This window comes from Phocoena phocoena, chromosome 5 (assembly GCF_963924675.1).
Source record: "Phocoena phocoena chromosome 5, mPhoPho1.1, whole genome shotgun sequence".
NCBI lineage: Eukaryota > Metazoa > Chordata > Mammalia > Artiodactyla > Phocoenidae > Phocoena > Phocoena phocoena.
In genome coordinates, this window is record NC_089223.1 from 52,799,575 (window position 1) to 52,871,663 (window position 72,089).

The window sequence follows — 72,089 nt, forward strand, 5'->3', positions numbered from 1 at the left end:
AAGCAAAGCCAAAAGACAAGTGACATACCTGAATTACATTTCCCTCCCTTGAATTTTTCTCCACCTAATAAAAACCCTGAATTTCTAAACTCTGAATAGGGAATTCCCTGGTGTCCAGTGGTTAAGATTTGGTGCTTTCACTGCGGTGGCGGGGTTCAATCCCTGGTCAGGGAACTAAGATCCCATGCTGCCAAAACAAACAAGAAGACAAAAAGAAAACCACTCTGAATAACAATTTTGTTTGACATGAACATGCTGCTGATGTATAGATTTTTACAGTCAATATTGTAGAATACATGGAAGAAACTATGCTTCTCACAATAAGGAAGGCTGTCATAAATGTCTTCAAATAGCTGATCAAAATTTCCATTTTACACTTCTATAATTTGATTTCTTTGCATAGGAAAAAAAATTATCATTCAATCTTTCACATCACGTTCCTCTGTCACTTTTTTCATTCAAAAAAATCATGAGGATAAAAACCAGTTATTGTGAGTAAATCAGCTAATATTAAGTATACATAATAATACGTGATAACATAGTAAATCAATAAATGTTAACCTTTTAGAATAGATTAACTGGATACTAAGCATCTTAACACCTAAAATACAAAGCACACGTTAACATGTGATTGGACACTTCTTTTAATAAGGAAGCTTGAAATGTTTAATATCCTTAGTAGAACCCAGCACCATCATTTAAAATATTTATTATTTTTCTACTTTTTCCAAATGATGAGATGGCTTCTTCAAAAACACCAAACTGGCTGAAATACATGGGTGGAATCTTGGCTCCATCAATTACCACCTTTATAATCTTGAGCAAATTATTAACCTCTTTGGGCCTGTCTCTCCATGTATAAAAATACAGAGTGAGATGCTATATGAAGATGAAGTCAGTACGTGAAAGCACAAAGTGACTTTAAATACAAAGTGCTCAACATGATGTATATTTTATTATTACTATGATTATTTCAGAAAGATGACTTTAATATTACCTACTTATCTCATAAAGTAACATTTTTGGTGATTCCTCTACATTTTAGAAATTCTTCAGACTTTAAGAACTTGAAAAGAAAACCTTAGATATCAACTTGTAAAACATACTGATGAATACAAACAAAATGTCAGTGAAATGACTTACCATATATTACCAACTGGTTTAATCAAAGGCAATGCTGAGTCTAGAACCCAGGTTTCATAATACAGTTAAATGTTCTTTCTTCTCTACCACACTGCACAGATTTAAAATAAATCCTTATGCTTTATTTTTGAAATAGGTAAATATACCTACTAATTGTAAGTGAATGGAAAAATATTCTAAATATCAGTGAGCATATGAAAGCAGTAAACTGATAGTTTTAAATATCCTTCAACAGTGAAGTTCCTGTGTTCTTTAGACTAATATAGAATAAATATAAAACTGTAATCATGATCTGGTACAGAACACAATTATGACAATGTATGAAAACAAAAAAATGTGGTCAAATATCCCAAATATTTAAATATTCAACATAACAAAGGCTAAAACTATAGGTATAACTCAAAATAAAGTACAAAAAAAATCTCTCATAAACTGTATTTTATACAGCTTGTTACTACTGAGAGGGATTGATGATTAACTTGATTAACTTAAAATAAGTAACTATAAGAGAGTTAAATTTTAAAAGTGTATTCTAAAAGTAAAATAGAAAATACCTAAAGTAGCTAACTTATCAAAGTTACACACAAACCAACACAAAACCTGAAAAAACAATCCTATAACCAGAGGAGATCCAAAAATGTTATCAGATGAATACTTAACCAAAATACTAATGAAACTCCACTGTGTACCATTAGTTCTTATATTAGAAATAAAAGTAAGCTTTTAATATAATTGACATAAGTTAATCATTTCTGATAAAATATGCAAAAAGAGACAAATGGGGTTCCCACAATTCCTGAACACAAAGCATTCTTTTATGTCCACTAATATATAAGGAAACAAACTTGCATCCAGACAAGAAAGAAATACAAGACATAAGTGTCAATCTTTACCAATTTATTTTATACAAAACAGTAGCAATGTAGAATATGGGAATTATCTTCCGCTGCCACACACGCAAGTTGTGAACATTCCAAGCCAATGTATACAGTTTGGAGGGGAAGGCTAAACAATAGCATCAACCATGCTACTGAACATGGGAATTTTTTCTCTAAAAAGACTAAAAATTAGATAGCAATGTCTTCTTAATATTGCTGTCATCATTGAAGACGGAAGAAACATAAAAAGTGACTTTAAGATTAAAAAAAAGGAAAAACCAAGAGGCTGCTACAACACTGCCATACAGTCAAACCATCATATTTCAATATTTGCATACTTGATAGCAGCATTATTTTTACTGAACCGTGTGCACCTACATTTAGAAATACATCAAAGCAAAATATTGTGGCAGTCATCCATCAAGATCCAAAAGAAAGAAAACAAAAAATAACTCTATGATGAACATACTATATGTAGGTGAACATTTATGGAGACTGAATCAATATCTACATTCTTGGACTGTTCCATTCTGCCCCAATAAAAGTCTCAACTCAAATTGTCAACTGAGCATTTTTTGGAGGATTTGAGTTTTTCCAGTTCTTATTATACTGCATGCTTGGAACAAAGAGGGTCATAATAAATCCTTCTACACAATGAACTTTAAGTAGACAGTTGAAAATAAATTTACTACTTGTAAACACACACAAAAAGAAAAATACAAGATTCTTTTTATTTTTAAACAATCAGTGCTTCCAAAAGCACATTATCTTCTATATCGACCTCTCTCCCCTCGGTCTCTGTCCCGATCACATAATCGCTCTCTTTCTCTTTCTCTATCACGTCCTCTATCTCGTTCTCTGTCTCTTCTGTTATCTCTAGGGCGGTCTCGCTCTCGCTCCCGATCTCTTTCACGAGGTCTACTTCTCCGACCACTGACAACAGCTTGTGTTCGACGAAGGAAATCATCCACCCTCATATCATAATCATGCTAGAAAAGGTAAGAAATGGGTAAGGTATGTCAAAAATCAAATGGAATTTATGTGCTCCTTCATTGTAGAGAAAGAATCTAAAGAAATGCCCTATTAATTCACAGAATGTAATTTTGACATTGTTTAGAAAAAGGATTTTGATGTCTTACTAATTAGACACCTACAACAGAGGATTATTCAAATCTCATTAAAAAATCACTTCATGCAGTTTTCTATTTAACTTTGATGATTTCTCCATCCAATCCCTTTAGTAAGATTTATGCCACAATAATCAGCTGATGACCATCAACCACATGATCAATAAATACATCAATACATGCTGTCAACTACACTAAATGTCATCAATGTTTTTCTGCAACAGGTGAGCTCTACTTATTTTTCCTCCTTTGAGTCTACAAACTAAACCAAACCAACTCTGCCCTCTAAAGGTGAAATTAAGAATTCTTCCATTCCTGATTTTTTTCAAACTGAATCATTGTTAATGACAATTTGTGGAATTTGACAGAATTTTAAGAAAATATGTACTGCAGTAAGATTGTAGTCTATTCCACACAGAGCTGATAATACACAAAAGGTTGAGGAGGACAACGAAGGGTAAGATAAGCAACTGAGGTGCAAGGTTGTTACCGTGGATATTTCTAAACTTGACCCCTGCTCTAGATTTCTACTCTTAGTTCTCAATTCTTTACTTACTGAAATTGGTCTCTTCAAAAGTCAGCTTAAATATATAGAATATAAGGTTCAAAAACAATTTCACACTACCTTTCACATATAATAAATATGTGAATATTACCTAAGTATGAAATATATACATATATACTAACAAAAAAGCTACAACAGAAATAGAACTTGTTTAAAAGTACATTTTGATAAAACAATCTCAGAAAAACTTCCTTTTTTGAAAATATGATCATTTACAAAAGGCATTTTTAAAAACACAACCCAGGTAGTCAACTAAGATTTCATCATACATATAGGCTGTATATTTCTTCTTCTGTGACTGAAAAAACAAAAAAAACCACTAAAAATTAAAGTCTATTAGTCAATTAGTATTCTCAAATTGTTTAACCGAACATTAAAGATCCTAGTATGACTTTATTTTGAAGGATTAGTATCTTTATGAGGATAAGGAAATAAATGACAGATGAAAGTATCTCAAAGATAGGCTAGGAAACTACTGCTCTGACTGGTCCTCTCAGATATGCATGCTCTTCATCATTTGGGAAGATAAAAGGATGTTTATGTGGCCCAGCACAGAGTCGTGTGTGTGTGTGTGTGTGTGTGTGTGTGTGTGTGTAACATTTAATAAACTCAGCCCAAATACTATACTGAAGACCCAGAAATCTCAAATATAGTCTGCTTAAATAATCAAAGAAACTAGCCAATTTTAATAAAAACAAGTTGTGAATTACTTCAAAAACAGCCTTCAATAAGAATGTGAAACCGTCTACCACTCAACATAATCTGGTATCCCTCACATTCAAATTATCTACAGAATTCTAAGTAGTTCCCTCATACTTCTGCCTTCTCATTCACTTACTACTCGTTTATCTCTGTATCTTGCTTCATGTGGTACTGGGTGATGTCCTGAGTAGGGGGGATGAGCTTGAGGAGGTGGAGCATGGTGCTGATAGTAAGGATGGTGTGGAGGTTGTTCCATTCCAGGATAAGGAGTCTAAAAAAAGAAAACCACTTCCATAAGCATCTACCAAACATCCTTGTAAACAAACCATTCTTAGAATTCCCCTATCCAAACCACCCATCCCAAACAAATAATTTACTCTGTACAAGCCATTTACTTTGATGGCATTAGGATTCATCAAAATACCCTCTTTATTTGCTTGTTGAAAATGTGTGTAATAAACTCTCTAATTATATATCTTCCAAAATTTAACATTTATACATACCATTTACATACTAATAAAAACAGCGAGCCCTCACTACACAGTGATTACTATGAATCAGGCACTGTCCTAAGCACTTTACATGGCTCATTAAATTCTCACAGCAACCCTACAGATAGGTACTATTACATAATCCTAGTTTACAAAAGGGAAACTGAGGCACCAAATGGTTAAGTAACCTGCTTAAGATCACACTGCTAGTAAAGGGGTGGAAGTTAGACACAACATCAGGCATTCTGGCTCTAGAATCAGTCATCTTAACCACTATGTACAAATGTATTCTTAAAAAAAAAACCAAAAAACTCAGGGGCTAATGAACTTTTAAATGCCATTATAAAATAATGGAAAATCAAAGGTATTTCTCCCCCTAATTAGTGCCAAGATAATATTATTAAATATTTTCTTTAATTTTACAGAATCTAAAGGAAAGAAACCTCATAATTCATCTATCTATACAGAGTAACTAAGTGAAACAAAAGTCAGATGGAAATGCCACATTACAGGCAGCATTTAAGATAAAAAAGGTAAGAAACAATCAGTACTTAAACTTCTAAGTTTTTTATTTTTTAGGGATTAATTGCTTCAGCTATCCTCAATACCTTAAGATATATTCTAAGAAGAATACCCAGTTTTCTTAAAGAAAGGAAAAAAAATTAAAGTTTAGGAATAGGGTCTAATTAACCTTATTTAATATAGAGAATTTACTGAATATTAGGTTCAGGCACTATGCTAAACTTAACTTGTATTTTGTATATTTAGCTTCTTGACAATCCTGAGGTTGACATTAAATGATATTAATGACTATTCCATTAAATTTTAAGCCATAAAAGGATAGACATAATGTCCAATTTATTCACCAACATATACCCAGAGCAAGCACAGTGCCTGCAAAGAGTAGGTTCTAAATATTAGTTTGATGAGCCAAAGAATGAATGGATGCTTATCGAGTTTTACAGATAAGGAAAGCTATAAGAAAAAAATATATTATGAAACTTGTCCAAGGTCAGATTTGAGAAGGGAATGTATTTGAACCCCAAAGAGTTTGCACTACTAGCCACTACAATAATAAATCATAATACTCATCAATTAAGCCGGTACTATTAATATAAATCAAATCATTCATTAGCCTTTAGTTTTAAAAACAGCATGCAAGTATATATCACCAAAGATACGTATTTTAAGTCTCCTAATGGGTAACTGTAACAATCATATTCCAAGTAAGCACTTAAAATGTATGGAACTGCAAATGAAGTTAAATAACTTGCAAAAACAGAATAATACAAACCATTCCTTGCCAAGGTGGTGGTGGTCCCATGTTATGAAATTCCCTCACATAATCATTGTAGGACTAAAATGAAAGATGATAATGTTAATAAATAAATAAAACGCCCAGAAGTTATAAATCATATACAGATTTTATGTACATTAAATTTAAAAAGTGAGATGCTTACCCCATTTAAAAACACATCTCGGCGAACTCCTGAAAACCGTCTGTTGGGAATAAGATTTGTGAAACTAAATTCAGGTAATTCATAAACCAGTTCCAAGAATGTAATTCAAAACTAAGCAAGAGTGAACCCAACTTACCTATCTACTTCCTGGTATCGTGGATCCTTTAAATACCCTGTTTAAACATCAAGCATTTTAGTATATCAAATATATGTATTTTATTATGGCATTATAATTAAACCTTCCTTACCACTCAATTCAATTCTTCCCATGAAATAATAGTGATGCTATTATTGTATTATTCCACTTTCAGATCTTCTTCTCAGATTACATGATAAAAGTAACTAAATAACTTACTGATATCACAGAATTATAAACTGCTAGAGAGATTTTCATATGGATCTTCTAAATTCACACCCCACTTCTTGCTAGACAGAAATTTCTTCATGCTGCACCGTAAGGAAGGTAAGGGCAGAGGAATTATCTTGAGGACACCGTAATAGGGCTTCCTTAAAACAAATGTTTACCTCTACCTTGAGTATACACAAGTCTTGCTAAGTCAACCATAGTTTTAAAAAATGCAAACGTACAGGGAGAAAAGCAAAATTAACAAAAGTTGCAAAAATGAAGATATATACATTTTATCAATAAGTGAAAGAACCATGGTAATAAGAGAAATATTCTCCCTCCTTTTCATAAGTACTCAGTAAATTAAAAATGTAAAAGAATCTGAGTGGCCAAGTTACTGGGGAAAAATTTAATTTTACTCTCTGGAATATCCCATTTTGGAGAAGAATGAGGCTTATCAAGCCACTTGCCACATACAGTGCTGTAATACTAACACCAACTTCCAAACTGCCTAATTTTTATACGTGTATCACTGACTGTTTTAAATATCTTCTCTTAAATACACTCTGCCTTTTTCAATTCCAGTAAGGGAAAGACTAACTGAAAAGCTGCTTTTAGATTAAACCAAGCATTCCCCATTCCTCTCTAAAATAATGATGTCAAAAGTATTTTTATTTAGAAAAATACAGCATTATTTCCGTTTCCATTTAAAGCTGTATACACATGAAATACTAAGTATCAAAGGGAATAAAAAGCTTAATACAGTGTAAGATCACTGCTTTCCCTAACTACATTTAATCTTAAAAGCAAAAGTGCAGTTTCCATTTGTGCAATAATGATAAATTAGTAATTTCAGATAATTAACAGATTATGATAATAAGTCACACTAGAATAAACAACCTTAACAAAGAAGAGGAATTACTACGTGATTAATAATTTCCTAAGGTTTAAGTAGTCGCATCCTAAAGTTTTCTCACTTTTAAAACTATAGGGTCATGATAGAAGTTTGTGTTGTTGTTGTTTTTAATAATTTCAAGTCAAATATCTGCAGGATTATAAAATATTAACCTGGTCTCTGATGAAACTCAGGGGCATAGTCAATCCTTGGTTTCTTTCTGCTGTTATGAATATCATAATCTTCTGGTCGACGCCTACACAAATTAGACACATTAGAAATTAAACCAAAAACTGCTGGGAGAACAAACAGCAAAGCAAGTGTTTCTGACAGAAATAGCACACAAAAAAGCTCATTATTTCCTTTAAAATAACACCCTGATTTTTGGTGAGCAAATATCTTAAAATTCCTAAATTCTAATTCCTCAAAGTAATTACTATACACCAATCCTTAGATGTATCGCTGGAATAGATATTCTCTGTAATCCTCATGCTATGACGAGGCACTTGCAAAGAGTCATCTGCTCAAAATACATACATCACATTTTAGTAATCTAAACAAAAGTAAATGAGCTGCCCTCAAACAAATATAAATATCCAGTTTAACAAAACACTTTCCCAAATAAAGTCTCCATTCAGGTAAAAGAAAGGGGAAAAAAAACTATCATCATTACACAACAGGTAACTCTAAAATCTATATATTTAAACGTATTAATGTCATTTTAGGCTAAGTCTAAAGAAAATTAAGAATTTCTTAAATATTTTTCTTCTGCTTTGCACAAAATTACACTTTTCACATGATCATACAGAAAATTTGATAATTAAACGTGACTTTACAGAAAAGTTTTGAAAATCTTAATACTTTGAAAAACCAATTTCTAAAGTTAATAACATTTAGGAATTATGGGAATGTTTTCCAGAGACAATGCCTTAAAATAAAACTGGCACGTAATGGGGCAGAGTTTTAACAGAGTTCATAAAACGAGTTCAAAGTGTATTCTTTAGAAGGTGACAACTTTACTATCTGCAGAGGGCTGCTCTTCACTATCTTCCATAAATCTCAATGGTTAATGTAAATACATCATTAAATACACTTCATTTTACTTAGCATTTAATAAAGAGCTACACAAAAGAAAAACAAAAATCCAAGTTTTTAAGGTAATAATAAATACACCTTTTTACCCTTAATGTAAAAAACTCCATGATAACCTGGTATCACTAGTTTTCCAGCTATTTCTCTGCATATCAACTGTTTTCATTAACTTTTGCAACACAAGTTCACTCAAACTACAAAGCTGCAACAAACCCAAGCCCCCCAACAGAATAAAAACAGTTGCATCTACAATAAATAAGACTAAGAAAATTAAAAGCTGGTTTAAAAAAATAAACATACCGCTTTCTTGTAGTTTGGGGAGTGCATTTACGACCGGTATAAAACATGATAGTAACAGTTCATAAAGTAGTCCAACTACTGACTTTAAGCTGTAAGCCACATACAAATATGGAGGCCCTGGCAGGCTTGAGAGAAGGTGTAGTGTAAGTATAGTTTACAGTCCATTGCAAAACTGAGGTAAAAACTTCACTTGTATGTACTGTATTGCACTGGAAACCTCTTAGCTTAAAACTTCAAAAGACATCTTGGTGCTCAGTCCTTTTAGGCCAAAAATAAGGGGGCTCTGCCAGGTTTCCTCCTACCTACTTGACAGTGTCCTTCTTAAGCTCAAAGAAATGGGGACTCTTGTTGGATTATCTGTACCTACCACAGGATGTTTCCACCAAAAGGAAACTTAACCAAAGGTTTCATCCCATCAACCACACATCCAACAGTCTTTAGCAGAATATTTTAGATTTAGCTGTATGCAAATCTATACAGGGGAAGGTGTTGGGTAGAAGGGCATATATCAGTCCTTTGCAAAGACTTCTCCAATTCTGTAACAAGTTAAACCCCCTTTTCCTGGAAAATGCTGTTTAGTTCATAAGTAGTGATCAATAACCATGGCGATCCTCTAAAAAACACTTTAAGTCCACAGGTACTGCCAGCATCTGGAAAAGCTGTAAACAGACACAGCAACAGCCCTTCTTTTTGGTTTGTTGCCGGGTCTCCCAGGGCCACTTGATCCCCTTTGGAAAGAACCTATTGTTTTCAGAAGCTCAGCAAGATGTGTGAATTCACTGGGTACAAGTTAGACAATATTTGACAATGGGGTTAACACATCACGATGGTAAAATGTGAAACAGTCCCAATAATGCTCCTCTTGAATATCAAAATAACTTAAAATATTTTATCCTCTAAATGAGGCGTCATCTTCTGAAAAAATATTAGTGATCCTTTATAAAAGTCCCATATCTGATAAGGCTTATCCAGAGACACACCTGAAAGAAAAGGCTTTTTACAAAATATTAACAATTTTTGCAAATAAAGACTTCCTCCTCGTCCTCCTTTCTAGCCTGTTCTTAGCAACAAAGGCCTACCTCATTTCAATGGTATACATTGTATTATCAGATTATTATCTAATCTAAACTGGTTATCACTCTTTAGCAGATAATTTTTTCTGCATAAGGAAAGATCCCCATTTTCCTCTTGAAAAATGACTGAGACCAAGGTGACCATGTGAAATCCTCAATGAAGCCACAAACTAGTCCATGCAGCTTGATTTGAGGATTTTCTCTTTCTTCTTTACCGCAGGACAAACTTTTGACGAATCACATTCCTCCATCATGTTATTCTGATACATGTGCCTATTATCAGTCCAAAGAACGTTTCTAACCTTCCCACATCCCGGACTGGTTCTCGACGGGATGGACGTCCTCTTGACCGGGGCTGAGAATGCATTCTTCTCTTGTGACGCATTTTATGAATGACCTGATACAAGTCAATACTTTCATCAGGGGGAAATAGAAGACAAAGCTGGGTTCCACATTCAAGTTCAATTTCCTAGAATAGGAAAGTAGTAATTTACAAGATGAAAAAAAAGGAGAAACTTTCAATAGACTTGTATTTTCCTGATGTACAAGAACAAAAACAGATTGACTTGGAGGCTTCCTTCCCAAGGCTGATGATCGTATGAGATTCCGATAAATTTCCTTGAAAGGTTTCTAAAAAACCTTTAAAAGTGTTTCACGTATTTATATAAGGGGAAAAATTAAAAGTGTAGAATCTCCAACGTTAACTACACAAAAAATTCTGTGACAATCTCCCTCTGCAACAAAGGAATATTTCTTTGTGCAAAACACAGAAGTATCAGGACAAAGTCATCCATCTCAATACAGTGGAGGAAAAACGTGTTAGTGTGTCAACAATTTTCATAATAATAAATTGCTAAATGCACTTAAATACATTATATTAACTAGAAAAATAGACTAAATCTACAGACTTTTTAAAATTAAGTTTTATTTTCAATTACCAATATTTTCACTTAGGAGCAATGAAAACCTGGTTCAAAATTACATGTAGAAACCGTAAGGTTCACAGGTTTGGGTTTAAGTCACGGCACACTTTTAATTTCATTTGCAGATTTGAAAACCTGACTACACATACTCATCTCCTTTTCATAAAGCTTCCTTCTACTCAGAAAACTTCAGCAAAGACATTAAATGGCATTTCTAAAATATATTATACAAAGTTCAGAATCTGTCAAACAGTAATAACATAATGAAAAAGCATGTAAAAATCATGCCAATTCTCTTTGAAAACTTTTCCTTCAATTGTATTAATGAAGTACTATATAAAGCTACCTTTCAACATTAACAGAAGTCAGATTAATCAATCAAAATCACAGTAATCACAAACTCCAAATAAGAATATTTTCCCTTAATCTTTCCCACAAATTCAATCAAAAATGGTTTTAAAATATCCTTCAACAAAGATCTCTAAAAGTGTTGATTAAATATGTTTTTTAAAGAATCAATTAAAACAACAAACCTGTCCATCACGTCCGATCTTTACTGGCTTATGTTCATTCCAAGGATTGGTGAGATGAGCCGACTTAGTGAAGGGTAATTCACGCCTAAATACAAAGTAATATTAATTATATTACTTTGCAGAATCCTTATACTACTTTAGTAGTGAATTCCTATGTTAATCATGATTTAAATATGACTAAAATTTAAGACTGATAGAGCTTATTCCCCAGAAAAGGAGCCCCCTTCAGACACACTCTTTCCACATTCTCAGATGTTCTCAAAATTTTAAAAAGCTAAACAATACGCTTAAGATAATGAGCTTGAAACCAAGACAGTTTGGGGTTTAATCCCAGCTATCTCTCAGCTTCTCTGAGCCTGAGTTTCTTCATCTTATAAACAAGGATATCACCACCTTCTTCATACTTGTTTTAAGCAGTCTGCATATGAAATAACATATCAAATGTTTAGCATATTTCTTGCTTCTGTGTACTAAAAATCTTGTTTTTTTTTAAAATAAATTTATTTTTTTTTTTGGCTGCGTTGGGTCTTTGTTGCTGCGCGCGGGCTTTTCTCTAGTTGTGGTGAGTGGGGGCTACTGTTCGTTGCCATGAGCGGGCTTCTCAATGCGGTGGCCTCTCTCATTGTGGAGCACAGGCTCTAGGCATGCGGGCTTCAGTAGTTGTAGCGCACAGGCTTAGTTGCTCCACGGCATGTGGGATCTTCCCGGTCCAGGGCTCAAACCCATGTCCCCTGCATCGGCAGGTGGATTCTCAACCACTGCGTAACCAGGGAAGCCCCTAAAAATCTTGTATTTTTAAATAACTGATCACAAAGAGATGAAGCTTAACCAGGCAGTTAATACCAAATGAAAATACATGCCCCCTATCCTTGGTTCAGGGCTGCTTTCCCAGATTCAAATGTCCTCCCTCCTTTTGATAAGGCAATACTCCCCACCACACATGGAATGGCTCTTGACAACACAAATGTTTTTATTCATAAATTCCTATATTTGCATGTATTAATTATGCCCTTCACTTACACTACAGTGCTATACCTAAATAATTTAAACAAACTCTGGCTCTAAGCTGAGCCATAGGATAAAATGGTCTCACCAAGTTAAAAAAAGATACCCATAAGTACTTGTCAAAAAAAAAATCGAAAATTAACATCATTCAATAAGGTTTCATCTATTTGTGCATAAAGTAATACCAAATTAAATAAATGCTTTAATTAAAGATTATATATATATATACATATATACAATATAAATGATACTGCTCAAAACACATACAAAGATGAATAAAATAAAGAGCTTGCATTCCTAACCTTTCTTCCACAGCTTTTATCAGAGAGTAAACAAGCACACACAATTATTTTGTAAAAGAATGGGTACCATAAATAGAGTACAGAAGTTTTGTTTTCAATGTGCATGGTCATATCTATTTTGGAAAGAAAGAAAAAACAATCAGAAAATGCTTCCTGGAAAAGGTGGCATATGGGATAAGCCTGAAAGAAAAATGACTCAGGAAAAGCCGTATGTAGAGAGGTAAGGCAGGGTTACATTTGAAGCAATGAAAAGGACCTGAGCAAAGACATAATGGAGAAGAAACAATACAAGCAAATAACCTGGTCCAGTGGACCAGCTATATAACCATTTATTCTAACCTTATGTGAATTTTCTTAAAGATGAATATTAAACTCCCAAATTTTACACAACTATTTTTAAACCTCAGAAAATATTTCGACATTTACAGGAAAAGAGAAGTATATCTAAAATTAAAGTATCAAGGTGGCATGATCTGTGGTGGTGGTGATGTGAATGTATGGGAGAAATGGGCAGAGTGTACAGAAATGCCTACTAGGTACTACTACTGGATTCCTCACCTTAAAGACATCTTACCTCACACATCAAGAGTGGTTCAATAGTGTATATACATACATAAAAATATGTGTGTATGTATCTACATACACACACACACACACACACACACACACACACACACCCTTTACAGGGAAGGCAGGGGGAAAGAGACTATCATTAAGCTAGAATAAGTCCATACCAAAAGCCTAGAATATCCAGATGCAGATCTATAGTTAAAACTGTACTTTAATAGCTTCTCAGATTTTTCCTCTCAGTTGCCAGTTAAAAAAAGGTTACGGAAAGGAATAAATAACCTACAACTACGAATGTGTAGGACGGTTACAAATTATTATTGTACAGTTACCACTGTTATTTAAACATTAGCAATGGAATACCCTAGGTCCAAAAAAAAGGCATATGTTGAGCTGTTTGAGTCACTTAGGGTTAAAATTCTTTGGTGGCACTGGTTCTAACTAGATTCTAGAGACCTCTGCCCACTGTTTTGACAAATTAATCCCAGACTGAAAAGCACAGAGAACTATGAGGCCTTAGGAAAAACAGGGCTTAGATTAAGACTAAGAGAAACTGCACATCTGTGGTCATCACAATTATAGAGCAGGCATCCTAAAAATCAGCTTTTGAGCAGACATGTAATGAAAAAGCCTAGAGATGACTGTCTTTACTGTGAGTACCCTAGGTAACATGGCAGTGATTCTCTGACTTAAGGAGCTTAGAAAATGGGGCATATTTAACAAAAGAACATGAAACTGTACAGAGGCTCTTACGTACTGACAGCTGTTTTGGTCATTAAAACTAAAAGGAATAATATCGAGAAACCATGAAAGAAAAGAGAAATGGGTTATCTGGAACGGACAAGAAAGAGGTGAGGTTAAAATACAATATAGTCAGTAGATTTAATTCTGGTTGAATGACATTCTATAGATTTTAGCCTTACTTTGATCTAACTCCCAGCAGCAACTTAAGTCACTTTTTAATGCCTCCTTTCCTATCTGCTACCATACACCATCTAGTTTTAAACTCCGGTGTGCCTACAGGTTTGAGGTGCATGTAACAATTCTGCATTTTAATAATCAGATACTACTGATGCAGGTGATCCAGGAACCACACCTCAAAAAACTTAGGGCTAGTTATTATTAAATCCAAAAGGTGCTTAAATAAAACTCTAATAACTATCATATCTGAAAAGAAAATATATTAATAGCAGTTACTATTACTGATAGCAAAGCCTTCAGGGTTTATATTTATTAAAGTTTCATCCTTTTAACACTGAAGGTCAAATATAATTCTCATTTCACACAGAAAACTAAGAGTTCAAGTGACTTACTCAAAGAAATGTCAATGTAATAAGAACACATGCCCCCTCAGAACTCTGAAGTATTTTAATATTACTCTTTAACGCACTTATGAGTATTTAAAAATAAAGTTAGTTTTTTTTTTTAATTAAGAATATTCTTTCCAGGTAAACCTAAAACTTACTTAACAATAATAAAAAACATTACTACACAAAATTTTACACAAAATCTTAGCAGAATGGACTATTTGGGTTTGTACCTCTTCTGATGCTAGCTATATATATTTCAAATGAGTTAGTAAAAGAGCCAGTAAGTCAATGAAGAAGAAAATGAAGACGATAATCTGTGAATAAATTAAACTCATCTTCTAAAATTAAGAAACAAATTTCCTTATCAATAATCTGAAAATGAAGGTTCATAAAAGTAACATTCAAAATAAAATTTGCTACCACCAATCTAAAACTGGGTAATTATTTTTCTCCTAAAAAAGCATCACCTCCAAATATTTTCCAGTGACACCAATAATGTTTCTAGTCATTAAACCATAGACTTAACAAATCTCTCCTTTGGCCTTTACAGTTATCCATCCAAAAAATTAAGTAAAAATGTCTATCTCTGCTAAGAAATAACTGGCACCTTGTCTTCCCTATAAACTGCCACCAGATTTTTAAATTTTATAATTTTGATTATGATTTAACTTTAGAAATTAAGAACTATAAATCTATATTTTAAAACCCTGGGTACAGTGGAGTATGGGAATATCATCTATAGTCTCACCACCCTAACAATGCATTCCAACATTATAATTATGTATCCTTTCATTTGTTGTATCTTTCCATGTTATTACATGGACAATTATTTTTGTGTATTACATTTAAGTGACAAACCATAATTTACTTAACCAATTTCCTATGAGAGAATTTAGATTGCTTCTAATTTTTCCCTATAGAAAGTAATGACAGGGGCTTCCCTAGTGGCACAGTGGTTGAGAGTCCCCCTGCCAATGCAGGGGACATGGGTTCGAACCCTGGTCTGGGAAGATCCCACAAGCCGCAGAGGAACTGAGCCCATGCGCCACAACTACTAAGCCTGTGCTCTAGAGCCTGCAAGCCACAGCTACTGAGCCCAAGTGCCACATCTATTGAAATCTGCGCACCTAGAGGCCGCACTTCACGACAAGAGAAACCACCGCAATGAGGAGCCCGCACACCGCAACAAAGAGTAGCCCCTGCTAGCCGCCAACTAGAGAAAGCCCGCCTGCAGCAACGAAGACACAACACAGCCAAATATAAAAATAAATTTATTTAAAAAAAAAAGTAATTACAGGATGAATAATGGTGATATATTTATATGTGCATATAGCTTTTTGCTACTCTATTAAACATCAACCTAATACACTATCTCTACTGTATCACTGCCCATTTTCATAGTTCCTCACTGTCCCACAGCAAAGGTTTATTAACTCCTTAGGCAGGCCCACATTTCTACCCATCTTTGCCTTTTGTTCTTCTCTTTAATGACTATCTGCTTTATTTAAAAGGTGGTTCCCTATCCTATCCACACACCCCACTCACACCCCCCACCCCATGGTTTCTGATTTCATGTCTCTTCTTTGTGCTACTTTGCCTTCTGAATATGAACAGCATTTTTCTTTCTTACCCAATTCCTCTATCCTCATCAAAAATCCACCTAAGCCAACTTAATGATACAAAAAAATCCATATGGTCCCTTTCAGGTAATTCTTATTTAGCTAAAGTTAATTTTACAGGTAGTAGATTCGTGCATGCCATATAAAGTTCACTTAAATAATTAGCTTTTCATATTGTTGAAATAGCTTTCTAAGCCCAAGATGGAGCCACTCCTGTCCAAGGTGCTAAGCCAGCAAACTGAAACTTAGATAACTTTCATGCTCCACTTGACCAGAAATGCAATATATCCAGTCAGTCAATCCCCAAATGCCAAGCCAACTCTGGGCTTCCTCATCCCAAAGAAGGTTGACTGTGTGGTCCCATCTAATCAGATATTTTCTTATTTGTCTGTTTCTTATTCTTTACTATTTATCCTATAAAAGCTTTCTGCCTTCTGCCCCATTTTGCAGTTCTCAACAAGAGACTATCCATTTGCTGAAGTGTTAAGTCTCTCTGTATCATCTAAATTGACTTCTTTAATCATTTTTTTAAAACAATGTACAATCGTTCAGTACGGACAAAAAAAGTGGTAAATAACTCAGATTTCAAAGTAAGTCTACTTTTCTAACAAACATTTAAATCTTAACTACTGCAGTTTCAAAAGGTCACAATGCCAACTAACATGATTTGCTCACTTCCTTAAACACTACTAGTTCACAACTAAATTAGTCACCTCCAAAATGCTCTATTAGCCAAGTCAAAGGGTGACTATTTTCCCACTCCACAGTAATAAAATGGCATGTTAAATCACTAAACATAAACATGTGCTAATAACATAAGCAACTGTCTGATTTGTAAATTTACTGCCATAATACTAATGCAGAGAACAAATGAAATACATAAAACTCTTGACTAAATAAATCTTTGCCCTATGCATTCTACATTACATTATAAAGGTGGTGAACAATACAATCTAAGCATATTAATGTTACTTTTACTTTTAACATTGTTAAATAAACTCTATAGATCCCAATCAGCCTAGGAATGACACCAAAATAAGGGGGAAAATAATTAGAATAATAAATTAAAACTAAATAACTGTGGAGTTTTAACATTATTCTCAACTGGTAGCCCATTCAAAACAAGAGCAACTTTAATTATCTACACTGAAGTGTGTAATTTACCTGCAAATCCAGTCAATTTTAAAGACGCCTCCCAGCATTTTAGCATTCATTCCTGCTGGAAGTACCCAATGTATAGGAGATCCTCCATGGTGTGATTCTGAAGAAAGTCTTGCAAATCCTAGGGGAATAAATCACAACATGATATATAGATGCAAATATAATTAATGTTTTTACATATCCAAATTATTTTTGCTCTTACCTTGAAATTTTCCACTCTCTCTCACAGAAAATATTAAGATAACACTCCTTGCAGATCTGAATGCAGCATTTAATTTCTTCTCATTTACTGGCAGTGTAGACCATACACCCTATATAAATGATGTAAAGATCAAAGATTGAAATTAATGTAAATCTTTTATGTTTCCAATTACATTTGCAGAAGACCAAGGTTACCAATAAGCTATAATGAATAAATGTCCTATTTATTCATAGGACATTTATGAATAATGTATGTCAAAATAATGGAATAATCTATTAAAAACTTGGGAAAAATATGGAGAAAATTACCAACCTTAACAAAATCATTAAAACAACTAGTAAACACACGGGGACAGGGGGCAATCAAATCATATGGGCTAGAATTTTAGATAATAAAAACAATCACCTACAATTTAAAATCAGAACCATTTACTGTGGTAAAAACATTGTGTTTGAAGGTGAATCACAACGTGTACATTTTTTTCTTTAAAAACTGTGACTAACCAAATAATTTAAAATGATCATGTTAATAAATCCATAAGTGAAGAATTTCTGTCAAGTTTCTAGCATTTCTCTCTTCTTTCTATTTAAGTTCAAATTTTCATGTATCAATAGTTTGACTGAAGAGACCTGTGTTTTACGTTGAGCTGGAACATAGTTATTATTTCCAAAGCATTTTAAACAATTCTTTGATCATGAAAGATTAAGAGGCAGCAATGGTAATGTAAACCAGAACCTCTAATTCAGTTTAATCTGCTGATACATACTAGACCTCATTCTCACTAGATGCTTAACTACTTCTGCCTAAATCCACTCCAGCTAAAGAACAGAATAAACTTCCACTATTTAGTGTATTATTCCTTCCATCTGTAAAATTTAGTGGGTAACCCTCAACTTAAGTTAGAAATATAGGATTATTAATATTGACAGAAATACAGTTTAAAAAATGCTTAATTTTAGTTTTAACTTTCTCAAAGTCAGTAGAAACTCTCTTAAAACAAAAATACAAAAATATTAGAATAGTTGGTATAAAAAGTAGATGCATTTTTGTAACAAAAACATTTTTAAAAAAATTAACCTTACGACATCCTATAGCAACTGGGCATATCCCTTTTGTAAAGCCCAGGGTGGGGCTTTAAACTAAAACTAACTCTTCCCTTTTCTTCTAAATCCAAGTGATCTTACTTCTAAAAGTAAAAGAAACTCCCCGGAAAAGAATTCAAGAAAATCTCAAGGTGTAAAACAAGCAGCAATATAAAACAAAACTGGTTAACTAAAAAAACTTTATAAAATTTATTAGTATAATAAACTAGCAATTGAGTATAGAAACACAAAAATCCAAAGAAACACGGCTTTTTCAGTACAACGTATAATTATATATTCTTCAAATATTGAGTATTTTTAATTCTAAACTCATCTTCAAAAGATTTAAAAGAAAACTCAAATTACTACTAGGTTGCCTAACCAGTCAAAAAAGCAGACCCTACATGGCAACTGGACTATGGATCTCTAAAGCTTTAATGAAAATTACAGTATGTCATGTACTCAAGTGATACTCAAGTCTACCTTCACATTTAAATTTTCAAGGTTAGGATATTTCAACAGAACTGATGCTAATACCTTAGCTTTGGCAAGGGACACATTCTCATGGTTGTTACTCTTTATGAGAAAAAATCTCGCATCCTGTAGGACATATTTGAGTTTACTGGTTTGATCTGAAAAAAAGAAATCCAAATTGATTAAACAGAGGCATTATCACACAGAGGGATATAAGTTGTACTAACTGAAATCAGCCCTCCAAAACCCAGCTAAACTTTTAAAATTCATAATCACCCATTCAACCTAGAAAGCTAAGCCACAACACATAATAAAGCAAAGCTAAGAAAGACACCAGCATTTTGCAAGAAGGCAAACCTAATATAGTAATGTTCTAATATATCAGATCCATATTTTTAAGTGTGAAAATGACTATAAATATTATAGATCTTTATCACATTAATCATTTAAAATTTACTAATAGACCATTATGCTACTAAAATATATATACCATCCACTCTGTCCAAAAACTGTTAAGATGTCCTAAAATGTCTGCTACTGTTCTGAAAGATACCCAGTAAGAAGTGAACATGGAGCTCTGTGTAAGACTAAATTATTTTTTTTCCCTTAATGTAATATATCAGAACATTACTACATTAAAACCAACTATTAATGGAGAACCAATAAGGCAAAATAATGACTTTTAAGGAAGCATGCAATGAAAACAATTTCAAATTTAAATGATACCTTTTCGGACAGCACGAACGGAAGATGATAATTTCTCATGCTTCTTTTCTGAACCTGTATTTAGCCAAAGTACATTTGTTCAGATTGAGCTTTAATAGAGATAAGACAAAATTTCTACAGTCTTGTCACATAAAGTTCTCATTCAAGACAAATTATTCTTCCTGGCGCACCCACACACACAAAAAAAAATACTTCTCAATGTGTACGAGTGTTTTGCTTTTTGGGTTGTTTGGATGTTTTTAAAAATATTTGAACAGTTTCTCACTCAGAAAACTAGTCACTGAATCATCATCTTCCAAGAAAAAAAAAAGTGAAATTCCACTTAAGCAGTAACAGAACAGGATTAAAATAATAAGAAAAAGCTTAGTTTCCTCTAGATTTATTACACTGAACATGCCAGAAATCAATACTAATGAATATTAACAAGTTCACGCTAAACTACAGCCTCCACACACTTTTTACAGCAGATTACATTAGAATCAGTCAGATATGATCACAAATAAAATGAGAATACCTGCATATGACTCTGATGCAGAGCTTCCACTTCTATCAAAAACAATAGGAGATATGCCTCTAGCTCTCTTCCTTTCCTTCTTTTTCTCATCTAAAAAAGAATTCAGACAAGATTCTTAAAAACATTACAATATAGGTACCGTTAGTCAAACAAGAATGTATCATCATGCATCTGGATTTTGCATAATCCCTAAGTATTATTCATTACTAATCCTTCCTGACCCCCTCAATTTCCTAAGATATTCCAATTCAGACACTGTTCAAATACTAAGGACATTTTGTTATTTCTCCTACCAACTTTAATCAAATAAAAATACACAGCTATAATTAAGAACTACTTATCCTATATATAAAAGGTCTTAAAGTTCTAAAAGAGAAAAAAATTCTGCAAAGCAAACACAACTTTTCTTTCAATTAAATTTACGGTGTTCCCTTCTATGAACCAAGTACCACTGTTTTAAGTCCTCTTTTTAAAAAGTATACTATCATTCTTCATCACAATTCCAACTCTGATTCTATCTTAGATGTCTGATGAACCCCAGAACCCAAAGCCTTTCAATTTTTTTTTTTTTTTAAATTACACTATAGTAAATTAGCGACTCCCCTCTGGTTGCCACTGCGTGCTTTTGTATCTTCAATTCCATTCTTCCTGACCACTTCCTTCCTGAATTACTGCTTATTTTCAAATTCAATTTAAAATTTATCTCTAAAATCTCAGCGATAGTCTATGTATTTCTATTAAAAAGCTGGGAATCTTCAGTAGACAGAGAGGTTTGCATTACCTATAAGAACCATTTCAGGCTTAATTTGGAAGCATATAAATGAGGGCCTAAAATGGAATTAGACTCTCCTGTATCTGTTGGTATTTTAATTACACCACTATAAGCACCTTTACTTTTCAGCTAGAAGGAATATGATGGGAGAAAATGCATATACTTATTTTTATAAAAGTTAACAGAATGTTGAAAAATAATAATCAATGATCTTTCATACAAACTCCTATTTTAAAAGCTTTAAATAAATTATTTCCCTTAATCCTCATAACAAACTCATGAGATACATAATACCCATTATTCTCATTTACAGAAAAGGAAACCTCAACTTAGTGGTGTGGTCAGGCAACTTGGCTAGGGTCTCACAGTTCCTGAGTGGCAGAACCTAGTTTCTAACTTGAAAGTACAAGCCATGAGCAAGAGAATAGAAAAGATATTTTACTTCTATTCTTGAAAGGGGATTCTAGGTTTAAACTAGTTTAAGATGGAAAACTCCAAGGACAAAAGTTCCTTTTCTTTTAGTTTAAGCATTTTTCCCTTTGTAATTTACTACTAATTCCTTCTGCAAATAGATGTTAACAAGAAGCTTGTAAATGATGCTGATTTTCCTAACTTAAGGCAAAAAGGAAAGGCAAAGCAGTACATATTGGCACAACTTCAAAGCCAGGCCCATTTAAAGCTAGCAACTTGGGAACATAATGAAATTTATATAACTAGCTACAGAGAAAAGCATTTATTTACAGGCTTGTTGGCCTTGAATGATACCTGACCTTTAAGTTTTAAAATCCTCTCCCTCAGGGTAAACTATAAGACTTCAAGAGAATAGACTGAAGCCTTTTAGTATAAAATGACTGAGAATCTCGCCCAAACAGATAACAGGAGTTTTTGTCATATCCCAAATCGCTTTCTCATCTATGTCTGTTTTGTTCACTGACTACACATTCTTATATAGTGTTTGGCACACAGAAGGAACTGAATTCACTGAATCAATGAGTATGACATGTACATGAAAGAGATTAGAAAAATAACTGTTTAAAAAATTTATTTTAATTATTTCTTTCAAAAATTCTAGCATGTTTCTTTTATTCTTTTCCTCTTTGAACAGTTAGGGATCTAAGCATTATAAATTGTTGACAAAGGTAATACATCTCTTCCTGCTGTTTAAAAATAATACTTTACGGTTCTAAGTACTAAAAGAATCTCTCACCAAGATGATGCAGGGACTTCCCGGGTGGTGGAGTGGTTAATAATCCACCTGCCAGTGCAGGGGACACGGGTTCAAGCCCTGGTCCGGTAAGATCCCACATGCCGCGGAGCTACTAAGCCCATGCGCCACAACCACTGAGGCTGCGCTCTAGAACCCGTGCACCACCGAGCTCACTTGCCTAGAGCCCGTGCCCCACAAAAGGAGAAGCCACCACAACGAGAAGCCCATGCACTGCAATGAAGAGCAGTCCCTGCTCGCAGCAACTAGAGAAAGCCCGCGCACAGCAATGAAGACCCAACACAGCCAAAAATAAATAAATAAATTTATTTTTAAAAAAAAAGATGCAGGAAATATAATAGAAGCAGAAGTAAGATCTCGCCCAACAATTTTTATGTAATGTTAAATACAGCATTACCATGAAAAATCTCCAAGAATTTATTATCTTTTTTGTATAAATAATCTTCACTGCTCTTAAGTTTATGATCTCCTCTCCCGACTATTATTCTCAGGTCAAAAAAACAATTGAGGGCTTCCCTGGTGGCGAGTGGTTGAGAGTCCGCCTGCTGATGCAGGGAACAGGTTCGTGCCCTGGTCCGGGAAGATCCCACATGCCACGGAGCAGCTGGGCCCGTGAGCCATGGCCGCTAAGCCTGCACGTCCGGAGCCTGCGCTCCGCAACAGGAGAGGCCACAACAGCCAGAGGGCCGCGTACCGCAAAAAAAAAAAAAGAAAGTCATCTAACAAATAAACCTTTAACAACCACCAAGTGTGTCACTTTTATAAGGAAATTACTGAAATTTTGAGAAAAAATAAGGTAAAATAAACTGGAATCTAAAAAATTCAAGACACAAAAACTAAACTGTGATCCCTTGTATTTAAAAATCTTTAAAAACATTTTTTACCTCTGGTGGAGTTCCAGATCCACCCCGTTTTTCTCTCACACATTATTACAAAGAGAAACCACTCCAAAATAAAAATAATAATGTCCTGCATACTAAATACAGTCTTTAAAAAATGTTCCACATAAGAGCTCTTCCAAAGAAAAGCCACAAATTTTCCTTTAATATGGAAAGTAAGAGTTCCAGGCAGGTATCTCTTTTATAACAGTAAGTCTCTTAACAGTTTTAATATCCAGGTTTTATAAAACTATTGCCTACCATTCAATCTGAAATGTCTAATCCACAAAAAACATAAAGTATGAATAAGTATCTTGTTAAGTATCAGCATCTAGGAACTTATTAAAAATATAAATTATTTCAGGCCCTACGTATTTATATGTCTCCCTCGTTTGACTTAAACAGGATAAACGTTCAAGTCTAAGAAATATCGTTCTTAACAGGGACACCAAAAAGAAGATTCCTATAATAAAATGTTCCCTACTTTTACAGGTTTGACACATTCTCCACAATAAATGAACATTCATTCATATTGCCAATGCAATTTTTGTTCTCTATCCATTATCATAAATTACAAAACGTATATCCCATCAGTTTGCAAAAAGTATTATGGGATAGTAGAATTAAAGATTCCACAAGTTTTTTTTTTATATCAAACCCAACTACTCATCTATTCAGTTTAACTCTTTAGCCCCCTGTCAAAACCTATCTAAACTCCCAAACCTAGAACTCTAGTGAGCAAAAGGCTAGAAGCACTTCAGCTGCCAATTAGAAAATACCTGGTCATTTGCTCTTATCATTTACACTATATCAAAAATATGATTTACTAACAATGTACTACACTAAAATGATAAAATTCTATAATAATGACATTTAACTATCATATATATCAAAAGAATAGAATTTTTCTTGTATTCCAATATTTAGTACATTTGGCCTATGTAGGAGATCTGGCTGCATCTTTACATAAGACATAAGATGAGTATAATCATCACAGAGTGACCAGCGGTCTCTAAGTACCCTGGCCTCTCGTTGCTCTACCCTCTGAACTTCCCCCCAAAAGAGGGCTCCCTCAGTCTAATGACTGCAACTACCTACCATTCTCATATACAAGTCTCATGGGTCAGATAAAGTGGCAGGGCATGTAGCATTGAAGGAATGACCCAAGATGACTCTTACCCAGTCTCTCCACAATAATTTTATACTCTTATTTTCCATCTGGTACCTTTACACCCAGCCCTCTGGAGACCCTGCCCGTCAGTCAACCCACAGGTACAAAAATGAAAGAAAAGTTTGTGCTCCCAAGAGAAAAAGAAAGTTATTTTGGTTTCTGTTGCCACATGATGGAAATCTAGAGGCATTTAACATGAAGATATTTTAATACCTAGCAGACAGGTTCCATATGAATATACTTCAAGTACATCAGTGTTTAAATAAGCTGTTGTTGACTAGTATGGAAATCTAAGAATTTATAACATTAAAACCTCAAATACATTTCCTTATAGAGAAACAATCAGACTAGTGTATTTATAATACAATCAATTTGTAGCTGGGAAATGCCTTTTAAGATATGTAAATCTTATTCAAGTACATTTATAATACTCAAAAGCACACTATTAAAAAAAAAAAATCACAGGACAGTCTTACTAACATCCCCCCCATTGCCTCAAAAATTTTATAATTCAATTTAAACATGTTCAAGAAAAAAAAACAATTAAAAAAAAAAAAAGACAAACCTTTACATATAAAAATTAGTACCTGATCCATCTGTTCCTGAACCAGATCTGACAGACCCATCCGTGAAGGAAACAGATTCAGAATCGGAGTCGCTAGCCTCACTCCGGGTGTCATAATCATTTCCCTCTTCCTTCTGGTCTCTCTCATCCTGTTCATATTCTTCTTCTTCCTCCTCCTCCTCTTCCTCCTCCTCCTCCTCTTCCTCTTCTTCTTCCTCCTCTTCCTCCTCTCCATCGTCATCCACCTCTTCATCTTCCTCTGCATCTTCTACTTCTTCATCTTCCTCCACATCTTCCGCCCCTTCCTCCTCATTCTCAGTATTGTTGCCTTGCTCATCAGAAGAACCACTGCTGCCAGTCTCATGGTCAGAGCCATATTCTTCAGAGTTCACTTCCTCCTTGGAAGATTGGCTGGATCTGCTTGCACGTCTATCCACTTCAAGCCCAATTCTCTGATGTTTAAAGAAAAAGGGAATCAGCAGTCATATAACAGACAAGGTCAGAGTGAATAAATAGTTCTAGCCTCAAAAAGAACTGCTTTCTGTATTATATCTGCAATAATATTTACTACCTCAGAACCATCTGGTGTAGGGGATTTGACCCTCCTTTCAGGATCCCTCTTCCGCAGACATGTTTTCTCAGATTGACTCTTATAAGGTTCTCTGGAGGCACTACTTGACAAACGAATCTTCCGATCAGCTTCTAGACGTTTGTTTCTTTCAGATCGTTGATATTCCTCATTTTTATACTCTGTGACTGACTTTCCTTTTGTACTAACCATTCTTTTGTTATTGCTAACTGATGAGCTCAGTGGCTTAGAAATCAATTGTCTTGAATGAACAGAAGGCTTTTGTCGCTTTGTGTCAGTAGATTCCATTCGGTCACTTTTTCTTTTTGAACCTTAAAAATACAATGAAAAATATATATATAAGAATTTGGGTATTAGACTTATTTCACCAAAGTTTAACAGGTAAATATATAAGAGAATAAAAGCCTCACTTCTTTAAAATGTTTTCTGAAATACCTTTACTCCAAAGTTAATCATAAAGAAAACACAGCTTTCAAACACTGGAATAAATACATGAGACATTTCACACGTTTGGAAAAAAATATATTACTCTCCTTCACATGGAATTGGGTACCACTGCTTCTTATGATTGTGCTTTTGGTGGTAAGTGCCTCAAGGAACAAGTACAAAAGCAAAGACTCTTTCTTAAGAATTTGATCTCTACTTTGCTATTTTAACAAAAATAGAAATCTTACATACCCTTTTTCTCATTTTTATCTTGTTCACTCTCTGGATTATAGAGTTCATCGTCCTGTTCTGGTACTTCAGTCAAAATATCATCTAGAACATTAAGTTCTCCATCTGGAAGCAAAAGATTAAAAAGTAACAGGGAAAAATCATTAACATTAAGCATTTATTTCTGAGTACTTACTGTGTTGAGGCTACGGAAGTATGAGAACATAACAACCTTCAAGGAGCTTTTATTTCAGGATCAAGACACAAGAATAATTCCTATAAAAACGATATAAAGTAAAGGATATGATGCACAGCTCTGGTCTACAAAGCCAGGAGTATATATCCCATAAGGTATGAAAGGATATACTGGGGTACAAAAAGAAAAAGTGAGACCTTCTGTATTTGTAGCTCATCCTTTAATGTCAAATGTTTGTACCTGCTTTAAAATGTGCACAATAATAAAAATACATGTGTATAATTTTTAAATAAACATACATTTATCAAAGATTGTATACTCCGGGCAGAATACTTATTACCATTGTACAGTCGAGAAATCTGGCACACTCCAGCTTAACCAAGCAATCAAGATTAACATCACTAGCAGTGGGTCAAATCAACAACATGGAACCCCTGGAATGATGCACTATGAATAGGAAAATTCTGTGATATTCCTATGCAAAACCTAAACCTATACGAGTAAACAAACTTCAAACCAACCCAAATTTAGAGGCATCCAAAAATGTCACAGTTCATTCATGAAATACAAACACTAAGGAAATACTTCAGATTAAAGGAGACTAAAAGATACAATAACTGACACAGCACATTATCTGAGACAACTGAAAAACTAGTGAAATCTAAACAAGGTCTGTAGATTACAAGTATCAATGTCAATTTCCTGATTTTGATAGTACTACAGTTAAGTAAAAGAGAATTCTACTTTTTAGGAAATACATACTTAACTATTTAGGGGCAAAGAAGCATCATGTCTACAACTGACAAAAGAGGGAGAAAGAATGAGGCAGAAAGACAAATGTGGTAAAAATGTTAACATTTGTGGAACGTGGCTGAAAAGCAAAAGAATTCTTTGTACTATCCTTACAGCTATCCTGTTTGTCTAAAATAATGTCCAAGTAAGTTAAAAGAAGAAAATTACTGACGGGGTACACAATCAAAAACATTTGAGGCTGCTGGCATGGACTATAAAAGTATAACTTGTTCAGACAAGGAAACTATTGACTGTAATTGATACAGTCAATGATCGTGAAAATTTAGAACTCAGTTTTATTACCCCATCACCTTCCCTACCCCCAACCCAGTCCAACTGGATAAAATAAGTCTTAGAAATACATGCAACTATGTATTTACTACTTTAAACTGATTTTTTTTTTTCAAATAAGGCACTAAAGCTAATGGTAAATGTTTTGAACACTAAATATCCTGGCATCAAAAAATATCTTTCCAAATCTAAGGTGACGTAAAGAGAGGTATAAAATCATAAAAACTGATGATAGGACAATTGTATCACAGCTCCAGCCAAAAAGGAAAGCCCACTAAAATTATAGCAAGGATTATTAACCTGAGGTCTATGAACAGGTTAGATGGAGTTCAAATATCCCAAGAGGGACAGAAATCAGTGACTCAAGAGAACTAAAACAGATAATGTAGGCATAATAAGAAGGAAAGCAAGGTTACACAGGATATGGAAAAGGTAACAATGTATCTTCCTCTGTGCTTGGAGTCACTGCTGCTACTTAATAACATTGACACATACACACTACTATATATAAAATAGATAACTAATAAGGACCTACTGTACAGCACAGGGAACTCTACTCAACTCTCTGTAATGGCCTATATGGGAAAAGAATCTAAAAAAGAGTGGATATATGTATTTGTATAACAGATTCACTTTGCTGTACACCTGAAACTAACACAACATTGTAAATCAATTACACCCCAATAAAAATTTTAAAAAAACACTGAAAATTACCTATGCTTGGAATAGCATGGTAACTGATTTGAGTGGTAAGAATGCTTTTCTGTACTTTACCATTTTTCTAAAATGAATACATACTATACAGACTGTTAATCATTTTTATTTACTTATTTTCTTAAATGGTACTGAAAATCAAGATATGCCAACCAAAAAGGCTTCTCTCATCCTCTGGGTTTATGTTTTCACTGAGGAAATTCCCTCAAGACCTGAATGGTGGCAAACACAATTTTTGGACGTTATATTGTAAATAAAAAATAAAAACATACAATTTGATTTTTTAAAACCCAAGTTTTTCAGATATTCAATGATTCTTAGGTCAAAGCTCTCTAGTCAGTAAAAAGTGGGTCCAACAGATCTTGAAAAATAAGGTATCTGTAGAAGCAAAAGAAAAAAAATACAACTAGGACAGCAAAATAGGCAATTAAGTAAATACAGTGCTACACAAATCTTTTCATGAAGTACTAGTTCTTGATTAGAAATATCCACTTCAAAAGCCTGAACATTCACATGAACTTTTATACATGCTAAATCCAGACATGCTAAACAAGGAATGAAATAACTGTGCAGGTTAATGAATCAATTTAAATTTCAGACATGCCTAAATCATGGTTTCCCTATAAAAAGGGTATTACTGTCTTAAAAAGCTTTAACAAATAATTTTATTAGTCAAATTCAAAGATTGGTTGCAGTTTTAGAAAGCATCTACAAAATTTTAAAATATTAATCAATACTTGCTTTTCTAACATTTTATCACTTTCACACATATCATACATGACACACACAAGGTATGATTTAGATCCAATACTCTGCAGATAAAGAAATAGAAGCTCAGAAATTCAAGTTGAGCAAATTCACACGTCTAGAGTTCAGGCTTTCTAAATTTACAGTTAAATCAGATGGGGGACATTAAAATCATCTTTTTTTTTTAACATCTTTATTGAGGTATAATTGCTTTACATTTTGTGTTAGCTGCTACTGTATAACAAAGTGAATAAGCTACATATATACATATATCCCCATATCTCTTCCCTCTTGCGTCTCCCTCCCACACTCCCTATCCCACCCCTCTAGGTGGTCACAAAGCAGGAGCTGATCTCCCTGTGCTATGCGGCTGCTTCCCCCCAGCTATCTATCTATTTTACATTTGGTAGTGCATATATGTCAATGTCAATGTATATATGTCAACTCTCTCACTTTGTCTCAGCTTACCCCTTTCCCCTCCCTGTATCCTCAAGTCCATTCTCTATGTCTGTGTCTTTATTCCTGTCTTGCCCCTAGGTTCATCAGACCCTTTTTTTTCTTTAGATTCCATATATATATGTGTTAGCATACAGTATTTATTTTTCTCTTTCTGACTTACTTCACCCTGTATAACAGACTTTAGGTCCATCCACCTCACTACAAATAACTCAGTTTTGTTTCTTTTTATGGCTGAGTAATATTCCATTGTATATACGTGCCACATTTTCTTTATCCATTCATCTGTCGATGGACACTTAGGTTGCTTCCATGTCCTGGCTATTATAAAATAAGCATCTTTAAACAAAATATAAGAAAACAAAACTACAAAGTATCACTGAAAGGTCATGTGCACTAGTAGATTAATTCCAAATTAGTGCACCAGAAAGCTCCATATTACCAACATTATAGCACCTTAAATTTACTTTAAGATCAACCATAACATCCTCACTTGATGGTCTGCAAATTTTTATCCATATTATAGTCTATGACATTAAAAACCTAACTGTGGTTTTATCACAGTATCAGCCAACTAATAAGACCTGCAGGACAAATTCAGCCCATGGCCTATTTTTGACTGGCAAGATATAAATGGTTTCTTCATTTTTAAGGTTGTGTTTTAAAAAAAAGGAAAGAATATATGACGAAGACCTTATGTGGCCCACAAAGCCTAAAATATTATTTTCTATCTGACCCTGATATAAAAGATCACATTTTAATTTACTTCTCTCCACCACTGAAATCGCTTATATATTTGCTGAAATATGATACATAGGAGCAAGAGATTTGTATTTGGAAGCAAGAAAATCCAGGTCATCATTTAAGAGCTAGGTATCTTTAGGAAAGTCCCAGTCTGAGCTCCAGTTTCTTCACCTCTGAAAAGAGGCATTTAGAATAAAAAGATCAGTGTTTGGGGAAGGGAAGGGGGTGGACGGGGCAGTTATTTGATGCTTCTGAACCTTTTGTTAATGACTAGGGTACATTATACACAAAATCTGGTCCAGCACATAAAATAAAATCCTCTTTTCTCAATAAGACAAATGCATAAATGTTCCTACTATCTACTGCTGTAAGTTTAACATGCTACCCCAAAAACTTGGTGACTTAAAACAATACAGTAATTTACTATTATTGCTTATGGTTCTGAGGCTCAACTAGGGTCTCTCACGCGGCTGCAGTTAAGGGTTAGCTAGAATCATCTGAAGGCCTGCTTATTCACATACCTTGGCTGGGAAGACTCAGAACAGCTGGGGTTCCTAGGGCACTCCTTTCTATGGTCACTCTCCCCCATGACAGCTTCAGCGTAGGCCGACCTCTTTCATGGTGGTTTAGAGCTTTCATGGTGGTTTAGGCAGAAGCTCAGCAACAGTGCCACAGTATTTTATTCAGAGACAATCACAAAAGTCTACTCAGGTTCAAAGAGAGGAGCCATGGACTCCACCTATTGTTGGTTGAAATGTTAAATACTTGATAGATGTTTTCAAAACTACCACCACCTGTTTAGTTTTGCTTAAACTTAGGGATTTTAATTATAAATATAAGGAGTACTCTTAAAAACCAAAATCTCGTTTAAAAAGGTGAGAGTTCATAGTATTGGGTTATAAAGCTAACAAGCTGCTTCCTCTGACCACTTCATTCATTGGCTAGAGAAAGGAGTTTGTATATATTTTAATTCATGTTTTCAATTTAAAATGAATTAGTTATAAAGAAAGATTATTTTAGTAGTCTCAGAAGCTACTACTATTAAAGACTATCACTGGCATATCCTTTTTAGAAAGAAATAACTGTCTTTAAGCGATAAAGTAACATCCACCGGTTCTCTAGGGTGACTCTCTTTAAACTACTTTAATGTTTTAAATCACTCACTTTATCCTGAAATTTAGCATTATTATTCTGTATAGTGATATGTACATATACAATTTCTTCACAGTAGTTTGACAGCAGCACCTTAAGAATATCAGCAATAAAATGAACAAAGGCTAGCAAATGCCAGGTTAAGAATTCTATATAAAAAATAACTCAAATGCAGTATTTCTACAGTTAAAGCACTTCATTTTTTTTGAGAAGTCTACATAAAGAACTATACAGTCTTTTTTTAAAAAATCCTTTTAAAACCCTGAAAATTGTGTTTTAGATGCCACAACAAAATGAATTTTTCCACAATATGTCAGTGCAACAAATTAACTCAAATGAAACACAAACAGTATTTCCATTTACAGCTAAAGTTCAAATCCATTCAAAGTTATACACTAACAGCCTGTAGGATGAATCTAGCTCTTGGATGCTTTGTTTTTCAAAGTGCCAAGGATTTAATATAAAAATCCAGACCCTACATTTAAAAAAAAAGACTATTTGATCACTAGGGGCCCAGACTCCCATCTGAAAAAAACCAGATGGAGCAGTCCTGATAGTCTTCTGTTAAGACACAGAGAAGGTAACTTATGTCACAGTTTTGCATGAGACAATCTGGGTTTATGCCCCATACATCAGTGTATTTACTAACATTGCCTGAACATATACCATGCTTACCCCTTTACTGTCTATAACCTAACACTCACCATTACCTATTGTATTAAGTAAGTACTTTATCTGCCTGACCCTAGAATGCATATAAACCCACAACTCCTGAACAACACTGATGTTAAATAACAGCAAAAAAATTTAAGGTTCAAGACACTGAGGCACAGGGACACCAAACTTCAGTTTTAGTATATGTGATACTTTGTGGATGAGTAGGAATGCTAAAGGGGACAAGCCTATTCAACTCAAGTGGATTAACTGCCTTGAGAGAATACAAGTGCTATGTCGGATCTTACAAATTTTCGAGAGGATTCCCAAATTCAGATTTTTATTTGAAATTGTCTTTTAAATGCTGCCTCAATTAAAAACAAAACAAAGCAGGCTACTGCTAGCTTGATTCCTCTATGGAAATGCAATAATCTGTGAACGTTTTGCATTCACAATATATGATGTTTTTATACGGACTTCATTATCATCACTTGTTAAGCAAGCATAATCTTAGTTATCACAAACTATCAATATTATTAACAAACTGAGTTTTGGGAAAGAGGTACAGATCCATGGGTATAGGAAGCAAAACAAGGAAACAAAAAATATCCCAAATGAAGCCCAAAGAATTAAAGTACTGTGACTTAAATCTCAGTTCTGAATCCAAATTTAATGCTGTTTCCACTCTACCAGAATTACACCTCAACCTTGAAATTCCTGGCCCAGGAAGGCCACAAACCTTAACTCCAGGGATATCAGTGTAGAAAATTAACCTTTATCTGAGACGCAGTTCATTTTTTTGACCCAGGAAGCTTCTGGGTCAGGAGATACAAAGTACTATTTATTTCAGGATCCAGCATCAGACTAAGACCTGAAATATTTAAAGAAAAAAAAACAAAAACCTGGGTACTTAAATATACTACTTATTTTGTTTTCCAATACAGGGCACCATAATACATTACAGTTTTTATTTTAATTCACTTAATATAGTTTTAGTCAGGTTTGGCAACGTAGCAAGATTTCCTGGAGCCTCCCCTTCTGTTGTGTTGTACATTAGACCAGTCTCTGTTACTTTTTTGTCACTCAAAACCGTCATTCTTCAAGAAGTGTAGAGACTTGGATTTCCTATCCCATCCAAATTTCCTGTCTTCCAAAACGCATACAATTGAAGTCTAAGGAGGGCATTTGTAATTTTTTTCTCCTACTTCTATTATGGGTAAAATAAATATATCGGAATATCAAATACATACTCTATGCTTTACAAAGCCCTAACTAAAGTGGACCAAGTCAGTCTAACCCTAAGGACTTACTATAGTGAGGGCTACAGTGTGTATATACATATATGTGTGTATATGTAACCATGCATACATATTTATATGTATTTGCCTGCATGAGTGTGTGTACGTATATAATTTAAACTGGGAAACTCTTAACTTTGGACATCAATAGCAAATATCACATAACTAGTCATAACTAGTCAGTCATTAATGAAGTCCAACCTTGAGCTAATGATTTACAATCTTCTAAATCATTTATTCGAGGCACTGAGCCATAATTACTGTACACCAGGAACCTAGTAAACAAGACATACTCCTGGCCTTCATGGAGCTTCCAGTCTGGTAATGCAGAAAACATGTTACTTTCAAAAGTGGTACCTCATTATCCACATTTTAGATACATTAACCTTGTATAATTGTTCTTCAGAGAGAAATGTTTAAGAGCTTAAGAAATAAAATATAAACCAGGTGTTTATAATGTAAAACGTAGAAAAATGGCAATTAACACTAATTAATACCACCAACATTCCAACATCTTCCACATCCACTTTTTGGACAATCACCACAGGAATCAGGAAGCTGGCAAATTCTCCAGTTATAGGCTTCACTTTCTAGGTATGGGTATTACAGCAGCATTTATAGAAGGTAATGTCTGCTTATTACACAGCTAATGTGCAAAGCCCAATAATCCAAGGACTTTATAACTGAAAGTGTTGTAACTGCTCTGTAATTTATAGCAAATTTCTGCAACTTAAACTCATTTCTTATCAAGATCTTACACCACTTAAGGAATCTTTCAAGAAAGGACTTAAGGTTTGTGACATATCTAAGATTTGTGACAGGGCTTACCTTTACAATTTCCTAGTGTTTAATTGTCATCCTACTGATGACAATAAGTACTTGGCTTCCCATTTTTCCTTGTTCAACATGAAAAGAAAGAGTCAAGCATTAATTCTAATTCTGGCTATTATTCTAGCTGTTTGACAAAGATCAAGAAAGTGAGACACCCTAGGCCTCAGTTTCCATACATGCAAAGTGGGTTATTCTAGAAATCTGCTCATTCCAAAATTAAATAAGCAATTCCAGTAGGTATGTATCTGCTAGCTTTCCCAGTAAACTAGAGACAATCTTAAACTATAAGTACTTACATCATAACTTCTGAAATGAAGCTGAATTATGAAAATTAATTTTTTAAAAACTACACAAATGTGAGGCCTTTCAGAAGCTGGACAATTTAGCTGGACAATTTATCCTGAGTATTGCTAACAGGTGGCATTACTACTTCCCAATAATAGTTACAAAGTTTATGCATTTAGACGTTTTCATCACTAAATCCGTTTCTAAAACAAAATTTATAAAACATCACCTACTTTTTTCCTCCGTGTACAATATTGTGTCTACTCCATAACTGACTTACAACTATGTTCACCTTAACAGACACTGAACTCTTGAGAAGTACTGAGCTTTTACTCATTTATCTAGTTCATCTCACCCACCACAACCACCACCCACTCCCATACACACAGATCATAGATTACACTCTGAAACAATCAAATGTTGACTGAATTAATTCTTCCTGATTAAAATCATCTACTTAATACTACTTTACTACTAATTAAAGCAGTTTCTTTTATTCACTAACACCATGTAATCCTATGATCACATTCCTTCTGGACTTCTCAAAAGGAAGGGAGAGGGTTTTTAGGATTCGTTTAAGGAAGGAAAATTAAACTACTAAAACCTAATCACCGAGCTGCTTTGAGATAGGAGCCATATCTTAAACATATTCCCACCCACTCCGTTGCCCAAGCCTGTCCCTATTATTGAGCAGTTCACTGATTCATGAAAACTCTTTTAAGGAGAAAAATGAGAGGTCACAAGTCTAATGGAACTTGACTCTACAGCCCACTTAACAAATCCTCCCTCCCCCAAATCAATTAGCCACACAAAAGAGTAGATCCGTAAAATACAGGACAGCAGCTGGCCAGATTTTTATCAACTATAACCTTGCCAAATCTATCATGGTAATCTTAGGGTTGTAAAAAACCTTAACGTACCATCCAATCTAGACCACTCTCCAGACTTGTACTGATTCAGGATCTACATTAACATTTCCAGGGCTTGGAAGGTCGGTATTTAAAAAGACATGACATTTCATTCTGGCAACATCAGTTCTTCCCATATTTAAAGTAACCGTAGCCCTCCGACTCTCTACAAATTATATCCATTTGTTCCTGGTTGTACCCTCTAGGAACTACGCACAACGTGTGTCTATCACAATAGTGGCCAGGATTTTTCCTGCCTGGCCTAAATCACATAATCATCTTTTCAAACATTACGTTTTCCAAAATAAGTATATGAGGAACCAAACAGGCCATTCTTGCCACTTTGCCTATTTAACAGAACAGCCATAAGTTACTCGTAGACATTTTGCGAAATTATCTACCTATACCACTTCTTAAATATGCTTACTTAGTAGATTACCAGCTTTAAGGGTATTAAGGGTTTTCGAAATTCAGCCTAACAGAAAAGGCTGTTCTGAAGATACGCATTACATCCGCATGCCACTACCAGGAAATAAACCTAAGGGCCTGCAACTCAGAACAGGCCTTCTCTCAGCCGCGCCCAGGACACATAAACGTTAAGTGAAGAAGGGAATTACGATTAAAGAAAAATCCAAGGCTAGATGAAGTGTTAGGTTATGTGGAGACAGGACGAAAGGGCAGGCCTGGTCTTTTCCAATGAGTCCAAGCGCCTCGATGGAGAGACCGGCTCCGCGCGGAGAAAGCTAATCTCCCCTACCCACAACGACGACCACGGCTCCGTCGACCCACTCCCGAGCCCCGCCTCCGCCCATCACCTTTCTCCGCACTAACCTTTCTCCTCTCGGCTGTCGGCCGCCATTGCTCCCCTCTTGTTTCCGCTGCTGCCGCCGCAGCCGCCACCGCCGCTTCGACGCGACTCGCGCGGGCGCCGCAGCCGCGGCAGCGGAACCACAGGCGCGTCCGTCAGTCCGTCCGCTGGGCTTGCGCGCTTCGCACGTTAGCCTCTACCACGCACCCTTCCCGACCCACCCTTTCTCCCCACTTCTTCCCTTTCTCCCTTTCCCCCTTTCCTCCTTTCACTCCTGCCTCCCCCACCCCAGGCCCAGCCTTCCCGTTGGGGCTTAGGAACGGGAGGCGGTAACGGGGAGGGAAGGGAAACAGATGGCGACAGCGGGCGGTGCTAAAATGGAGCCTGCTTCCTGCGTGAAACAATCCCCCTCCCAAAATGCCCTGCGCTGTTTACGCTTCGTTCCTCCCTGGGAACGTCACAGTGCGGAGAGGGCGGGGTGGCAGGTCAGGCAAGAACGTGACGTAACGTCAGCACGTTGCCCCGCCCCCCGCAGCCCGGAAGTCCCTGGAATGAGTTCTATTTCTAGTGATAAAAGTCTCCCAAGTTTACAGGGAGCCTGCTGCGCTGGGTATTCCCAGGTGGCTCAGGTTTCTCACCTGAAGCGCCTATTAACGGAGCTTCCAGCCTCAAGAAAAAGATGGTTTCTGTCGCTCCGCGGGACACCTGATTCAGTTCTGGAAATTGGAGACTTATTTAGGACAAGTCTGGGCCAGTCCCTTTGCAGCCACCACTTTCTACTCTAGGTACCGGATGTACTTTCTTGTTTGGTGCTACAGGCTTACCCAAAGGCAGCACAGGACACAACCAGCTCACTTGTCACAAAAGCCTACTAGTTTCGTTTTTAACTGGGGAAGGGAATTATATTGTATTTTAAAATAGCTTTGTAATTCACATAAATTTGATTGAAACATTTATCGAGGTCCTGGGGTACACAGTTGATTTAAACAGACTATTGAGAAATTAAAACTACAGAAGTGATGAAAAATTATTTTACATGATATGGTAAGATCTGCGAGGAAACTTGCTTAAAGTTCATTGTCCAACGAATGAAAATGTAATTTTGCTTCACTGCTCCATAACTGAGTTTACAAGGGAAAAAAAATTTGAAGAACAGAAAAACAAGAAAAGTAACAGTGTTATAGACATAAAAACATAAAAACAAACTACAAACTTATGGCAAGTTTAGAGAAGGACAGATCTATGGTGTCTTGGTCTTTGATTGCCCTTTTAACATAGAGACCAAACTGAAGGCAGTGGGAAGATTTTAAGTAGTGGGAAAACACAAATAGAGATTCGTTTGGAGCCATCTGGAGGGCTTGAAGGGAGAAGAGAGAAGGAAATCAATTCAGTAAATATAAATCCAGCTTTGTATCAGATGCTTAGGAATCAAGCGTGAATAGGACAGTATTTCTGCCTTTCAGGAATTTTCAGTATGTATAAAGAAGAGACAAGTTAACAGGAAGTTACTGTGTAAAAATAATAGCTAAAAATTGTGTGTTCTTACTGTGTGGCAGAAACTGTTCTGAGCACTTGACCTACACAATCTGATTTCATCTTCTGAAAACACAATTAGATTAGTATATTACTAGCTCTATTTTACATAAAAAGAAAGTGAAGTAATATGAAATTAAAGTGCCCAAAGTTATTAGTAGTAGTAAGTAACATGACTCAAATTAAGGCAATTTGGATCCAGCCACCACCTAACACTGCCTTATGTGGAGTAAGCTCAGAATGTTATTGGAACTTCTAGGGGCATGTCACTCAGACTGCTGGAGGGTACAGAATAGAGTAAAGGAAAGCTTTCTGGAGAAGGGAAAATAAAGCCTAGTTGAGATCTAAAAGCCTCCTAACCTGGGTAAAGGGGAGAAAAGACAAGGGTGGTGGGCAGAAAAATGGTTTTCATGTTAAAAAAAAAAAGGTCCTAGGTGGCAAAATTGCCCATGGTTCAATTCAGGTTGATATTCAATGGTTATGTAAGAAGAAGCTGAATCAAGAAAAGCATTATATATGTTCTATTCATTTATTATTTCAGTCAACTAGTATTTATTAAATTCCTATCCTGCCCCAAATGTTGTAATAGGCTCCAGAGTTAAAAAATATACATGGTATAGAATCTGGTTTCTCTTTTCAAAGAGTTCAAGTTTATGTTCTAGTGAGGGAGACAAAGCAAAAGTAAACAAATTAAAAGTCATGACAAATTCTATGGAAGAAACAAGAGGTTAATATGGCAAAGGGTGCGGTAGGGGGGGAATGGGTGGAGGCTTTTTATATAGAAAAACTAGTAAAGTCCTCTCTGAGGAGGTGAAGTTGAGACTGATACCCAGTAAAAGGTGGGGATAAGGGTCTTCCAGGCAGAGGACAGCACACCCAAAGGCTCTGAGGGAGAAAGAGGCCTTGGTGTGGTCAAGGGTCTAAGGAGAACACCAATGAGCTGCCACCCAGATAATGAGTGAGAGAGCAAGTGGCTGAGATAATGTTTGAGGGACAGGCCTTATGAGAGTAAGGGCCTAATCAGGACCCAACCCTAAACAAAAGCAGTATAAGGTCTACAGAGAAACAGAATTTCAAAGGTGAGCCCACTGGAGCGTGAGGAAGGAAAACACCTTTGGCTTTCCAAAGATCCACGCCTGTAAAATGTGAAAATAAGCCAACACAAGTTCAAGATGATCAGCACTCCTCAGAGGAAGACAACAAAATATAAAATCTCTGAAACATATATTTCACAATATTTAATATCACATCAGGCTAGGGCCAGGTTATATAGCACAGGTTGCAAACTGGTGCCTGCTGACCTAAGACTTTCCTTGAACCATCAGTGTTTATGTGCTTTTATTGAAGCTTAATGCCTTTAATCAGGGCATGCACTTTCCAATAAGATTTCCTCCACCACCCTTCTCAATTGCCCTACCTTTGACCAATATTACTGATTGAAGTATGTATCAATGAAGTGTGTGGATTCAGAAAAAAGAAAAAAAAAATTGATAGCTGTGTTCTGTCGCCCAGGGAAGGTTATGTAGGGTGGAGAGTAAAGGAGACTCAGTCCAGACTCTTAGAGAATGTCAATGAAGAGAATATGCAATATGAACCTAGAACATCTTCTCATATTAGAAAGTAGTAATCAGAGAATGCCAGAGACCTATCAAACTATGGAGCATTTTGAGCAGCTGTAAAGATACAATTGCATTGGACTGAAACATATCAAATATGTTTAAATCCTTGAATTCATAATAGTTCAGAAAAATTCATCATTCCCCTTTGGGTGATGCTAGGGAACCAGTTCATTATTTTGAAAACTGGTAAAGAGAAATCATCATTTATCCGTCTTTCCAATTAGAACTGTATCTCAGGGTTACCAAACAAATAGTTGATGAAGGGAAGTTTCTCTTTAGGGAAGTATTCCAGCTACTATGTGGCCAGGGCAAAGCAATGATAGAAGTAGGACATCACCATTTTATAACCATTATGAAATAAACAGATCAAGACAATGGTTATTAATGGCTGCTAATTTGTATAACAGAAAGACAATCAGATGTTATGTGCCTCCTGATGGAAGTACCTAATTCTGTCTATGAAGCAGTCTTGCCAAAAAGCTAAACCTGGATCTCATCAAGACTTTTGTCAGTGGTTCTCTAGCGGGGAGGGGGCGGGGGGGTGGTGATTCTGCCCCCAGGGGACATTTGGCAGTATTTGGAGAACTATGTGGTTGCCACAACAGAGAGCGTGCTGCTAGAATATAATGAATGGAGGCCACGGATGGTTTTAAACATCCTGTAAGGCACAGGAAAGCCTCCCACTTTAACAAAGAACTATCTGACCCAAATGCCAACAGTGCTTGTGCTGAGAAATCGAGCTCTGGGACACAGACAAAGCACAGGTGACTGTGTTAAGCTATCCCCCACAAATACTATTAGCAAAATCCAGACAGTAGGAAACTCTACAGAACAAACAAGCAGATGTCTTCAAAAATAAATTCCAATGAAGAAGGAAAGAAATAGAGAGGAGTAAGTAATCTATACACTAAAATAAACTTACAAGAAATATAAAAAATGTAAACCAATTGTAGTACATGGATGTTATGGGTTGAATTGTGTTCCCCCAAATAATATGTTGAAGACATAACCTGCAGTACCTCAGATTGCAACCTTATTTGGATATAGGCTTGTTTCATATGTAACTAATTAAGATACGGGTATACTGGAGTAGGGTGTGCCCTCAATCCAATGACTGGTGTCCTTATAAGAGAGGAAAAGAGACACAGAGACAGAAGTACACACGGAAAATTTGGCCGTGTGACAAATGGAGGCAGAGGTTGGAGTGATGCAGCTAAAGAATCCCAAGGGTTACAGGCAAAAACCAGAAACTAAGAGAAGCAAATAAAGACTCTCCCCTGCATATTTCTGAAGGAGTATGGCCCTAGTGACATCTTGATTTCAGACTTCTAGCCTCCAGAACTGTGAGACAATAAATTTCTGTTGTTTTAAGCCACCCAGTTTCTGGTACTTTGTTACAGCAGCCCAGGAAACTAATGCCATGGATCTTATTTAGATACTGATTTGAATACGTGAATACACTTGCGTACACACACACACACACACACACACACGGAGTCATACACATATCAGCAAACTTAATATTGAGTGAATGATGATTTTGAAAGAATTGCTATTAATATTTTTAGTTTAATAAGTTAAGTTTAAAAAATAGTTCTCGGGGCTTCCCTGGTGGTGTAGTGGTTGAGAATCCGCCTGCTAATGCAGGGGACACGGGTTTGAGCCCTGATCTGGGAAGATCCCACATGCCGCGGAGCAACTAGGCCCGTGAGCCACAGCTGCTGAGCCTGCGCGTCTGGAGTCTGTGCTCTGCAACAAGAGAGGCCGAGATAGTGAGAGGCCCGCGCACCGCGATGAAGAGTGGCCCCCGCTTGCCACAACTAGAGAAAGCCCTCGCACAGAAACGAAGACCCAACACAGCAAAAATAAATTAATGAATTAATAAACTCCTACCCCCAACATCTTCTTTAAAAAATAATAAATAAAAAATAGTTCTCATAATTTCATGATATATACTAAAATATCTGTAGATGAAATGACATGTTATCTGAGATTTATTTCAAAATAAACTTGTATAGGGCAAGGGGATTTGGGTGGCATCATACAAGTCAGCTCATGAGCTGCAGATATGTATACATTCATAGAAAAACATATTCTCTACCTTTTTTAAAAAATATTTTAGATTTTCTTTAATAATTTTAAAGAAAGGCAGAGCAAGAGAAACCAATGAAGAAAGTTAAGGTGATATCAAAATGCCATTTTCCCTAATCCATATTTATCCTATCAGAACTAAGAAGTAATTGAAAGTAATCTTTAATGTAATTAGAATTCTATATTTAAATATTTGCTATTAAAATAAGGTTATGTGATCAATGACAACAAGGACCTACTGTATGGCACAGGGAACTCTGCTCAATACTCTGTAATAACCTAAATGCGAAAAGAATTTTAAAAAGAATAGATACATGTATGTGTATAGCTGAGTCATTTTGCTTTACACCTGAAACTAACACAACATTGTTAATCAACTATACAATGTAAAATAAAAATTTTAAAAATAAAAAAAATAAGTTTATGTGAGAACAAGGGTACAACTGTTTAAAAAATGCAGTTTTCATTTCAGTCATGTTAATAAGGAAAAGTTATAGGGGTTATAAAGGACTGAACTCTAGATTTGTTGAACATTCAAGTAAACTATTGTGTACTTATTAAAAGCACATATTTTGCAGTCATAATAAGCTGGTACAAATTCTGGCTCTGCCATTCACTACCATGTGATCTAGGAGAAATTAACCTCTAATCTTTAGTGTCTTTATGAATGAAAACTTAGAACTCATTTTCAGAGTTGCTATAATGTTTAAAATGGTTAGAAAAGGGCAGTTAAATGTTCAATAAGCTGGAACTACTGTTATTTTTTATCATTTCTGTAGTTCAGGGATGATGGATTGTTTTATCAATTGTTGTTGGTGAACTTAATCAGAAAATGTAGCACCAAATGACTCTAAATAGATTTTTGGCTTAGCTGTCTATGTATACATATGATTTCCTGAGTAAAGATTAGTAAACTAAAAACATACAGCCAAAACTTCTCTTCAGATCTCAGGGATCATCAAAATATTATTTAAAAAATACAATACAGCTTCTAAAGTGGGAAGTTCCTTTTAAACTGATGGTAATGAATTGTGAATTGAAATTAACAGAATTTAGATAGCAGTAAAGTGCCCAGAGCTATACATATGGAGAGAAGAACCATGATAGGATTGATTACCAGATTTCAGTTACTATTGGGTTAATATCAGAACAGAGATATTAGGGGACAAGCAAAGCTAGAGGAGGAGCAGTGGGAGGGAACTTTGGAGATCTAGCCCTTCTGGGGTAGAAATCTCATTCATACCTCCTAATACCCCAGGTATCCACCTGAGACACCAGAAAGGCCACACCATAAGAATAAGGACTTTAGGGCTTCCCTGGTGGCGCAGTGGTTGAGAGTCCGCCTGCCGATGCAGGGGACACGGGTTCGTGCCCCGATCTGGGAAGATCCCACATGCCGCGGAGCGGCTGGGCCCGTGAGCCATGGCCGCTGAGCCTGCGCGTCCGGAGCCTGTCCTCCGCAACGGGAGAGGCCACAACAGTGAGAGGCCCGCGTAACGCATAAAAAAAAAAAAAAAAAAAAAAAAAAAAAAAAAAAAAAAAGAATAAGGACTTTAGCCTAAAGTAAAGTCTAATCATGACCTACTCAGACAAAGACTAAAACCAAGGCCCAGGAAGACCCACAGGGGAAACAAAATGTGGAAGTTGCATCTTGCATATTAGAAAGGATTTAAAAACTTGGATTGTTCCTATAAAGCATAAACATACAATCTACACAAGTTCAAGGTGATTAGCCTTCATATGACTGCAGCCTTAATCTGACCTCAACTTCATGAGCCAGAACTGCCCAGCTGAGTGGTTCTGAAATACCTGACCCACAGAAATGGCAAAAGATAATAAAGGTTATTTTTAAGCCACTAAACTTGGGAGTGTGCTGTTTCATAGCACTAGATAAGTAATACACAATGTCATATGTAAAAATCAATTATATTTCTAAATATAGCAACAAACAATTGGAAAATGAAATTTAAAAACATTTACAATAGCATTAAAAAACATAAAATACTTAGCAATACTGAAAACTATAAAAGTGTTGACAGAAAGAAGACCTAAATAAATGAAAAAATACTCATCATGCATTGAAGGACTCAATATTGATGTCACTTCTCCCTAAATTGATCTATAGATTCAAAACAATCTCATTCAAAATCCCAATGGATTTTCACAAAAGAAATTGACAAAGTGAATTTAAATTTGTAGGGAAATGAAAAGGACCTAGAATAGTCAAAACAACTTTGGAAAACAACAATTTTGGAGCATCAGCATTACCTGATTTCAAGACTTATCATAAAGCCATAGTAATCAAGACAGTGTGGTACGTATTAAAGTAAGACAGGGGCTTCCCTGGTGGCGCAGTGGTTGAGAGTCCACCTGCCGATGCAGGGGACACAGGTTCGTGCCCCGGCCGTGGAGTGGCTGGGCCCGTTAGACATGGCCGCTGAGGCTGCGCGTCCAGAGCCTGTGCTCCGCAACGGGAGAGGCCACAACAGTGAGAGGCCCGGGTACCGCAAAAAATAAAGAAAGAAAGAAAGACAGATAGATCAATAAAGTATGATATAATCATACCTAGGCATGGAATACAGAATTAAATGTAGAGATAATTTGTTATATTCAAATACAGTTACATAATACAGCATTAAAAATGAACAAGAGCTACATGTACCAACATGGTTAGATTTCAAACACATAATGTTAAGTGAAAAAGGAACTTTCAGATTGCTATGGTAATATTGTTTAAATGTTAAAAACACACACACAAAAATACTATGTATTCTTTTATAGAAATAGATATATGTATGAAAAATACAAAATTATAGACCAGAAGTAATCTTCAAAACAGTGTTTATTTCTAGGAAGGGAGGAAGGAATAGAACTCAGAAGGGGTACAAAAAGGATTAAAAGCTTATCAGATATGCTTTATTTATTTAAAGACAAGAAAGACCTGAAATACACGGCAAAGCAATAACATTAGTGAGCACATGAGGATTACATTACTGTCATCAGTGTCTGAAATATTTCATTTAAAAAAATTACACATGGAATTTCAGGCAAATTTTTAAATGGAACATGTTGCATTATGCAATTGTGTTTAAAATAGTTGCTCAAAGCTGTAGAGAAACTGAGACTTTGTCTCTTGGCCTTCTCCACTAGAGTCCTTGTTTCTGCTCATTCTAGCTTGATGCAGACTTGACAGCATTTCCTATTCCTAATCAAGTATGTGTAGGTGAGAGGAGAGCACAAGATAGGGCTCATATCCTTTACTGAAATGGTTATCTGGATCTCCAGATGCATAAAGCCTAGCTTGCCTTCACAGCCCAGCCCCTCTTCTATTGCCTGCCTGAGTGCCTCTGTAAGCTGCTATGTGAGCTAATGTGCTAGGGCCTGATTTGCTGCTCCTGACACTATATTTTCCCATCTTCACCCGTGCCTTGTAAGGATGAGGTGTTTTTATAAAATAGCACATCAAGAAGTTTAACATAATAACGGAATACATTATTAAGAGAGATACAAACTTTCAGCTTTAAGGTGACTAAATTCTAGGATCTAATGTACAGCATGGTGACTATAGTTAACAGTACTGTATGGTATACATGCTTGCCATTGCTTAGAGACTAGATCTTAAGTGTTCTCACCACACCAAAGGAAAATAAAAAGGTAATTATAACTATGTGAAGTGACGGATGTGTATATTAACTTGATTGTGGGAATCATTTCACAAAGTACATGTACTTTGTACATGTACAAATACAAATACTTTGTATTTCTAAAGTACATTTTAGATCTTAAACATATACAATTTTTACTTGTCAATGATACCTCAATAGAGCTGGGAAAAAAATAAAGTAGAAAAAAAAAGGAGAGGAGTTGTTTGTACTGTAGCTGCTCCACTCTGAAAAAAACATTCGCGAAGGACCTAGGCCTCTTAAGGGCAAGTGGGTCTCTCTAGGCTTTTTCTCTAGGAGAAAAAGAGGCCAAGGTGCTCAAAATCCTGAGGAGGAGAGCAGAAGGCTAGAAACGAGAGTCTGAAGGAAAGCCTTAGAGAAGGGAACTTCCTGAACCCACTTGAAATAGGTTTATAAAGACTTAAAGATACACCGACAGGAATCATTTAAAATATTTAAATATGTATTCTGCACCACCTTCTGGAATCTGACTGAATTCATGTTTGGCTCCTAGTAAGGACTTGGTCCTTTCTGGTATTGGACTTGCCTGAAGCTCTTACAGAACTTCCCAAACATGAGGAAAGGTTACATTAAATATACCACAGTAAACATTGCTAAACTATTGAGTATAATGCAGCAGAGTCCTTGATATAGCACTGAACTGCTGCCTGCACAATTTAGTATATTATGTAGTCTTAAAATAACTAGCATTTGACTAGCACATTTACTGAGAACTTCTCTTTCACATATCTTATCCCATTTAAACTTCACAACCAGCTTCTGAGTTAGATTCAATAAACATTTATCCTAACAGCAATTATAGTTTTAATTTAAAAAATCAATAAAAATAGGCCTGTTTAAATATTACAGGGTATTTTTAAATTTGGAAATGTATTAATCTTTTGATTTGAAACCAGGTACCTGAAACTGTTCTTCTACACTAAGATGTTAATGTCAAGTTTTCATTTAGTTTTTAAGTGTACCACAGTAGGCAGCCTTGCATTCTTTAACAGAAATTCTATTGGTTTAAGCCTTTTAATAGGAAATAAATTTTCAAAATATAAGTACTTCCAAAAAAGAATATAATTTTGCTCAGCTTTTTTAAAAAGTATCTAATCCTGGGATATTTAAAGAATTCTGGAATTTCAAAGTTGTTCTGCTTCCTTTTTAACAACGTTGATAGCTGACATTTACTGAGTACTGACTATATGGAGTCTACTCTGAACTCTGCCTGTGTTTTACTTCCCTTAATCCATCTAACACCCCCATGAGACCTTATTGTTATATTTATTTTACTGAGGATGTAAATTTCTTTTGAGTAAATGCTTAAGCTTTCAGGGTTTTCCTTCTTTTCCTCTTCACTTTTCTTGGTAGCATCTTGGCACAGGGGTGTGCTGGATCTCTCTGGCTGCCCTGATCCATTTTTCATACACTGTATCCTGCTGTGTACCTTAGAAAGCTGATCCATAGAGACTGGCCAATTGGCTCCCTTCCTTGGTTTTGTTTGAGTGCAGTCAACGGAAGGAACAAACAGAAGACCTGAGAGTAGAGTAAGAGTTGAAACGTTTATTTTCGTGACTACCTCCATGCAGGATTACCAGAGGTTGGCTCTGTTCTTTTATCCATGGTCCCAGTTCCTAGCAGTCAACACTATCTGTACAGTTATCCTAACTGGGCTCTAGTAACTCCAACCTTCATTTGCTCATCCTGGCTTAGGGTACTACTCTGGACTGAACTGTGTCTCCCCAGGACCCTTATGTTGAAGCCCAAACCCCCAATGTGACTGTATTTGGAGACAGATCTTGTAGAACCCAGGGACAGCCCCTGAATACCAAGACAGAACTGTTCCAGTGTCACTCTTAGTCTTCTGCTCTTTTGGGGGGGACTGTAATGGGAATCCAGGCTGACAGACCTGGAGCAAGTTGAGGAGGATTCTGGGAGCTCTACAAAATCAGTAGCAAGTGCTGTGAAAGACACAAGCCAAAAAGGTAAAGGGAACCTGAGGCACTGAGTACCTCTCTGACCTGCTTAGGGCTAGCCCAGTGAAGAAGAAAAACTTAGAAACTCATGTTTACAGAGTTAAATCTGTCAAGCAGGAAGAACCCAGGGTTGGAAACCAGCTCAGTCCTTCAGGTCTGAGAAGTCCAATGCGCCTGACGGTGCTCTACTTTCTGGTTCTTTAAAGAATGCTGTTTTTGTTCCATTCTCCCTGTTTGAATGGGTACAAACTTAGTTCTCTTCAGCAGCTGGAAGACATTCCTCCTACGCTTTTCCCTTCTTGGCCCAAGAAAGTACCCACAAGACAGTAGCACCTGGTTTCTCAGGTGCTGAGGACAGTCAGATCACTGCTTGGACTCTGCTTTGAGTAGGGGTGGTAAATATCCTGCCTGAGTGGCTTTCCCTTTCCTTCTCCCCTCCTGTTCCCATGGTGAACTGCTCTGGTTATCACAGAGTTTTATTGAACCCAGCTGCAGCTGCCTGGCCATCTGGATGCTGTCTGCTGCATAGCCATATGATACACTGGAGGGGGGAGGCTGTTCACCTCCCCTGCTCTACAGGATGTTGTGGAAATCAGGGAAGAGAAGGTGGTGAGCCGACCCTTATTTCTCTCTCCACTCCCTCTCTTCTATAATACATTCCCCATCTGTGTCTCTTCTGTTTAAAAGGAGAGGAAGCAGCATTAACGGATGGAGGAGACTATGTGTTACTTACCCACTTCTGAATAAATATTTGTTACTCCTAAAAAAAAGGGGGAAAAGGATATACAGTGTTGGGAAAACTGGATATACACATACAAAAGAATGAAACTGGATCCCTATCTCACATAATACACAAAAATCAACTCAAAATAGTTTGAAGTCTTGAACATAAGACCTGAACCATAAAGCTCCTAGCAGAAAACATAGGGGGTAAGCTTCTTGACATTGGTCTTGGCAATGATTTTTTGGATTTGGCAACTAAAGCAAAAATAAACAAATGGGACTACATCAAACAGCAAAGGAGGGCTTCCCTGGTGGCACAGTGGCTAAGAATCCACCTGCTAATGCAGGGGACACAGGTCCAAGCCCTGGTCCGAGAAGATCTCACATGCCACAGAGCAACTAAGCCCGTGAGCCACGACTACTGAGCCTGTGTGCCACAACTACTGAGCCTGCGCGCCTAGAGCACATGCTACACAACAAGAGAGGCCACTGCAATGAGAAGCCTGCGCACCACAACGAAGAGTAGCCCCCGCTTTCTGCCCATGCACAGCAATGAAGACCCAATGCAGCCAAAAATAAATAAATAAAATAATTAAATTTTTAAAAAAAACAGCAAAGGAAACCATCAACAAATGAAAAGGTAACGTATGGAATGAGATAGTCATATATCTGATAAGGGGTTAATATTCAAAATATATTTTACAAACTCACAAAAGTCATTAGCAAAAAAACTCAAACGATTCAATTAAAAATAAAGGAAATGAATAGACATTTTTCCAAAAGAGGATGTACAAAGGGCCAATAGGTACATGAAAAATACTCAACATCACTAACCATCAAGGGAAAGCAAGTCAAAACCACAATGAGATACCTCAGATCTGTTAGAGTAACTGTTATCAGAAAGACAAGAAACAGCATGTGTTAAAGAGGATGTGGTGAAAAGGGAACCCTGGTGCACTGTTGGTGGAAATGTAAATTGGTGCAATCATTATGGAAAAGAGAAGAGAAGGGTGGGGTTTCAAAAAATTAAAAACAGAACTACCATATAATCCAGCAATTCCACTTCTGGGTATTTATCCAAAGGAAACAAAAAACACTATCTTGAAAAGATATCTGCACCCCCATGTTCATTGCAGCATTATTTACAATAGCCAAACCACGGAAACAACTGAAACGTCCATCAATGGGTGAATGGATAAAGAAAATGTGGTATAAAAAAAGAAGGAAGGGCTTCCCTGGTGGCGCAGTGGTTGAGAGTCCGCCTGCCAATGCAGGGGACACGGGTTCATGCCCCGGTTTGGGAAGATCCCACGTGCCGCGGAGCGGCTGGGCCCATGAGCCATGGCCGCTGGGCCTGCGCGTCCGGAGCCTGTGCTCCGCGACGGGAGAGGCCCACATACCACAAAAAAAAAAAAAAAAAAGGGACATTTTGCCATTGGCAACGATATATAGGGACCTTGAGAGCATTATGCTAAGTGAAATAAGTCAGACAGAGAAAGACAAATACAATAAGATCTCACTTATATGTGGAATCTAAAAAAAAAACCAAAACCCAGAACCAAAACCAAAGAAACTGAGGTCACGGATATGAGGTAGGGAGAGGGATATGGAGTGGGCAAAATGGGTGAAGGGGGTCAAAAAGTACAAACTTCCAGTTATAAAAAGAGTAAGTCATGGAGATATAATGTATAGCATAGTGACTATTGTTAATAATACTGTACTGTATATTTGAAAGTTGCTAAGAAAGCTAAGTTTAAAAGTTTTCATCACAAGATGAAATATGTGGTGATAGATGTTAACTAAACTTAACATGACAATTGTTTCACAATACATACATACATCAAATCATAGTGTTGTACACCTAATACTAATACAATGTTATATGTCAATTATGTCTCAATTAAAAAACAACAACAACAATAGTAAGGTAGGCAGAAGTGGAGAGAAACAGGAAGAAAAGACAGAGGCCATGAATTTAAAAAAACCATAGGGTCAAGAGCAGAACACTACAGTATGCTGTTAGTGGCATAAACGGCAAAAATGAATCAAGGCTAACTCGCTGTAATGATGGACTGATTGCAGGAGAAGGAAATAAGAAATTCCCACTTCTGAGATGTATTTATTAGCATTGTTATTAGATCAGTATAACTTGTGAAACAATTAGAGCTATTTTTGTATCCTAAATTATCTTCCAGTTGTTTATTTTTTGTGGCACTTGCCTAAAAGGCTATGAATTGGGAAAATGGCTACTCCCTACAAGGAGTCCAACATACTTCCCAAATGTAACATTTTCTTTCTACTTTCCTTTAATAGAATTTAATTTTAATCAATGTTCTATAAGTGTGTATACTTTGTATAAAGGAAAACTATGTATTTATTTGTATATTTCTCTTTTTTTTTTTTGAGATATCATCCAGCCTGCCTCAGTTAACCACTCCCTGCTCTGTAGTCCCATGACACTTTCTGTTCTCACTGTGGTTACTTGTGAACATGGCTATCCAAACTGCTATGTAGCTATCCAAACTCACAGTCATCTCTTAGCAGTAACTTATCCTTAAAACTGCCATCCTATTTTTTGAACCAACTATACTTCAATTTTAAAAATAATTTTAAAAATTGTAGAAGAGGCAACTGTATTGTTATTGTGTTATAGCTAGTTTAAAGGAACCTATCTTCTAGTACAGTAGAAGTAATAGATAGAAGAGAAAAGGGTACTTTGACTCCTTTAATTGATAGTGAGCTGATAGATATTTAACAACCAGCACTCCAGAAGGAAAAACCGTCTTTGTAGTGTTTGACAATTTCTGTGGTATAAGTACTTCCATATTATCATGACCTATTTCAAGCTACCAATATGACACCATATCACTGAACAAAGTTGAGAAGTGTGCAGTAACACACAATTATATAGTATTTTCACCACACACATGCAATAGATGTAAATGTAAATAACCTCAAGAACATAGATAATATTGGATTGGCTCAAGATGGTGGAGTAGAAGTACGTGCGCTCACTCCCTCTTGTGAGCACACTGGAATCACTACTAACTGCTGAACAATCAATGACAGGAAGACACTGGAACTCACCAAAAATAATACCCCACATCCAAAGACAAAGGAGAAGCCACAATGAGACAGTACGAGGGGCACAATCACAATAAAATCAAATCCCATAACCACTGGGTGGGTGACTCACAAACTGGAGAAAAATTATACCACAGAAGTCCATCCACTGGACTGAAGGTTCTGAGCCCCAGGTCAGGCTTCCCAACCCAGGGGTTGGGAAATGGGAGGAGGAAATCCCAAAGAATCAGAGTTTGAAGGCTAGTGGGATTTGATTGCAGGACTTCGACAGGACTGGGGGAAACAGAGACTCCACTCTTAGAGGGCACACACAAAGAAGTGTGCTCATGAGGACCCAGGGGGAAGAAGCAGTGACCCCATACGAGACTAAGCCAGACCTACCTGCTAGTGTTGGAGAGGCTCCTGCAGAGGCAATGGGTGGCTGTGGCTCACTACAGGGACAAGGACACTGGCAGCAGAAATACTGGGAAATACTCCTTCCTGTGGGCCTTCCTGGAGTCGGCCATTAGCCCCACCAAAGGCCCTGTAGGCTCCAGGGCTGGGTTAACTCAGGCCAAACAACCAACAGGGAGGGAACTCAGCCACACCCATCAGGAGACAAGCGGATTAAAGTTTTACTGAGCTCTGCCAACCAGACCAACACCCAGCTCTACCCACCACCAGTCCCTCCCATCAGGAAGCTTGCACAAGCCTTTTAGATAGCTTCATCCACCAGAGGGCAAGACAGCAGAAGCAAGAAGAACTACAATCCTGCAGCCTGTGGAACAAAAACCACATTCACAGAAAGAAAAACAAAATGAAAAGGCAGAGGACTATATACCAGATGAAGGAAAAAGATAAAACGCCAAAAAAAAACAACTAAATGAAGTGGAGATAGGCAACCTTCCAGAAAAAGAATTCAGAATAATGATAGTGAAGATGATGCAGGACTTCTGAAAAAGAATGGAGGCAAAGATAGAGAAGATGAAAGAAATGTTCAACAAAGACCTAGAAGAATTAAAGGACAAACAGAGATAAACAATACAATAACTGAAATGAAAAATACACTACAAGGAGTCAATAGCAGAATAACTGAGGCAGAAGAATGGATAAGTGACCTGGAAGACAGAATGGTGGAATTCACTGCCATGGAAGGGAATAAAGAAAAAAGAATGAAAAGAAATGAAGACAGCCTATGAGACCTCTGGGACAACATTAAACTCACCAACATTCGCATTATGGGGGTCCCAGAAGGAGAAGAGAGAGAGAAAGACCTGAGAAAATATTTGAAGAGATTACAGTCGAAAACTTCCCTAACATGGGAAAGGAAATAGCCACCCAAGTCCAGGAAGTGCAGAGTGTTCCAGGCAAGATAAACCCAAGGAGAAACACTCCAAGACATGTAGTAGTCAAATTGACAAAAATTAAAGACAAAGAAAAATTATTACAAGCAACAAGGGAAAAACAACAAATAATATAAAAAGGAACTCCCATAAGGTTAACAGCTGATTTCTCAGCAGAAACTCTACAAACCAGAAGGGAGTGGCACGATATATTTAAAGTGATGAAAGGGAAGAACCTTTTCACAGACAAGCAAAAGCTGAGAGAAGACAGTGCCACCAAAACCAGCTCTACAACAAATGCTGAAGGAACTTCTCTAAGTGGAAAATACAAGAGAAGAAAAGGACCTATAAAAACAAACCCAAAACAATTAAGAAAATGGTAACAGGAACATGCATATCAATAATTACCTTAAACATGAATGGATTAAAGGCTCCAACCAAAAGACACAGGCTGGCTGAATGGATAAAAAACAAGACCCATATATATGCTATCTGTAAGAGACCCACATCAGACCTAGAGACACATACAGACTGAAAGTGAGGGGATGGAAAAAGATATTGCATGCAAATGGAAATCAAAAGAAAGTGCAGTAACAATACTCATATCAGTAAAATAGACTTTAAAATAAAGGATATTACAAGAGATAAGGAAGGACAATACATAATGATAAAGGGATTATTCCAAGAAGAAGATATAACAATTACAAATATATATGCACCCAACATAGGAGCACCTCAATACATAAGGCAACTGCTAACAGCTATAAAAGAAGAAATTGACAGTGACACAATAATAGTGGGGGACTTTAACACCTCATTACACCAATGGACAGATCATCCAAAATGAAAATTAATAAGGAAACACAAGCTTTAAATGACACAAAAGACCAGATAGATTTAATTGTTATTTATAGGACATTCCATCTGAAAACAGCAGATTACACTTTCTTCTCAAGTGCACATGGAACACTCTTCAGGATAGATCACATCTTGGGTCACAAGTTAAGCCTTGGTAAATTTAAGAAAATTGAAATTATATCAAGCACCTTTTCTGCTAATAACACTATGAGACTAGAAAAAATTACAGGAAAGAAAAGTAAAAAACACAAACACATGGAGGCTAAACAATACATTACTAAATAACCAAGAGATCACTGAAGAAATCAAAGAGGGAATCAAAAAATACCTAGAAACAAATGACAACAAAAACACGATTATCCAAAACCTATGGGATGCAGCAAAAGCAGTTTTAAGAGGGAAGCTTAGAGCAATACAATCCTACCTCAAGAAACAAGAAAAATCTCAAGTAAATTATCTAACCTTACACGTAAAGGAACTAGAGAAAAAAGCACGAACAAAACCCAAAGTTAGTAGAAAGAAAGAAGTCATAAAGATCAGAACATAAATAAATGAAATAGAAACAAAGAAAACAACAGCAAAGATCAATAAAACTAAAAGCTGGTTCTTTGAGAAGATAAACAAAATTGATAAACCATTAGCCAGACTCATCAAGAAAAAGAGGGAGAGGACTCAAATCAATAAAATTAGAAATGAGAAAGGAGAAGTCACAATGGACACTACAGAAATACAAAGCATCCTTAGAGACTACTACAAGCAACTCTATGCCAATAAAAGGGACAACGTGAAATAAATGGACAAATTCTTAGAAAGGTGTAAAGTTCCAAGGTTGAACCAGGAAGAAATAGAAAATATGAACAGACCAATCACAAGTAATGAAATTGAAACTGTGATTAAAAATCGTCCAACAAACAAAAGTCCAGGATCAATGGCTTCACAGGTAACTTCAATCAAACATTTAGAGAAAAGCCAACACCCATCCTTCTCAAACTCTTCCAAAATATTGCAGAAGAAGGAACACTCCCAAATTCATTCTACGAGGCCACCATCACCCTGATACCAAAACCAGACAAAGATACTACAAAAAAAGAAAACTACAGACCAATATTACTGATGAATATAGATGCAAAAATCCTCAACAAAATACTAGCAAACAGAATCCAACAACACATTAAAAGGCTCATACACCATGATCAAGTGGGAATTATCCCCGAGATGCAAGGTTTCTTCAATATATGCAAATCAGTCAATGTGGTACACTATAATAACAAACTGAAGAATAAAAACCATATGATCATCTCAATAGATGCAGGAAAAGCTTCTGACAAAATTCAACACCCATCTATGACAAAAACTCTCCAGAAAGTGGGCATAGAGGGAAGCTACCTCAACATAATAAAGGTCATATATGACAAACCCACAGCATACATCATTCTCAATGGTGAAAAACTGAAAGCATTTCCTCTAAGAACAGGAACAAGACAAAGATGTCCACGCTCACCACTACTATTCAACAGAGTTTTGGAAGTCCTAGCCACGGCAAACAAAGAAGAAAAAGAAATAAAAGGAATCCAAACTGGAAAAGAAGAAGTAAAACTGTCACTATTTGCAGATGACATGATACTATACATAGAGAATCCTTAAAATGCCACCAGAAAACTACTAGAGCTAATCAATGAATTTGGTAAAGTTGCAGGATACAAAATTAATGCACAGAAATCTCTGGCATTCCTATACACTAACAATGAATGTTCAGAAAGAGAAATTAAGGAAACACTCCCATTCACCACTGCAACAAAAAGAATAAAATACCTAGGAATAAACCTACCTAAGGAAGTAAAAAACCTGTATGCAGAAAACTATAAGACACTGATGAAAGAAATCAAAGATGACACAAACAGATGGAGAGATATAACATGTTCTTGGATTGGAAGAATCAGTGTTGTGAAAATGACTATTCTACTCAAAGCAATCTACAGTTTCAATGCAATCCCTATCAAATTTCCAATGGCATTTTTTACAGAACTAGAACAAAAAAAATCTTAAAATTTATGTGGAGACACAAAAGATCCTGAATAGCCAAAGCGATCTTGAGGGAAAAAAACGGAGCCAGAGGAAGTAGACTCCCTGACTTCAGACTATACTGCAAAGCTACAGTAATCAAGACAATATGGTACTGGCACAAAAACAGAAATATAGATCAATGGAACAGAATAGAAAGCCCAGAGATAAATCCATGCACCTATGGTCAGTTAATCTATGACAAAGGAGGCAAGGATATACAATGGACAAAAGACAGTCTCTTCAATAAGTGGTGCTGGGAAAACTGGAAAGCTACATGTAGAAGAATGAAATTAGAACACTCCCTAACACCATACACAAAGATAAACTCAAAATGGATTAAAGACCTAAACGTAAGACCGGACACTATAAAACTCTTAGAGGAAAACATAGGAAGAACACTCTTTGACATAAATCACAGCAAGATCTTTTTGGATCCACCTCCTAGTGTAATGGAAATAAAAACAAAAATAAACAAATGGGACCAAATGAAACTTAAAAGCTTTTGCACAGCAAAGGAAACTATAAACAGATGAAAAGACAACCCTCTGAATAGGAGAGAATATTTGCAAATGAATCAATGGACAAAGGATTAATCTCCAAAATATATAAACAGCTCATGCAGCTCAATATCAATAAAACAAACAACCCAGTCAAAAAATGGGCAGAAGATCTAAATAGACATTTCTCTAAAGAAGACATGCAGATGGCCAAGAAGCACATGAAAACCTGCTCGACATCACTAATTATTAGAGAAATGCAAATCAAACCTACAATGAGGTATCACCTCACACCAATTTGAATAGGCATCATCAGAAAATCTACAAACAGGGCTTCCCTGGTGGCGCAGTGGTTGAGAGTCCACCTGCCGATGCAGGGGACATGGGTTCGTGCCCTGGTCCAGGAAGATCCCACATGCCGCGGAGCGGCTGAGCCCGTGAGCCACGACCGCTGAGCCTGCACGTCTGGAGCCTGTGCTCCGCAACGGGAGAGGCCACAGCAGTGAGAGGCCCGCATACCGCAAAAAAAAAAAAAAGAAAGAAAGAAAATCCACAAACAACAAATGCTGGAGAGGGTGTGGAGAAAAGGGGACCCTCTTGCACTTTTGGTGGAAATGTAAATTGATACAGTCACTATGGAGAACAGTATGGAGGTCCCTTAAAAAACTAAAAATAGAAGTACCATATGACCCAGCAATCCCACTACTGGGCATATACTCAGAGAAAACCATAATTCAAAAAGACAAATGCACCCCAATGTTCATTGCAGCACTATTTATAATAGCCAGGTCATGGAAGCAACCTAAGTGCCCACTGACAGACAAATGGATAAAGAAGATTTGGTACATATATAAATGGAATATTACTCAGCCATAAAAAGGAACAAAATTGGGTCATTTGTAGAGGTGGGGATGGACTTATAGACTGTCATACAGAGTGAAGTAAGTCAGAAAAACAAATATATACTAACACATATATGTGGAATCTAGAAAAATGGTACAGATGAACTGATTTGCAAAGTAGAAGTAGAGAACAAACATATTGACGCCAAGGGGGAAAAGCCGGGGGCAGGGTGTGGTGGTGGTGGTGGGATGAATTGGGAGATTGTCATATATATACTAATATGTATAAAACAGATAACTAATAAGAGCCTGCTGTTGGGACTTCCCTGGTGGCGCAGTGGTTAAGAATCCACCTGCCAAAACAGGGTTCTCGGGTTCAATCCCTGATCCAGGAAGATCCCACATGCCATGGAGCAACTAAGCCTGTGTGCCACAACTACTGAAACCCGTGCGTTTAGAGTCTGTGCTCTGCAATGAAGAGTAGCCCCAGCTCACCACAGCTAGAGGAAGCTCAATCACAGCAACAATGACCCAACACAGTCAAAAATAAATTAAATAAATAAATAAATTTATTAAAAAAGAACCTGCTGTATAAATAAATAAATTAAATTAAATTTTTATAAAAGAACATAGATAGTATTAAATTTTAGTTGAAAGAATTAGAAAGTGGTGAGTTTTGAAATTTATTACTTTTGTTTTTGATATAGTTTACTTAACTACAGTTTCATATAATCTAATTTTTAATAATCCCTGTGTTTAACAACCAGTTTGCAAAATTTCTAAAAATCTCACAATTGACTCTCATAAGTCATTATAAGCCACTTCCAGCAAACCACTGCCCTCAGATACACTGCTCCCAGTGGCCAAATCAGTACAACATCATTGTCTTTCCTGGCCACAGCTAATGAGAGTAATGCAGAATTTAGATGTGAATTAAGACCGAGAATCATTTTCTATGTGTGACTGAAGCTATAATTAACACGTGAATATTTAAGCTAATCACTTTTCGACCATAATGTAGTCTGAGTAGCAGATAAGACTGATCTTCCAGTAAAGAAGAAGAAATGCAAAGGGAAAGCAAAGGAAAACACCAATCTTGGTTTTCTTACAGTATTCTATTGTCAATAGTTTTCAGCTGCAATTTTTTCTGAGACTTGGCTGCATTTTATCCCTGGATTTGGACAGATAACCTTACATTCTGTGGAATTAATTAATCAAGGAGGCCATTATACTGTGATGGCTCTAATGCCATGGTGGCTGATGTAAGCAAACCAAAACCTAAGCCTGTAAATGCCTCAAGGCTATGAAATCAAACCACTAAGGACAACCCATCACAAATAGCCAACTAGGCTTGAAGCTATAGCCAGTCAAATATATTCCTTTCTTTGTTTTTATGCTTTCTTATATAACGTCTTTCCCCGGACTCTTGTCAGCAGAGGGCTCCTAACCGCTTCCAGTTTGAATCCATTTTTGCTCAAATAAACTAAAAAATTTTAATATGCCTCAGTTTATCTTTTGACACTGGTGACAATGCAAAATGGTACAGCCATTAGAAGGCAGTTTGGCTATTTCTTACAAATTAGACATACTCTTACTACAGGATCCACCAATCATCCTTCTTGGTTTTTACCCAAAGGAGTTGAGAATTTATGCCCACAGAAAAACCTGCACATGGATGTTTATAGTAGCTTTATTCATAATTGCCAAAGTTTGGAAGCAACCAAGATATTCCTCAGTAAGTAAATGAATAAACTGTGGTGCATCTAGACAATGGACTATTAATCAGCATTACAAAGAGGTGAGCTATTAAGCATGAAAAGATGCAGAGGAATCTTAAACACATTTTAGTAAGTAAAAGAAGCTAATCCGAAAAGGCTACATACTGTGTGACCCCAAATACATTCAGGAAAAGAAAACTGTGGAGACAGTAAAAAGATCAGTGGTTGTCATGGGTTGAAAGTGGGGAAAGGATGAATAGGTGGATCACAGAGGATTTTTAGGGCAGTGAAACTACTCTGTATGAAACTGTAATGATGGATACATGTCATTATGCATTTGTCCAAACCCAAAGAATGTACACCACCAAAGAATTACCTAAGATAAACTGTGGACTTTGGGTGATTATGATGCATCAATTCAGGTTCATCGATTATAACAAATGTACAACTCTAGTGGGGAATGCTGATAATGGGAAAGCCTATGCATATGTGTTGGCAAGGTTTATATGGGAAATCTCTATATCTTCCTCTCAATTTTGCTATGACCCTAATACTATTCTAAAAAAATAAAGTCTTAATATCATTAGGACACTTTTTACTTGGGTAAGTTTGGACTTAAATTGTTCCAGACTTTCTGAAACAGCTTTCAGGTCAAATTTCCAGGAACATTTTAGAAATTCTGTGGGCTAAGTGGAACACAGATGTGCAGCCACTACTTTTGTGAATGTGTGATTAGGACGTCAACACAAGCTGTGCTCCTATACATCAGTGCTTCCATCTAAACGGACTCATTTGACCAGAACAACAAGTTCACCTGCCAGTGCAAGGAGAGAAAGGTATAATAAAAAGAGGAAAAGAATGAAAGGCATTTAAAAGTTGAATAGTTAAAATTACACTTAGTTAATCATTGCATTTGTTTTTCAAGGGCTACAATCTTTTGGAGAAAGAAAAACAAGGCAGAAAACAGATTGAATGTTGGAATTAATATGTGCAGGATTTCTGTAAAGAATCTAGTCTATCTTCCTTATCTCCATATTAAGCCTTAATTTTATCCAAAACTTAAGTAGTCGAACCTACTTCCCCACCTTCCTCCCCTTCTTGCCTCCTTAGGTTTTTTCCCACAAGTATTTATTGTACATCCATTACATGGTAGATACTGCCCAAGACACTGTTTTTTGTGCCAAAATAAGGAGTCTGAACTTGACCTCTTGATCTGTAGTTCTCAAAGTATACTGTGCATAAGATTCATAAGGAAAATTTATTGAAAATGTAGATTCCTGGTCTTGAACCCAGAAATAAGATTCAGGGGTTTGTTATAAGGCTGGGAACCTGCTAATTTTTTTTTTTTAATTAATTATTTATTTATTTATTTTTGGCTGCATTGGGTCTTTTGTTGCTGTGCCTAGGCTTTCTCTAGTTACAGAGAGCGGGGGCTACGCTTCAGTGCGATGCATGGGCTTCTCATTGCGGTGACTTCTCTTGTTGCAGAGCAATAGAACGAGCTCTAGGCACACGGGCTCAGTAGTTGTGGCACACAGACTCAGTAGTTGTGGCACACGGGCTTAGTTGCTCCGCGGCATGTGGAATCTTCCCGGACCAGGGCTCAAACCTGTGTCCCCTGCATTGGCAGGTGGATTCTTAACCACTGCGCCACCAGGGAAGTCCCAAACCTGCTATTTTAACAGGCATCTTGAGTGACTGGAGGGGATAACATGATTGGATCGTTTTAATACGATAACTCTATCAAGTTCTCTATGCATCTAGCAATTTCATTTGCAACAAGCCTGACTCTGCAAGTTTTTGTCTCTCTTTAAGAACTGTGGAATCAGGCTCTCTGTTCTAATCCAGACTCTGCCACTTAGAAGCTATTGATCAAATTAACCTCTTTCAGCTCTGCATCCTAATCTGAGGGTATGTGGGAATCAGAATAGCTGCCTCAAAGAATTACCTTGCAGATTTAGCAAGTAAAGCATGTATGCCAACTGGTATACAGCAGTAAGCACTTAAAAAATGGAAGTCATTATCGTTGTTGTTATTGATAGTAGTTTTACCACAGCTTTATTTTTTAAGAGGGAAGAATAGTAGGACATACAGTTTTTGCCCCAATAATTAGTTGGCTCCTGGGGCATGACTAGACAGATGATTGCTTCAAAAGAGAAAATGGTTCTGACTGATTCTATTATCTAGAAATAAGGCAGAGATGATTGTGTTAGCAAGAATTTTATTTTACACTTTCCATGTATTTACTTATTAAATCCCTGGATAGTATTTTCTACCATTATTGCTGCTCTGAAAATTTCTTCTCATTGTTTAATTTAAAAGAATTGAAATTATACCTAGCCCAGAGAAGGAAATATCATCTGCTCTTGACACACACCTAAAAGATGTCATTAACAGAGATAAGGAATATAAAAGCAGAATCAGGATTGTAAAGAAGATAAGTTCAGCTTGGGTCAATTTCTTCACCACTTACATACACCTAGGGTCTTATATTCTTAAACACTAAATTTAATTGCATACATTATCTTATTGATTCTTCATAATCACCCTATGAGGACAGTACATATGCAAAACATATGGGTGTGTCCTCAGGTTTACAAAAGTGTTTGCAAGTGAAAATATGGTGATTTAGAAGTCTTGCAGAATGGAAGTAGAAAAAATCATTTAAAATTAAAATTGACTCTTCTGCTTTTAAGTTCTGTTAAAAGATAAACTGAGGCATAGTAAACATTTTAAGAGTTTATTTCAGCAAAAATCAAATCAGCCAGTACCAATCCAGAAGTAGTTAGGAGAGCTCCATCCACACGAGCTGGGGGAAAGACAGTGAAGGCTGAGTGCAAAGTAAGGAAATAACTGATTGGCTATAGCATAAGGCCTAATTGGCTATTTGTGACTGACTGTCCTTAGGTTTTGATTTGGTAACCTTGGCATTTACTGGGTTAGGTTTTGGTTTGCTTACATAGACTGACATGGCATTTAGAGCCACCTCAGTCTAATGGCCTCCTTGTTTAATTAATTTAACACAACTAAGGGAACAAGCAGAAAACCACTAGATTAATTGTTCAGAAAAAAGTCAAACCTACCCTCCCACCTTCCCCCTTTACCAAGAATTAGCTGAGGAATAGAAACACGGAGGAATGCAGGATTTCTACCATTTATGTGGGTTTGAGTCAAATTTAAACAATACAGAACAGACTACTTTAGTTGATAACTGGATTACACCTAAAAACAAATGCCTTTGAGGGAAACTGGGTAGTGTAGCAACAGAATCGTGGCTTACCTGAAGACAGAAGGGAAATCTTTTTTTTTTTTAATCTCAAAATCTGAAGCTAAATTTTTAAAATTTAATTTATCTTTTTTATATTTTTATACAGTAGGTTCTTATTAGTTATCTATTTTATACATATTAGTGTATAAGGGAAATCTTTTTAAGCACTGTGTTAAAACATCATTTTTAATTTTCCCTACAACCAGGTTGAACTACTCACATGTGTTCAATTGTTAGCTCTTAAAGATATAGAGGCTCTTTAAGAAAAGTTTTTGGCGTAAATGATTAAATTATAAATCAGTGAAAAAATGAGCCAGTAAAAATAGTTACAGAATTTACTCCTATATCATTAAATATTAACTTTGACCATGGATTTTTAAATTGATGTGTCATATTCCATCATATGAATGAACTATTGGCTACGGTCCAGTTGCACACCATTGTATCTAGCTCCAGCAGGAAGGAATTTATTACCCGGTATTAGATGGCTTAAACTTGTAATGGCAGGCGCTAAGGAGCTTCCGGGAACGACTTCCACTCGCAAAAATCACACCGCCAACCCTCACTTCCGAAGCAGCACTGCCACTAGGAAGTCACCAAACCAAGAGGTTTCGGCGGACAGAACAATACTGGCTCCGCCTGGGTTCACAGCATCAAAACCCGCCTCTGCTGCTGTCCCGTGTCCACGGATCTCTTGTCCCTGTGTGGTGGAACCCACTCTCAACCCTAACAGCTAGGGCATCTGGGAAATGTAGTTTTTACTTTCCAACCTCAAAGGCACAGAAAGAATACTAGAAGCCGACTGGAATGCAAGTAGAACATTGTTATAATTTACTTAACCATTCGTTAGATTTTTAGGTTGTTACATATTTTTCTCTATGATAAATAAATAAAATAAATTCCTAAAAGTGGAATCTTAGTCAAACAGTATGAATACTTTTCAAGTTTTTAATAATTATTGCAGAACTCCCCTCTTAAAAACTTATACCAGTTTATATTCTTTCTGGCCATCCTGTTCCATATTGTCAATCATGATTAATGCATTTGCTCATACTTTTAAAAAGGAAAATGACACATCATTTAAAAACTTCTAATTTCTTTTGCTAGTAAATTTGAACAGTTTAATTCTCACTGTAGGTGAAGTACCATGAAGTCCTTAGATTACCCATTTCCCCAGTATTTCTCAGCAATGCATTCATATGCATTATCTCTAATGATGGTAATCATCCATATATATATATATATATATGGATATATTTTTCCATATATATCCATATATATCATCCATATATAATTACTATTAGTTAAATAAATAACTTTAAGATCTAGTGACCCCTTACTACAGCCTTGTGTTGGTAGGTAAACCATCCTCTTTAGGTCTTTCAAGTAAACACCAAGGAAACTTTCTTCTTTTACTGTCTCCAAAATTAAATTAATTAAAAAATGAATTAAACTTAATTAAAGCCTGTAGACCATAACTTAGAAGTAAGATTACGTAACTTGATTATGATGCCATCACTTTAATTTAGGTGCAAATACTAGACTTGAATCGTAAGCATCTGAATATCTATGGGTATAACTTTATGAGATTTGTGGGTTACATGTGCACGGGTCCAGGCTCTGAATTTCTTGCCACTCACAGTAAGAGCCATGGAAGGAAAGCTGTTTTGTGAGGAAGAGCTCTATAGCTCAGGGAGGTCTGAAAGGTCCAAACATAGAGCTGTCATTACATCTGCTTGAATCCACTGACAGAATCACTAGGCCTCCCTGATTTAATGCGGCTCCATGAATTCCCAGGGAACCCCTGGGCTGTCAGGACAACAGTTCCCACAACATTTTCTTCTAGTAGGCATCATGTGAAGCATCTACTCTGAAATGGTAAGAGATTGATTGATTGATTGATTGATTTTTTACTATTCTTGAGGTTAAAGATCCTCTATTTTCTTCCCAAAATAAGCATAAGGAGATTTAGGGAAGGCCTTAATGAATTGTTTGTTTTATTCATATTTAGTGATTTAGAGGAGAAAGAACTTGTTCTAAATTCACCTTTGAAACTAAAATATTGATTTTTCACCAGATTAAGACCCCATACATATGTATTATACTTAAACAGCTATCTTTAAAAGCTGAGTTTACCACAAGACCATAAACTGTCATTACTCTCCATCTAGTGGCAAGATAGGTTACCTGAAAGCAAGAAAAATTCTGAAACTCGAGTACTAGAGCCAAATATTTAAAAATAGAACAGTAAGTATTATAGCATGGAATAAACCTCACCCCTGTTCTGTTAAATTTTGATATAAATAAAAACTCTACGTAGGGGCTTCCCTAGTGGCACAGTGGTTAAGAATCTGCCTGCCAATGCAGGGGAAATGTGTTTGAGCCCTGGTCCGGGAAGATCCCACCTGCTGCGGAGCAACTAAGCCCATGCATCACAACCACTGAGCCTGCGCTCTAGAGCCCTCGAGCCACAACTACTGAGCCCGCATGCCACAACTACTGAAGCCCGCGCACCTAGAGCCCGTGCTCCGCAAAAAGAGAAGCCACTGCAATGAGAAGCCTGCACGCCACCATGAAAAGTAGCTCCCGTTTGCTGCAACTAAAGAAAGCCCGTGAGCAGCAATGAAGACCCAGCGCAGCCAAAAATAAAAAAGTTTTAAAATACTTTATGTAAAATAATCCATGATTGTAATTTGATATTGTGTCAAGTCATCTAATTTGGAAATGAAAACCCTTGCTGGATGATAACAACCACAGGCCTTTTCTTGAAAGCATTTCTTCTTAACACTTTAAACATTTTATGATCTTAAAAATCTTATTGTTCTTAAGAAAATGCCAAATTATATTTTAATTGTTGCAAGGAGAAGATTTAGAAAATATGTTGCCAAGCAATTTAGAGCAAATCAAAATCAGAATTGGGTCACTGGCAGGATATTTTTGGTGCAAGAACTTTGTAATCTGGAGGTGTTAATCAGAATATGATAGTACGTATAATTAGCAAGGGTAGCTGATAGTCCCAGATTAAGCTGACATTCAATATTGAGCCCATATGGGGTGGTTGCAGTGGGCATCTACCTACTCCAATGTGTTCAACATTCTATTAGGATTAGTTCATGCCATCTAGTTATTAAATCATTTGGGTATTACTCCAGATCCTAAGGGACACAAGAAAAAATAACAAACTAGGTGTAATGCAAATAGTATGAAAAGAAAGTAAACAAATTGAGAAATCTTTAGAGGAAGCCAAGTGAATGGACCAGACCAAACAAGAATTTTTTTTTTTTTTGCGGTATGCGGGCTTCTCATTGTTGTGGCCTCTCCCGTTGTGGAGCACAGGCTCTGGACGCGCAGGCTCAGCAACCATGGCTGACGGGCGCAGCCGCTCCGCGGAATGTGGGATCTTCCCGGACCGGGCCACAAACCTGCGTCCCCTGCATCGGCAGGCGGACTCTCAACCACTGCGCCACCAGGGAAGCCACAAATAAGAAGTTTTAAAAGCATAATAAATAACCTTAGAAAGCTAAAGGAGGAAACTGGAAACAGGAAATAAGAAAATCAGTTATGAAGGACCAATTGGAGATATTGAATATGAAAACTCTACCAGATGAAATAGTATAGTAAGAATTGTATCAGAAACACCTTACTACTGTTTTGTGGGTACTGTTTATCAGAATGAATATATTTGAAAAACAAATTAGTAAACTGAAAGATCAGGTCAATTAACATTTCTGAAGGAATTAGGAAGGGACAAAGTGGTAATAAAAAAACTGAGAGAAAAGTTAAGACATAGTGACAGAATTTTGCAAGATTAAAGAATGATATTAGTATCTAGATGGAAAGAGTGCAGAGAAAGTGTTGAAATAGGAGAAATTTCAAGGTAGCATTTTAAAATCTAATTAATTATATGTAAGGCCCAAATAAGTTATTGTAAGGTGCACAAGGCCTGAGAAGGCTGACACAGAAAGATCCTATTTGAAAACATTGTGGGATGAAGTGTCTGAGCAAGAAAAGGAATGAATCCAAGAGGTAACTAGGAGATGTGGAAAGTGTGGGAGAAGAACTTGTTCTTGGATCAGAAGCTGCTGGAGCATCTTTAATTCAAACAGCTTCAGGGAGAGACAAGATTGGACTGCTTCCTTTACTCCAGAGATTTCATAGAGTATACATATGTGTGATATATGTCATTGGTATGTGTGTATATTTGCTGGAGGAACAAAGGCCAAAAAAACCTCCCATGAGTTTATTTACAAGTTGTACATGTGAATATATATGTACTATTTCCTATGATCAGAGGTGATATTTAAAATATATAACATGTAGTACAGCATGGGGCACTGACCCATCAGAGCAGATGTCAGTCAAAGGGCTAGAGTAGATTCCGGGAGGCTCCTGCTTGGTCCTTCACCTGGGGATTAGGGGTAGATTTAGGACAGGCTGGGGCAGTGGGAGGCACAAGGATGGGGCTCAGGGTAGCTTCTATTTACGAACAGATATAGAATTGTTCAAAACTTTAACAGTTGGTATGGTCACGTATACTGGCAGAATAGCAAGGTGCCTTCATGTTTGATGATGTAATGCAGTTTTCTAAAACATACTTTACTTTTTTTTTTTTGTAGTACGCGGGCCGCTCACCGCTGCGGCTTCTCCCGTTGCGGAGCACAGGCTCCGGACGCGCAGGCCCAGCGGCCATGGCTCACGGCCCCAGCCGCTCCGCGGCATGTGGGATCCTCCCGGACCGGGGCACGAACCCGCGTCCCCAGCATCGGTAGGCGGACCCCCAACCACTGCGCCACCAGGGAAGGCCCTACTTGTTTTTTAAAACAAACCTTGGGTAGATGTTATATTCCTGAGAGATGATGACAGTTCCTGAAGTAAAACGATTTGGTATATTGGAGTGCCTTATCTTCTTTACATGGCAAGTCAGAAAAAAATAAATAAGGGATATTAAGTTATAATAAAGAAGAGAGAATAATCAAATAATCTTACTTAAGATATTTTCCTGACAAGTCAGCTTGCTTGGGTTTTCACTAAGTGTTTCTGGGTTATAAATATCATGTACCATTTTCTTTCCTTTAGTTTAAAGAAAGGTGACTTAAGACATGAAACCTATTAAGCTAAGTTTTTAAAAAAAACTTTAGGATAGTTTCCTCTCATTGCATACCTAAACCAAACTGCAGGCTAGTGCCAAGCCCAGGAAATCTGAGCAGAGTCACAACTTCCTTCAGACCAGTCTGCACACCCATGAGTGAGAAATAAATGTCGTTTATTCATTGAATTGTTCAGTTGTTTGTTACATAGCAAAAGACATTCCTTTGTCATTTATTAATGTATTCATCATTCATGTGTGCTAGGTATTGCTGTAAAAATCTAAAGCTGGTTTTTCTTGTAAAAGATTGATTAGGCCAGTTTCTGATAAAACTAATGAGGAAAAAGGGAAGAAGTTGCAATAAATAACAGCACCCATGAAGTTTGCATTCTGCTATTGAAACAGAAAATACACAACTAAACATGGAAACCCAAATGGCTGATAAGAGTTATTTACCATTACTAGTAATCAGAGAAATGCAAATTAAAGCATCAATTAGAAAGTCTTATATCAAGTAGAGGTGAGAATGTTGGGAAATAAGAAATCTCCCAGGGACTTCCCTGATGGCGCAGTGGTTAAGAATCTGCCTGCCAATGCAGAGGACATGCGTTCGAGCCCTGGTCCGGGAAGATCCCACATGCTGCGGGGCAAACTAAGCCCGTGCGCCACAACTACTGAGCCTGCACTCTAGAGCCCATGAGCCACAACTACTGAGCCCACGTGCCACAACTACTGAAGCCCATGCGCCTAGAGCCTGTGCTCGACAACAAGAGAAGCCACCGCAACGAGAAACCTGCGCACTACAAGGAAGAGTAGCCCCCGATTGCCGCAACTAGAGAAAGCCCACGTACAGCAACGAAGATGCAATGCAGCCACAAAATTAATTAATTAATCAAATTAAAAAAAAAGAAATCTCCCATAAAGTTTGAAAGAAAGTAAGTGCAACCATTCCAGAGAGCAACCTGCAAGTACTTGGTACATTAACTCTACTTATACTCTCTATAGGATGTAGCAATTATATCCTAGGTCTTCTGCACATGTCCCTAAGAATATTTTTTAGAGCACTGGGTGTGGTAATAAGAATGGAAGAAGCCTAGATGCCCATCAGGAGAGAAATGAGAAGTAAAGTGAGAGATAGACACATAATAAAGTTATATGCAGTAATCAGAATTAATGTTCTAGATTAATATATAGCTAGGTGGATCTTAAAATATTTTGGCAAGTACAAAAAAAAAGAAGCAATATGAGATTTATAAAAGAATATCTTTCAAGGAGATTAAACACACACACTCAGAAAACAACCCTACACTTATTTCTAAGGATACACGTGTATCTAAATAAACATGAAAGAGCATATACTTTAATACATGTATTTTTACACAAGGGTGGAAGAGAGATGATGGATGCATGGAAAAAATAGTGAAATGAAAGGAGGAAAAATAAGAGAAATTGGACAGATGCTGATAATGTACGGTGAAATGGGAGAGAGTGATTAATTCAACTTTGTGCACTTGATCATCTAAAAGTAATAAAACATAGTAGAACCTGGAGTATGGGTTCTGGGGTAATTTGAGAGCATATGAAAGTCAGTGCTATCTGAGCATGAGCATGTTGAATTCTCAGGCTTCTAATGATTCCCTTCTCTTATATTCTTTCTGGGGTAAAGGAAAGATAATAAATATCATAGCAGTTATACTTTAATTCTGTTTTGGCAAATGATAATAACGAGATAAGCTATAAAGCTCTAATTGATGCATCTATGTATACTAGCAAACATAAATGTAGAAAATATATTTAAAAAGAAGATGATGTACCATGATCATCAAAAACTTCACCTTTCCATGTGACAATTATGGTGATTTTTTTCATAGTGGGAATTCTTTTGCAATTATCTCATTAACTGGTATAACATGAAGCTTAAATTGCATTCTCAGATTTTAATATGTTATCATTAGAAATTACTTCAATTGTAGCTACCATTTTATCTTTCTTTAGTTATCATTCATGACCTTGAATGAGGAATATCTTTGGAACTCAGTGCCTCTAAAAATTATTTGTCTTGCACTTACCCTCTGTTCTATATTCTATTTATTGTCTTGCTTCCTTTGAAAAATCACAAAAGGAAAAGAAGGCAGTGGAGTATACAGCACAGCCTGTTAGAGGAAATAGCTGAAATAATAGTTTCTTAACTGTTGAATGTGAATATTAAGAGGATATTGTGCTTCCATGTAGAACATTTAATTATATTCAGTGTGTTTTAACATCACTGACTGCTCCTTAGTTGATGGTGTAGGGAACGTTTGTCATGTGGAAAAATGCCAACATTACATCTCAGGGAATCTGAAGAATGTCCTTGCTTCCTGATTAAAATGCTTAAAAAAGTTTAAATAGAAGAGTGTGTGTGTTTGTTTTTTGTGGTGAGGAATGATAGACATTACCATTTGAGAAAGAAAGAGCTTGTTATATCACTCAGAGTTGATGATTACAATTCAGCTGTCATCTGTTTTTTTCATCTAACTAGTGAAGGTTAGGTTACTTATTTCTTTGACTAGGTGAATTGAGAAGGCATAGGTTCAGAAAGATTACCTAAGGAAACTGATAGTTGTGGTGAATTGATTTATATTCACTCTGTAAATGGGTGGTGATGTGGCTTTCCTCTTTATTTTCATCATAATTATGCTTTCTTTTCTGGTTATTTCATGTGAATGTTTATACATATTGCATTTCAAAATGATTTTGTAGTTGCAAAAATGACTATTTTGAAATCTATAGACAGATGAACAAGCTAACCCTTTGGGATCTGACTGTGTTGGAACTATGAGGTCCCGCTTATTTTTCTTAGCATTTGTCTTCTGGTTGCTGATTATTGTTACCATTCCTCATGATTTGCTGCCCAAAGAAGTAGGATCTGTGAGACCTGGTTCCTCCGCTTCTGATTTTGATCCATCCCTACAAAACAGGCTAAGTCACAAACTCCCTGGTTCATTGCCACAATAAGCAGGGTAACTGAGAATGACCTATAGTACTTTCTTTCAGAAGATCAATCATTCAACTCACTGAATGTTAATTACTAATTTAACCCTGGAGAAGGACATTTCCTTTGTTATTCTCTGTAGGAAGATATATTCGTCAGATCCACAGTTCTTTTATATCATAATGTAGAAAAGGTAATATACTCTTTTATGAAACATCTGAAATTCCAGTCTCTATTTAATGGAAAATGAATAACATTAGTCTTTATTTCATTGACCCTTTTTTCTAAAATTGTTTGACATGACTGTATATGAAAACAGGTGATCCTTCTGCTAGATCAGGAACCAGAGCTTCAGTAGTTAAAGAGAAATCATAGAAACTCATCCACAGGTACTGTATTTTTATAACTTTGGAGTTGCTATCTGCTGATATTCATGAAAAGCTATTGGTTAAAAATGATACTGTGCATATGAGGTCAGATATTTAGGCTCCTATATCTTTGAATAGAGTCAGGTAAAATACTCTCTTTTATAGTTTTTTGGAGGCAAGAACTATTTCATTGACTTCTTTCCCTGGAACCCAGAAATTACCAGGCATAGCTCACTAAGCGCCTGAAGTAAATGTTTGTCTTTTGTTGTTCTTTTTGCCCAGAGTACAAACTCTCTTTGTTTATTTGGGGAATTCTCCACCATAGGCATCTTTGACAGAAGCCCCAGAGTCCATATGCTCTGTATCCCAACTTCCTTTTCAACTAGGGCGCAGGAACATGACCAGGGCTCAACCAATCTGCTGAACCCACTCAACTTTACATTGGGAGCTAGTGGAGAACCTACTCTGATAGTGGTAGCAGTATGTAAGTAACAACCTGTGGCAGGGCACCAGTGAAAGTAGAACCGGTATGGCATATGGTATCTGGTTGCCAAAAGTGAGTGGCTGTCCAAGTGAGTAGGGGGCGGGGTGGGGGGGTAGTGGAGCTGGAGCCAGGGCTGCTTGAAGAGCAAAGGGCTGGGAGACCCGGCACCTGCCTGCCTCTCAGCTCGGTGCCCTGCCCGCCGGTGGTGCTGCATCCGCAGAGCTACAGTCCCTGCCAGAGGAGCTGCAGAGGCAGTATGAGCTGCGGGTGCAGGAGGACCTAGATGAGGCTTAGGTGGTGCCTCTAGGACCTGGAAGAGGCCCTGAATGAGTGAGCCTCTGCCACCATCCACCACCGCCCCAGGGGGACTACAGGCTCCTGGGGCACTCTGGCATTTCTGGGTCTCCAGATTCCCCCATGCATGAAATGGGCTATGATTATCAGCACTCCCACCCTGGGGCCCTCTGACCCTCCTTGGTTTCGACATTAGGGGCCCCACTCCCATCAGGGTCCAGGAGCTCCCCACTGCCCCTGCTTGCTGAGACCCCAGAGCCTTCTGACCCCTCTCTGCCCCTCTCGCCTGCAGGCCCTGATCTGTCCATTTGCAGTCGAGGAGGATAACAGACAAGGAGGAGCCTTCCAGAGGTTGAGAACATTGGATAATGGAGTTCTCCCCAGAAAACATAATTGGAGCCTAATGAAGAATCGTCCCTGGGCTTCCCTGGTGGCGCAGTGGTTGAGAGTCCGCCTGCCCATGCAGGAGATGTGGGTTCGTGCCCCGGTCCGGGAAGATCCCACATGCCGCGGAGCGACTGGGCCCTCGAGCCATGGCCGCTGAGCCTGCGCGTCCGGAGCCTGTGCTCCGCAATGGGAGAGGCCACAACAGTGAGAGGCCGGCGTACTGAAAAAAAAAAAAACTCATTTTAAAAGTTATTAATAGACTAGATCTATTATTAAAACATTTCTTTTTAATTGTAGGTATTTGGCATGGAGAGTTTAGCTGTATTCAACCCTGTTGATTTGTTCCTGCATTTGTGCAATTTTATTTCTAAGTTTTCTTCAGTTCTTACATATCAAAAGCAAGTGACAAATAGACTCTGTACGTGCATGTATTCTGAGTTTTTATTAACTGACTGAAAGAGGCTTTTATTTTAGAAAATAAATTGTATTTGTATTGTATCTATCCTCATAGTTATTATTCTACATCCAAGTAAGTACCTTGTTACAGCTCTTATCTTTTACCTCTCAAAGTAAGGAAAATGAAAACGTTTATCCTTTGACAACTGTCTCAAATCCTTAAGTATACCATACCCTAGATAAAATGTCTACTACTGGTAAGAAGAATGAGCTTTTTATGGGTATGATATCAAGAACTGACAATATGGAATAATGGAGAACACACAAAAAGAGTTCCTAGAAAAAGTTCTTAGGGATTTGTATTTCTTGTGCCTTGAATATTTTGATAACTAGCCTAAAGGAAAGGATCTCAAATCTCAGACTGGTTTATAGAAGGGACCACTCACTGTCATTATGGCTCCATGGGTATTCATGGAAAGTCCTTGTTTGGTGGGACTTATGCCTTTTTCTTACATACAAGACCAAGTTCAATCATGCTTCTCTTTTACTTAGACCTCTTACTTCGATCCTCCATTGTTCTCGGGAATGCTGCCCTGCTGCATCCTCAGCCATTCCTTTCA

At 36.7% G+C, this 72,089-nt stretch overlaps 1 protein-coding gene across 3 annotated transcripts; it reads right to left on the minus strand.

Moving 5' to 3' along the window:
* Positions 1-2,025: 2,025 nt before the first annotated feature.
* Positions 2,026-36,499, minus strand: YTHDC1 (YTH N6-methyladenosine RNA binding protein C1). 3 transcript variants are annotated; one of them, XM_065877550.1, is made up of 17 exons: positions 36,244-36,499; positions 26,369-26,470; positions 25,673-26,001; positions 25,124-25,553; positions 20,491-20,580; positions 19,977-20,030; positions 19,314-19,408; positions 17,695-17,803; positions 17,496-17,613; positions 11,529-11,613; positions 10,375-10,541; positions 7,781-7,863; positions 6,503-6,539; positions 6,367-6,406; positions 6,201-6,263; positions 4,552-4,686; positions 2,026-3,010 (listed from the first exon to the last, which is right to left on the minus strand). In XM_065877550.1, the coding sequence occupies exons 1-17, from the start codon at positions 36,269-36,271 to the stop codon at positions 2,786-2,788; spliced, it is 2,190 nt and encodes a 729-aa protein (XP_065733622.1). In that variant the 5' UTR covers positions 36,272-36,499; the 3' UTR covers positions 2,026-2,785. The 3 variants fall into 3 exon arrangements, with proteins under 3 accessions (XP_065733622.1, XP_065733621.1, XP_065733623.1); XM_065877549.1 differs by having other exon boundaries at positions 6,367-6,430; positions 36,244-36,271; XM_065877551.1 differs by lacking the exon at positions 19,977-20,030 and having other exon boundaries at positions 2,786-3,010; positions 36,244-36,271.
* Between the last annotated feature and the right edge of the window lie 35,590 nt (positions 36,500-72,089).

Excerpts from the sequence above, each read along its gene's own strand:
- YTHDC1 (XM_065877549.1), bottom strand. The coding sequence starts at position 36,271 with ATGGCGGCCGACAGCCGAGAGGAGAAAG. Across the intron at positions 25,554-25,672 it reads CTACACCAGATGGTTCTGAG|AGAATTGGGCTTGAAGTGGA; the intron begins GTAGTAAATATT and ends TTTAAACATCAG. Across the intron at positions 20,031-20,490 it reads TGCATCAGAGTCATATGCAG|GTTCAGAAAAGAAGCATGAG; the intron begins GTATTCTCATTT and ends GGCTAAATACAG.